This window comes from Phaethon lepturus, unplaced genomic scaffold (assembly GCF_000687285.1).
Source record: "Phaethon lepturus isolate BGI_N335 unplaced genomic scaffold, ASM68728v1 scaffold9722, whole genome shotgun sequence".
Lineage (NCBI taxonomy): Eukaryota > Metazoa > Chordata > Aves > Phaethontiformes > Phaethontidae > Phaethon > Phaethon lepturus.
Window position 1 is genome coordinate 10,662 of NW_010525539.1, and position 56,322 is coordinate 66,983.

Sequence of the window (56,322 nt, forward strand, 5' to 3'; positions counted from 1 at the left end):
TGAAGTGGCACCTCATGTATCACAGACACTTAGTCTATCCCCTCCTGTGTCACCATTCACTACTCCTTTAGCTTCTCTGCCAGACAAAAAGATGCCCATACCCCTACGTAGTTGGAGAAAGACACTACAGATATCAATCCACTAGAGTGCTGGTTTGTGGCTTTGTTCCCTACAATTTCCTTCTTTTCAGCAAACCAGCAAAAAATACTATAGTAGCATATTCTTATGGTCATCAAAATTTTGCTTCAGTTGCTTACACCAAGTTTTAAGTACCACCACTTAAGGTCTGCACAGGCTGGCAGCATGGATCCTCTTGCCACTGAAGTCAAGTTATTAAAAAACCCATCTTGTAGAGTCGAGAGGGAATAACATTTTGTTTTTTATTTAGTATTCTTCACCCATCCTTATACGTTAATATTTAAAAAAAAAAAATTCCAACTATTGTTAGAGATACCACCCCCCACAATATCTAAAAGTCAAGACCATTGACTTGAGGCCCAATTCAAAGCTTACTACTGCAGAGTACACATATGTCACACACCATCCCCACAAACACTACAGTTTTTCATAACTGATCCCACATATTCAAAGTTCAGGAAGCAGTTTTCACCTTTTCTTTCCTTTAGCCTGAAAAAAGAGCTTATTCACCTAGAAAAAGAATGAGAAAAGCAACAGACTGAAAGAACCTGAGGGGCATAAAATGATTTTGCTGAGAACAAAGAAATCCAGGGGGAGTGCAGAACTGCTGAACAAGTACAAAGAGAGATAACAAAGATTAAACTACTGTTTATGCCCTAAAGTAGCGAGCCATAGCATTTCATCAAGAGGTTTCCAAATCTTGTAAAATGTCTCAGAAGTTCCTGTTAAAGTGCATAGCACTGTTAATGAGGCTTACTAATGATGGGATGGGATTTATAGGTTTGCTTTGGATGGAAACTCTGTGTCAAGATCAGTAAAAATTTCACACAAAACTCTTGTATTTTCATAAATCTTCTTAAAACAAATTCTATTGATAATAGTCACATACAAACAGTTGATATTTTAGTTTGGAGGCTGAACTAATGTTTGATTAGGATTTCGTTCTCAAGGCCAAGCAGAAATTCTTTCTTTCTTAATTCAAAGCAAAGTTTTGGACAGATGTCTTGCAGTTTTGCAAATCTGCATACATCCTCCTCTTCAATTTTATAATGTGACAGATAAATCTCTCTCGATTTCTCATTCATGCTGGAGCTTTTCTACTTTATACACAAACAAATCCACAAGGAAGGGGAAATCTCTCTAGAAAGAGGCAAGTATCCATAATCTGAGATAAGGTCACTGACTTGAGGCTGGGGTGGCAGATTTCTAGTCTCTTCTCCAAGGCATCTCCAATTACTTTATATCACAAAAAAAGCTCCCTTAGGGATACTGGGAGGGAAAACTTATTCCAGCATACCATATAGCACAAAGGTTAGGGAACTGTCCTAAAAAGGCTTTTGTCTCCAACATCTTCTCTGGTTTAGGCAATCAGAACTATGATCTCGAACTAGTTTTTACATGTTCTGCTTTACTGCTTTCTAATTACAGTACCATGAGATAAAAAAGGGGATGGGAAGGATAAGAAAAGTAACTTTCTTTTTAATGTTCAACTTCCTCTGCAAGCAAAAGCAAAATACACACTATTGGGATCCAGTTCAAGTACTCGTTTTTAAATGCAATAGAAACTTTTCACTCTATAGGGCACTCTGCTCAGCTACAAAGGTCTTCCCGCGCATAATCCCCTGCATTACGAGAAACTGAGCCTGTAAAATGAGGCTATGAACCATATGAGCATCAGCTGAGATGGAAAAATAAATATTCAACCTGGATTTATGGGAATAGAAGAAATGTCCTTATTGCAGTCACACTTGCATTCATGGTTAAGAACAAGGTAAACTAGGGCAAAGCAATCCACGCCACGTCCTAGGTTAGATGTCCTTCTCAGAGGCTTGTTAAATATGTCCAGCCCTCTGGAGAATAGAACATCCCTTCCTGAAGGAAAGGACGTGCTGAAACATTTAGTTTCAGTTAGACAGTTCAGTGGTTCTTTCTTTCCATTTGTATTTTTCAAATGAGCAGGAAAACCATATCATACCCCCTAAATGAAGGGCTCATTCCTTCCACTTCTAGCAAAGCCTCCTGGTATTACAGAATCTCTTTTCCTCTACAAGTGCCAGTTCCTGCAGATGGTATGCACAAACATGAAATTCTTCCCGACAGTTGCAGGTATCTATCTTGGTTCATCAGTCCATTCCTTCTCACAACACTGCAAGGTCAGCAGCAATAACACAGAAACCAAGAAACTAAAACCCAACAGTGATAACAGTAGGGTCCAAGGGAGAAATACACAGTTAAAATAAGGAAAGCTGACAGCTACAGAGTAAGGTCTGTTGGTTTCTTCCCCCCACAAAAAGAATTAGTGCTACATCCTCTAAAAGCACACATTTTATTCACATCTTTGAAGACTGATAACTCAGAGCGAGACGGCTGGCAAAACCAAATCATATTTCAATTGATTTTCTCTACATTTACATATAATCATCAAGAGGAGGAAGAATTTACACATTGAAGCACATTTTTATTACTGAAAGGGAAGCCAATGTGGTGTAATTGACTCTATGCAACCTGAACCAAGTCCATGCAAATATACTATCAAACCTTCCTGCTGGGGTGAAGAACTCAAGGCAGGAACTGTGTGTGTGCAAATATGGCCTATATATATTTCCAAAAGGATATATGTTCTGGTGGCCTAAATAGATTCTTTTGCTCAGCTTTCCTTCCCCTTTTCTCTTTCAGAAACTTAAATTAGCATGCAGAACTTCTTTTTGCTCTCTGTGGTAGAGTATGTGCATGTTAGGTATTTCCACCAGGTCTTTTTTGCCTTTCCCCGAGATGCAAACACATCCATGCTGCACAAGAACCGTTTGCTTCACCACAGTTGCTGGCAAGCAGGACCTCACAGTGCCAGGCGCTGCACGAAGAAAAGACACCCCTGCAGTGACACTGAAATGACCACACATCACATAACCTTTCATCTATACCTGCGCTCAAGAGTTGCTCCTCTTGCCCAGTATTTGTGCCTCATGTTGGTATTTCAATCTTTAGTTATTAATAAAGCAAGCAAAAAATTGTACTAGAAGCGCAAAGACCACGATTACAGAACAAAAATGCTGCCAGCCCAGAAGCATGACCACTTTTAAAAGTTGGAGACATCTGAAAACTACCTCTGGTTCTGCCTCTATTCTGTCAAGATAGGAATTTAGGGCTTCTAATGGGTGAAGACCACCATTTCCCAGCAATTCTCTCCACCAAATTCCTGCCATACATCTCTCTCTAGCACTCCCCTCCTATTCTCCACACAGAACAGCTGAGGATTTTGTTTCTCTCCATCAGCACAGGGTAGATGTACTTCAACCACTGAATCTGCAAAAATACAAATCACAAACTATGTTCCCCTGACCTGCCATATATGTCAGGCAATCTTCATCTCCATGACTTGTGGTGGGTCTCACAAGTCCAGCGCCAGGTTGCTGTAGTAGCAGCCTGCAGGACATCCTCTCTTACACAGGCAAAATTGATGATCTCTGCTACCAATAGCTCATTTGAGTTAATTCCAGTGGAAATTGTTCCATAAGCCTAAAACTTGCCTGCCGTTAACTTCTTAGGGCAATGTTACTTTGAAATGGATTAAAATTCCCCATGTAAAGGAAGAGCTCAAAGTAATCATGTTACTTTCATGAAAAGTGTATAGTAATGCACATAAAATGCCTGGATATTGGGACTGCACTCCAAAAGGAAATTTAACTGCTTCAGGGAACACAAGATCAATGGTATTATTTATAGATGACAGTCTCATTTACAGTAACTTTCTGCAGCAAAAGAATAACGTTAAGGAAAAGAGGATTTACTTTAATTCCTTATATCAATTTGACTTTGGCCAAAAGAAAGAAAAAAACGTATTGTGAAATATAGAACGGGTATAGAACAGAAACAAAGAGCATTTCATAATATATTTCCATTTTATTCTTTTTTTTTTTAATTAATCCTGCCTTTAAGCAATTTAATTCCAGAAAAAGAAGGAACATCACCCTTTCCACCACTGTGTTTTGTACCTCTTTTCTGGAGGCTTCACAACTCACCGCAGCAAGGCTGATACACTTACAGTATGGTGTATTTTGGGAGTATAGGAAGCTGAGGGTTAGCATGTCCCCTCTCAATTTCCCTTTCCCAATACAGGAGAGCAGTAAACATGTGACAGCAGTAAAGGGTGTCCACGCGTGGGCAGAGAGGTACAAAACACCTCACACTACCCAGCTCACGGTAGCAACAGCAGCAGCACATCAGGAGCAGAGCTCCCAGCAAAGGGAGCAAAAGCATCAAGGATCATAGCAGGCAGCAATAGGCTCCTCCAGCTGTGGGATTTCAATAGGCTGTTCATGTGACCCATACTGACTGCCCTGATTTCAGAGTATTATTCAATAAGCAACAACAAATAATACCTATGATATACATACATGGTATATGCCTCATACTCAAGTTATCAATATCCAAGCTCCCCAAAACACAGAGGTTCCCCTTCAGGCCCCCCCAAAAAAAACACCCCAACTTTTTTATCATTCCTATATGACTCTCTGTAACCAGACTGTCTGATGTCCGGAACTTAGGCAGTACATTAAATCATGCAGAACGTGTTGGATTTGCTTAACTTAAGGTGCTTGTCTGCAAATTGCTATGCAGCAGGTCTAACATATCCATATGCACTTAGCCATACTGCTACCTGGGGTTTGTTAGGCAGAAATACAGGAGCTCTATTTAGTTTCAAAAAGTAAAAAGAAAGAAATCATAAAACCAACTCTGATATCTTCTACTATACAGCACTATGTAATAGTACTCATCTGCTCAGAAATAACATTCCTGTATGCTTACTTAACATCACAGACTATCATGTCTGAACATCTTATTTTGTGAAAGCTTCTTTACATTTCTCCTCTTTGCTGCCTCCATTTTGTCAGTTTGGTAAACTATCTGATCCAGGGAGAAGAAACAATTTTCCTTTCATTGGCCAGCCTACATACTGAGTTATACTCAGGAATATATTGAGTGCTTTCCATCATGAAATCAATTTCATTAATGTATTTGGCCTTAGGATAGTAAGAAAGGAAATATCGTTCCCATTCTGTAGATGAGGAGTTGAAAGCCCTGCTTTCAGATACAGTACAAACACCGAACAGACAAGGGTCAGAAACAGAAAATTACCCATTTCATTGCAGAAGCCAACTTCGCAGATGACAGCATAGACCATTAGCAACAACACTACCAGAGTCAGCCCTGCAAGCTAAATTTAATAAACATCTGCCCTGATTATTTGGCAATGCTTATGTCTCCCAGCATGAGCACATGGTACCTGTACACTATATTTCATACTTTATTGTATCAGAGAGTTGCTGTACTAAGTTTGCAAGATCAGGAAGGGCCTTGTATTTACTCCATGTTGTGATTAGCCTTAACATGAGAAGCTGAACATGAGTTCTTAGCAGCTTCTGTTTACCTTAAATCAGATACTACTCAGTCTTTGCCTTAAGTTCCCATCAGCACCAAGCGTAATGTGATACGCGTTACATGCCCGAGACACACTTTCAGACAAAAGCAGCAACACCAATCCCAGCTATGCTGAAAATTTGTTATTCCGGTTTGCTTGCTACTGTCAACACAGCTAAAAGCATGTAACAGTGAGATGTCACAAGTCACTGTGACAGGTAAAAGGCGTAAGGAGGGGAAGGCCACGGTCTCAGAGCAACCTCCATTCCTCCCTGGTACTTCTGACTACAAACTGGACAGAACATGATGCAGAAACTCAGAAAACACAGTCATTCGATTGCCTCTCACTTGCAGTTATCAGCTTGTGCCTATCTATAAAGCAAAGATAAACAACAAGGACGTCCCTTTGTAAAATACTTGTAAAATACAATTCACAATTGAAAGTTCTATACAATGTGGTTAAGGATGTCCCTTTGTAAAATACTTTGAAATTCACAATTGAAAGTTCTATACAATGTGGTGGGGGTGGAGGGTGTGTTTGGGTTTTTTGTTTGGTTGGGTTTGGTGGTTTTTTGTGGGGTTTTTGTTTGTTTTTAATATATTGAGGGCTCCTCTATCTGGAATAACATTGTTAAGAAGCAATTACACATACAAGGTCCAAACTGAGAAAAGAGCATATGCCTTATTCTCTGCAATCAGTTAGTATGTATCCACAGAGGGTTGGATCCAGCAAACTGTTAAGTATCCTCTCTACCTTCAGTTTCAAGACGTAGTAGTAAGAGAGTTCTCAGTAACTTCGGAGAGAAATGAAGTCCTACCATAACGTTGTGCTTTACTACAGGTACAACATATCGCAGGAAGCCCCACCACAGCGAGCTACCTTTCATTCAATGAATTGTCACAAGCACACAGCCACCACACTATGAAGTTGGAGGCCAAACAAACAATTGAAAATCCCTGCTTATGTATCTATGTGAAAAGTTGTGAGGACGCTTGAGCTCTCTCGAAACTGGTGAGCTATCAGCCAGTCCAACAAACAGTTAATTAACTTAGTGACTTAAACCGAAGCAGGTGAGTCCTAAAGTTTGCCTGTGCCTGATTTAACATGCCAACATTTAGGACATCCTCCTCCTTCTAAGTTTTGTAATTTTTAGTATGTGACTGTTCCCTGTTCAAGAGCCACAGCTTCTCTTTATGATGCCCATTAAAAATGACAATGTACTACACTGTGAATATGTTCCAATTAGGAAGGGGGGAGCTAATAACTTAAGCAGAGCTCTCTGAAGATCCAAACAACTGTTCTCATTTCACAGCTCACTGATTCTTTAGAAGCAACAGAAAGTCCTGGAAATAAAACGTCAGTACTTATTAAACTGGCTCTGTCTCACAGCCATTAAGTTTTTCTTATGCCCTAACATGAAAACAACCCTTATGGATCTTATGGATGATCAGCTTAGAAGAATGGAATAAGCAGTTCCAATCAACTAAAAGATACTGCCTTTCCCCCCCGCCCCTTTCCCCTTTTTACACTCCTGAACTGCTCTTTAAATTAGAGCCAAAAGGGAGTTTACAGCTTGCAAATTCACATCACTTCTGCTTGCCCACAGACACTATATATACTCTGACTAGGGCTTCCAGCAAGATCCACCTGTTACATAGGACAGCCTAATGCCTAACAGGTCACCGCAAATACAAAAGCAGTCTAAATCATGTGACATCACAGCAACAAAACGTTTATGAGCACGTGGGGTCAAACCAGATGCTCTTGAGCTTTCTTACAGCTTTAGAATCACAGCAAAGTCAGTCTGATTCCTTGAGAGAGTTAAAAGTCCTCTGAACTAACACACACCTGTGATGACCAGACCCCATCAGAAACAACAGGGGGCTGGAACAAAGCACAGTACAGATGGTGCACAAAGGACAATGATTAGAGTACTCGTTACAGAGTAGTAGAGCAAATAAACACCAGAACTCTTTTATCCAACCACTGTTGTAATATTTACAGTCCCTTCATATTCTTACTTACAAAACAGAGCTACAATACTTGCATGCCAATGTTTACACAATTTCTCTTTCAGAGCCATATGCCTTCTCTCCCACATTTTTTCTTCCACTAGCACTTACAGAGAAAATAACTCCTCAGAAATACTTATCTTCATTCTCTTTCATTTGTCCGATAGCTTCTTGCAGTTCTGGAGACTGATAATTGCAAGGGTAGATACTTCACTAACTTAAGTCACAGCAGTTTTTTCCAAGCTGAAGCATTACTCATTTTTTAAAGAATCACGGGAAATTATCCCTCAAATTTAATTTATTTTGGCCTTAGCCAAAGTGTTTAATACATTGGAATAAAATAAGTGGGAAGCAAGACATTGAAAAGAAACTTGTTCAGATTCAAAACAGAGTACCTGAAGTTCAGAAAAGCCTACTCCGACATTGTTTGTCTTCCCTTTTTCTTACCCCAATTATAGTCAGGGATCAAACATTAAAGTAGCACCTCAAGTAAGGCTTGGGAAGGCCCCTGTAAAATTTTTTATCTTGGATAGAAACTAGTACTTGCAAAAGGATCTAAGACCAACAGGGGCTGCTGCCTTTAGCTCCAGCTGACCCTAACTGGCCTCGATTCATTCTGCCACACATACTCAAAGAGCACCCTCAGGAACTCGGCCTTCCCAGCAAGAACCCCACAACCCCTCTCTGGGTCAGTGTAAGGCCAGGAGAAACTGGGCATCGCCAGTTACCTTGCTTGCAAAGCAGCAGTGAATTAGTGTGCCAGCAGCAGTTCCTCATGCAGAGGCTACAGCCAGTCCCATGCTCCTCTGAGACCCGGAGAATCCTGCCTTGAACAAGCAGGCAAGGGGGTTCATTGTGTCCCACCATGACAGCCAGGAGCAAGGCTAGAGGAGGTGCAATCACTGCAGCTCCTGCAGGGAAAAGGAGCACCGGGGTAAAAGCACATGGTGATTTCAATCACCAGATAGTTCTTTTTTCCTCCCTCTCCTCAAGTTGAAAAAAATTCTATGTCATTTTAATAAGACAGAGGCTATTTTAGACTGTAATACAGAATCACAGTTTATGATACAACAAACATTTGGCTTGCCATTGATACAGCGCTCATGCATACACATCACTGTGCAGGTCAGTGGCGCATCAAAATATCCCAAGGTTAGAAGTGGGTGTCAGCACCACACCTCCCTTCATCACACCCACGGCATTTTATCAGGTTAGTTCTCCGAGAGCCAGCGGCCCCCCGGACTTGCACAGCTGCAGCACACATGAGCGGAAAAGAAACGAGGGCAAGGTAATGAACGTATAGCACCAGACTTGGAGAACAGCATCTGTCTCAAATAAATGACCCACGCACCTCAAACTGAGCCAAAACATTCTACCACCTTCAGTACACTGAGGAGCTTTAAAAAATGTAATCTTGGTTTTGCCTGTAGAATCCACAAGTTTTGTGTTAATTTTGCAGTAGAACTCCTTAGTGCAGCAGTTAAAAATTGATCCATGTGTATTAGCCATTAGAGTTAAGGAGAGCTGTCGGAAGAGACAGCAAGAGTTGGCAATTCATCAGTTTAAGTCAGCAGGGGTTACCTTGTTTTCTGCCTTGACTCCTGAATCACGCAGCCCAAAAATCATTTTTAATAAATCCCTCATTAAAAGCATGACTTCTGCTTCAGCCAGAGCCTGCATCTTTGAAACACCCAGTGTTTTTTCCTAAGGATCAAAAAATGATAGAAAACTCCAGCCAGCCAGATCACATTCTATCTGAGAATAAGTTTTGTTCATAAGGCTTGTTCTCCAACCTTCAAATGTCATTCTTTAAATTTAGCTACATCACTTCTCAAATATTAAAAAATGACTGTGATCATAAATCTTTCTGATCTAGATGATGGTAGCAGGCTTCATCTTACTTAGTTTTAAGTGTCTAACAGCCAGTTATCTAAATCCAAGTTAACTTTGTGTGCTCTCTTCTGCATCAATAATAATAGAAAAGGTCCTTTTGGGGGAGATTCATCTGTTATCTTCAGACAGCATGAACTCTCTGAACATGCCAGCTTCAAATCTTTTACCAAAAGCAAGCCCAGAAGACCAGCTTAAGCCAAACCAGATAATTATTAGATACCTAAAGGCAGAGTAGAGTGGATCCTGCCCTTATTTACTTAATGCTCAGAACACACTTAATGCTTTCACTGGATTAACTTATTTCAATTGCTTTAGTGTCACAGTAAAAGTTTCCCTCTTTCAAAAAAAAAAAAAAAAATTAACTCTTCTCTGAAGCTGTCTGCTAAGAGTCATCTTTTTATATGCCCCAGAAGCACACTTGGATTTTTTGGCTAGAGGAACATGCTGACACTCATATTATCTATGGCATGATGGATGCTTTGTTCTTGTCTATAGGGCTCCAATATACAGTCAAAATTCTAGCATCTGTTGCATCCAAACTGACCAAAACAAAGCATTCACACACAGCTGTTAACAGCTTAGGCACTAAGAATCAGTACCATGGGTCATCGATACAGTTACTTCCTTAAACCTTACCCAAAAGACCTGTCAGATTTCTAAACTAAAGAACTGTACAAAAGGAGCAAGACCATAGCATAAGAGAAATCCACCAGGATACGTGGTAAAGGGGCCCTAGGGTATGAGAAAACTCAGTCTCTTCAGCTGTAGTTGGTCTTAATATTGTGGCTTCCTGGTTTTCAGCAATTAATCTCAAAAAGGACAGTGCTCTCATACCTTACCATTTATGGTTACAGAAAGCTTCGTAACAGGGGAACTAAGTTAGGAGTTCAGCCACAGCAAAGCAAACCCAGAGAAGTACAGGGGGAAAAAAAATAAAATAAAGTCCTTTCAGCTCTAAGTTCCACTACTATCCCAAGTCTGCCATATAAAAGAAGTTTTTTCATCAGAGAAAGAAGCATTTCATCAAAAATAGTAAGTATATTTCTAAGCAACTGTTTTTCCTTGGGAGCATGCAATAGCTTTCGGTTTGGAAAAGTACAGTGGTTTTGGAAGTAACAATCATTTTAGAATGAGATTTAGATTTAGATCTGCAGCACTACAGAGGAGAGCCCAGATAGCCCCCATGAAACAGAAAAGTTAAGTTGTTCTCCCTTTTGTAACTGGATACAATCTGATAATTCTCCATAATTAATAACATCATTAACAGTAATATTTTCACAAATTAGGAGTCTGCATCCCATATGAGATCATAGCTTTTATTCATTTTAACAGCAAATACGCCTTTACTTTTAGGAGTTTCATGGCTTTGGGTGTTCAAAATTCCTTTAGAGGCTCTGCTTTTCTACCTCTAAGTTACAGAGGAACCAGGCACTTGAACTCTTTCAGGCTTCCCCGAAATCTACTCTTAAATTGATTTATTCTGTGCAGCCCTGTAGTGCAGAAGCATTCTAGAAAGATTTCAGAACTGCTGAACTAAGCAAGTAACTTTTTTCCTTTTTTTAAGAACCACCAGGTTTAAAAACTAACAGAATTACTCTTAAATAGCTGCATAATTTTTTTTTAAACAAAAAAGCTAACTTTTTTAATTCACTCTAGTGTCACATCAGGTAAAAAGTTCATTAATAAAGCAAAAAGATACAGCGTGTTTTGTAAAAATAAATGTAGTCGTATCATGTTACACAGTCAAAATATTGCTGCTTCAGGTTTCCAAGACAGCTGCGTGAGTACACGGCAGAATCTTTTCCGTGCACATTTCCATCGAGGTTCAGCATCACCTTATTTTGTAACACACACAGTATTTGTGGTCCCAGATGCACAGAATGCTTTTTAAGTAATGGGTTCTTATCAATTTGCAGTGAAGAACAGCAGTGTTCCCTGGCTCCAGCACCTCTGGCAAAGGCAGACCTGTTACCAGCAAGAAATGGGTATAAATGCCAGAGGAGGAAATGGAGGGTGGGGAGAGGGAAAGCAAGTGCCAATGCAAATGTAGTTTTGACTTCAGGCCTGTTGTCCAGGGTGTAAGCTGTGGGGCAGTAGATGAAAAAAGGATGAGGCAGGATTGGAGCAGAAAGGAAGAGGAATCTAAGCAGTGTTGAAACACTCATGGAAACAGGTAGGCAAGTGTGAGCGATCAAACTAATTCTACTCAGAGACAGCAGTAAATATGCAAGCTGTGCAGCTCTGCCACAGTAGCACAACCAGTACAGAGCTTATATTTGCAGATCTAAAACTTACGATTGCCTTCTGGTTCCCACACAAAGCACCTGGCCAACAAACAGGCAACAAATACTATGCTCCTCTTACAGACACAGAAAGCCAGCAATTTTTATGTTGTCCACACAATGTGTTTTGAGAAGAAAACAAGGTGACTATTAAGTTGGCACTTGATAGGAGAAAGCAAATGGCTTCTACTGCCTCTGCACACAGAATAGCCAAAGTGTCCAGACCTGTTTAAAAATTCCTCATTGCTTCAGAGATATGGATGACTTGCATCACTCTTCCTGGTATGATGTACTATTAGCACTTGATGCTCATCTGAAAGCAACAGATAAATGCTCACTGGAAATTCACCATACGGTGTAGGATAAACCATCTCAAAAAAAAATTACTAGCTCACTGTTAATATTTATTCACAACTTAAAATTGAGAGAAGGGTTTAGCACCCTTTCTTCTGCAAGTGAGTGAGATGAATTCATCAGTGCTACCAAAACTGCCATACCCAAGTTAAGAGCAGCCTGGAATAGCCCAAGACAGAGGTTTCATCCGAACTCACAGAGGTCACAGCACTGGAAACTCCTTGAGAGATGGGGGATGAGGAGGCAGAGACTTCCCACTGAGTATCAAACAAGTCTACTAATCAAAACAGGGGACTCTATTCCAAACCTGAGCAGATGGCATCCCTAGGATTATCAGCAGCAGCTGTCAATGCAGTGATTATACATTGAAATTGCACAGCTAATATACTGTATAATTTAACTAGACTGAAGAAGAAGATTAGGAAGAGGGAACATTATGAAAAGATTTGGAGCTTGTATTTTCGTAATAATTATGGAGGCACCCCACAATCTTCAGTGCAAAAGATACATTTAGATTTGCTCTTGAAGGCTAGACTAAAACCCACGCTATACACTTCAACATCTTCCAATTCAAATATGCTCAGAGACTTCCTGGGCCAATCCAGTCCTCTGCAGTGCTTCATTTTTCAAAGACTGAACTATTTTGTCAGAGGAAACACTTAATTAGCTCTTTCAGCACTCCTCCTAATACACATTGACGGAGCTAGGAGACAGGGGACAACAGTTTTTAATGTGAAAAAATTTAACCGTTTAAACAATGGGGAAATTCCAAATAAATATGTTTTTCTATATGCACGCAGCATTCCTTTGTTTTGGAGAGCCAGAAAATGCAGGATTTTCAGCACAAGAACATAAGAATATTTATATATGAAAGGAAAAAAAAAATCCACATGGGATTTCCTTCACTGACTCAGGTTTTCTTTTAAATTATTCTGCACATGCATGAAAGTGTTACAGATTTTTCTGGTCCTATAAATTTTAAAGCCTAAGAAAATGCACCAGGAAGTATCTCTTTCAGTTTTAAGGACCACATTTACAGTTAATCTGGTGCAGCAACACAACAGTGATATGAGCACCTCTGATTTACACTGCCTGAAGACCTAGCCGGTTATTTTTTTATGTTTATAGAAGCACTCAGTGAGATATTTTTAGACCAATCTTTTGTGTTAACATTCTCTGCATAATTTGTATGTCCTTTTACTCTGTAGGGCGGAGCAGACATTTGAACTCAGGGAGCAGAGGCAAACAGGATCACCCAGCAGCCTACGCAGAGAACCAGGGTCAGGCAGCCCAGCTGGTGTCGGGGTGAGGAACAACACTGCACATAATGCTGCGAAAACCTCTTGGCCACTTGTGAAAATTTCCAATTTACACATGCAAATTCCTTATGTCTCTTAACGAGGTAATCTGTCAGCTTAAAATGACTAGGAAAGATGAGCTTACTGGTGCTTCTGCTGCATGTGTGGCTGACATTCAAGCAGACTGGTGGGCCGATCACATTTCTTACTAATTCTTTGGTTAAAAAAGGCCCACAGTTCTTGTTTTCCATGTAATAAGGGGTCTGATTACCTCACTATTTCTCAGCATAACTACTATGGTTCATCTAACACGCAAGAGATTAACAGCACTAGGCCAGTCAAAGTTTTCCACGAGTCATGGTGGCAAGTACCAATCTTTCACTTTTTCATTTTCCTACAGAACTAATTAAAGATTAATCATTGTTACTGTATGTAAGAACTTCTTGCTAACCACACAGGTTTTCACTTGTCTGTCATTAGCTTCCCACTGCCACTCAGGTACCGTGTGGTCTCAGGACGCATGCTCGAGCACTGATGATGCTCCTTTACTCCATTTTCTGACCAGGCAGCACAACAGGTAAAGGAGAGTCAGTTTAATATCTACTGTTCTTAAGGTGGTGTGTTGTACAGTGTTCCAGTGTTGTAAATATTTTGGAGTTCTTTGGTTTTTGAAAATTCTAATTCCACTTTTTCCCCAGAGAATTAAAAGAAACGGCAGAAGTTTCCAAGGAGCAGTCACTACCGACATTTACCCAGGTTTCCTCACAGGGTGCACGTGCCTCCGTGCATGGTTATACACAAGTATGCAGGCACAGCACGAGCATGCTGACAGTGCTCGATGCCACATGTTCTATTTATAGCTCTACAGACCAAGAAAAACACAATATTGCCTTATTTAAGGGCGTTAGCTCACATTCTAAATTAAACTCAAATGCCAGTAAGCAGGTAAGGTTCATCTTAGGGCAATTTTCAAGATGCTTCTTATAACGACAGGGAATTATACATGATTATACATGGTCATAAGAAAAACAATCCCCCTGAAAATGCTGTATGCAAAATTCACAGTGAATATTGATGTTTTATTTGAAGTGGAATTAAATATAGAACTGGACAAAATTCAGTATTCCAATGACAACTCCTTTTGTTCCTAAGGACACAGAACAGTCTTTCATTCCGGTATCATGTACTAGGAACTTCAAGACATACACTTAAAAAATTCTGTAGATAGCCCCAAGTTATGCTAAATGACCAAAGCTGTTTTACTGCCCATAGATTCTATAGTTTTATTATTAATAACACTAACATTCAGGTGTTATAGTAGTCTAAAACCAGTAGCATTTTAATGTTCAAATACTTTTTTCCTTTGGTCATTAAACAAAGTAAGGCACTTTTACCAGTGAAAGCTAAAACTAATAGGAAAGAAAGGACCATTCAGATTCTATTCACATTCTTTCTCTGCAGAGCTGATGGTGTCTTTATCCCATCTTTCACCACACTCAGTGTTGCAGTAACACCACAGCTCTGCCAGCCTGGGGCAGCTAGAGACTGTCAACTCATGGTTGACCTGAAGAGCCTATTTGCTAACTGTGGCTTGTGCTTCTTATATTGTATCTAAACTTAAGTCTTGGTACTTGCTGAACACAGGTGGATTTAGGCAGGGACCACACTGTCCTGAAGGCCAGCCAGTAAGGATAAACACTAAATAGTTGCACACACCTGAAGCTGAAATCCTGAAAACGCACCAACTACTGCATGAAGCTGTGCACTGTTGTCTCGCACATGACAACAGGACTGAAACCTGTTGCAGCATGTACGTAACATTTTCCCTTTCTCCTGCTCTGCTTTCCTCCCTTCTCCCCAAAAAACCCCACACAAATCTTGCCGTTCTTGTCACCTGCCGTACCTATAGCTCGCACCATGTTTTCATGAAAAAACAAAACCCCACAAACCTCCAGGTGCAGCTCTAAGTGCAACAGATATTGGTGATGGGTTAAACTCTCAGCGACTGTTATGGCTCATTTATTTATTAATCCTATACATCAGTCATAATGATTCAAGGGCATATTGATTCAGAGCAGTTCTTTTCAGATTCTCTTTATCAAAGCATTAGCGAGATAATTTAAAGTGCTATTTGGCAAGGGAGTGGGGAAAAAACGCCAGTCCTGAGAGTCTCAAGATCAGAGCTCTGCCTAAGAGTTTCCCCGGTGTTACACCAACGCTTCACTGTTTGCACGCTCCTTCTAGCACCGGCAGTGGTTCTGACACCGTGCTTGTGGTGAAATGATAGCAGTTTTAACTGCTGTGTTTTCTGATCCTGTTCCGTTGTGTTTTGTGGCATTATACTACTGCTGTCTAGAAAACACAGCTTTTCTCTGCTAGTTGATCAGACATCAAGTTTTGAGCATCCCTGAATGGACAAGGCCGAACAATGAACATGCAGAAGTCAGAACCAAGCATCTCAAATGCTAAATTTTAAATTATTTCAGCTCTTTTGAAATAAAACAACCACATTTCAGACTAATCCAGAAGAAAAGCTATAATGTAAAAAGGATTCTACTGTGGCAAGATTTTCCCTTCATGCAAGTCCTCAGCAACACACAACACAGCATCACCTACTTCAGAGAAGCTTAAGACAATCGGGCTGTTAGCAGAATTCTCCCAAGTAGTAAGCAGGTTTTTCCACCCCATCTCCTAGCCTCCCCACACACACACTTGTTAAAGCATTAAATGGCAAATGTCAGAAAGTAAAAAGAGTCTACAGATAACAAAAAACACAGTAATTTTTTTTTTAATTCTAGTTTGTGCAAAAATGGGACTGTCCCTCTATGGAATACGATATATTTCAGAAACTTGTTACACAACTGCGATACCTGTAGCCAATCCTACTCATGTTTTCCCTCTCTTTTCTGTATTTTATTTTATACCAGACAGAGATAGTTCAGATTTCACAACTCTCAGTCATGTTGGGAAAAAAGTTGGTGACCGCACAGAAGCGAGGGGAGACAAGAGCCCTGTGCTTGGGGCTGGGAATGGTCGCGTGCTCCATGATGATGTACTTTTTTATTGGGATCACCATTGTGCCGTTCTACACGAAAAGGTAATAACAGCCATTTGTTTATCAATACAAAGCTATTTCTTTTTCCTGTCAGCATCAAATACAATTATTAAAATAGTGCAGAATTATGTTAGTATGTTGTACAACAAATAAACAACATATGCTTGAAGAGCTCATAAGAATTTAAGACGGGAAAAAAGAGAAAGAAACAAGTGAGCCAAGAAGTCATCTGGCATTTACAGGTAAGCATAAGAAAGCGGGAATTATAATTTTCAGAGCTAGAAGGAGAACAAACTAAAACAAAACATGAAAACATGTTATGAAACTAGTTATTTTTACTATGAAAACATGTAAAATAAAAAAATGCTTATCAAAGCTTGATAATGGAAAGCTAAGTCTTGCGTAAATGGAAAAAAAAAAGCTTTTCCATGTGCAGGACGGTGTGTTGTTTTTAGTAAAACTATAAAAACTTGATCAACAGAAGTCATGGTAAAATTGTTCAGTTGAGAATATATATCTTACTTCCAAATCAACCATCATGAGAAGCAAGCACCTTCAACAGCACAGACTACCACAGCAAATGTTGGAGAATACAACAAACGCTGAAGAAATTATTATTACCCACATTTTTATTTCATTTTGCAAATTCTACCTCCACACACAAGATCAACTTGCAAAAAAAAGTAGCAAGACTAAGACTGCAGGTCAGTTTTTCATGCTTGAAGATTTTGATAGAGAAAGCAAGTACATCCACCTCATTCTTCTTTCTAAGAACACCTTTAAACTCAAAAATATTTGAAAAACATTATCTTTAAAAACAGAGTAATTAGCTTTTATTTATTTTCCAGCCTCCTGATTACAAGACATCTGCATGTAAAAAGATTAGTTTCTTAAGAACTAGGGTGAAACTATTTCTTTATTTTTTCCCACGAAAGTGTACTGCTGTAAGCAAAAACGTACTATGTTATTAGTAGTAAAAGAGTAATTTTTGAGAAAAACGAATGAGTAACAGTAACATGTCTGTTTTGCCAGACAAAATCCTACTATTTATTAATGCAAAAAGTCCATGTAATAAAAAAAGGTGGGGGGAAAACATGGAAAATTATTTTAATTCTGAGACTTATTGAATTAGTCAAAATATTTCTGAGGCATCAAGTGTACTGCATTTCCAAATATTTCCTACCAAACATTAAAACCCATAGCCATTTTTCTTTCTTGAATAATACTTGACACTGGTTACAGAGGAGGTTAGAATCTGACTTCAAAGCACAGAATGCATAACACACAAGAGCAAAAATGCTTCCCTGCACTGCTTTCCTATGGCAGCCCTTCTCCAGGTGCAGCCATCGATTTGGGGCGGGCGAAGTGTACCGCATCAGGACTGAGCAGCCGTGACCTCCACCCATGCCACCACTTGCAGCTGGCACACACACATGCATCTCCAGCATGCAACTCATAACGATGCTGCTAATGCATTTTAAAGCAATATCTTTTGTGTTGTTTTTGCAGTGTTTGGACAACAGAAACTGTGTGCAAGGTTCTCAAAGCCAACATTCAGGACAAAGCTCCCTGTCCAAACAGCGAAGGCTCAGAGGATGAGGATATCTTTCCGTATCCCTGTCTACAGGTGTGGGTTAATCTGACAACCTCAGGACAAGAGGTTATGCTGTATCAGACTGAAGATACACTGGAAAGAAATCCTAAGGTACTTGCAACACAGATCGAATAATCACTCTCTGCTGCTATCTAACACCTATAAGGAGAAGAGGTGTTTTTTTTAAACCAAGCAGCAGAGTAAGAGTAGGAGTAGTTCATCTTTTACATGTTAATGTCTGTGCTTAGACCAAGGCATTTTTAAAATATTCCAGAAATTACACAGTTGAGGATTTTATTTTAAACATGACATCAAACATTAAGTTAATACTTGTTAAGGAATTACACCAACTAAACATGAATATTTAACATTCATGAAAATTTAAAAATATGTAAGTCTCCAAGTTGAAGACCAATGGTAGGAAATAGTTTGTAAGATGTGGTTTGCTCAGTTGCTTGTTGAATTATCACAGGAGAGACCTGAAGTTAAAAACCATCCAAAGTAAGAGCACAAATGCCAATTTTACTTCCATTTTAGGTGTGTGAAATGAAGCACGGAATAAAGTAAGTTGAGAAAGGGGAAGTGAGGGTGCTGTTGGGAACAAGATGCACATTTTAGACAGAAACAAGAAACAAATCAGTGATTTTGGAAGATGATCACCCAGAAAACTCACTTGTCTCTTGTTTGGTCTGCAACTGTTTCTGGCCAGCATGGCAGCAGAAACCAGGACTCATGGAGAGGGCAGTGGCGCTGTAGGAAACGCCTGTGTAACGCAGAGACACGGGGTATTGCGGTAGACATCCTTTGGTCAGTCGTTTTAGGGATGTCTTCCCCAAGGGTGAGTGCAGACCATGGGTGGAACAGAAATGTGGGCATGCAGCATTCATTTGGCTTTAGAGGTGTGTGAAAGATTAGGAAAGGGGAAAAAGTAGGGTGTTACCCTTTTGTTCCTGCCAGCGTTTCTGCTTGGGAATCAGCAGAGCGCTCAAAATTTTTAGGCTTGCTCTCCCACAACCAGAAGTGCTCCTACAGGTATGCTGCCCAAGGAAGGTCAGGTTCGGTTCAGTTCCAAAACCATGAGTATTTCAGAGGCCTTATTCCAGCTCACCACTCTCTAAAGGGACATAAAGTGAAATTCAGATCTTTGATGCCCAAGGCTGAAGCAGTTTGAGAACCCAAAACAAACAAGTGTTCATCATCTTAAAGAAATTATACAGATTAGTTTCACACAGTGCAAACCTGATAGCATAAAACACTTAAGCTGAAGATAATTTTGCCGATCTTTATAGGCATAGACCATCTATCGCAGGGAAAGCTACATACAAAGTAGCAATGCAGAAAATATCCGCTGTAGATTGAAAAAAGTGTCGTTTTCCACAAGAGTAGATGATATGCTGATTTCCTACCCACTGTTTGCATTACTGCAAGTACAAGCCTTTAGGTCAAGATCCATCCCCTTTCTGCTTTCGCCAGTTTTCAGCTTAAGGCACCTAAGCACTATTATGTGTGCAAAATAATGTTGCAGAAAAGAAACTGCTATGAACATCCAAAAAAAAAAGATAATGAAAGAGTGCTTCAAAGTCTAACAGTATTTCCACTGAAGACTAAATATGCATTACTACTACAGGTCAAAATAGTTCTGTGTTAGGAGGACAAGTAGGAAGCTTCCAACAGCCAGGCTTTCCTCTTATTTTTCTAATAGTTATAACCAGAGGTGCACAATGAAGCAACTTTGTTTTCCTGCACAGTGACAAGCCAGTTGTAAACTTCTGCATTGTGGTGTGCCATTTCTGCTGTGGTGGTGCTGCCTAGAAGCTCTGTTAGGAATCCAAGCTTGGCACTGTAATAATAAAGTGACAGTCTCAAAGACTGCAGTTTTATTTCAAGCACGTATGCATTATTGGTTTCCAACAACATTACTCCAATCTGTAAGTCTGCCGACTGGGGGCACAGACACACTGACAGAAACAGGGAAGCATGGCAAATGGGTTATGGACATAAGGAAACCAAGATAATCTCAAGGAATACCAGCTAAACCACACCATTCTTTGTCAGTACTAGCATGTTTATTTTACTGACTTGACTACAAACCTTGTATTAGAGTATTCATTGTAACGAATCACCTTGATTTCTTATTCCAGTGCTCATATGTCCCAGGCAAGTCGGAGAATTCTAAAGAAGTTAAAGCACGTATAGAAACAATTGCAAGCAATTTCAAAAAATACCAGACTTTCCCATGCTACTATGACCCAGGAGGAACGCAGACCAATGTCATTTTAAGCAGACTTTATGACCCCAAAGGCCTCCTCTTTGCTTTCCTTTGGCCTACACTCATGTTTACTGGTGGATGTCTGATTATTGTTCTGGTAAAAATTAGTCAGTATGTTTCTGTTCTTTCTGCTTGGCAGTAGAAAATAGATATCTAGCATAGATTGTTGCAAGATATTAAAATGCCTTTGTTCTGCCTGTCTTTATCTGCACTTTGTAGCTTTTAATATACCAGGTGTCAGTCCAAGGGCAGGCATTCCAAAAAACTGAATTGCACCCACTATGGATAGCAATCTATTACATGAGGACAAAATATAAAATTGATTCCCAGGAATGCCTGAAAAGACCTCATAAAAATAAAGAGTGAGTTACTATCTCTTGTTTCCTTGGGCTTTCTGAGGTACAGTTGCTATACAGAGCTACAATTCAAGTTTACTACTAAACTCTTGTTCCACATTTTAAACAGGGTCCTAAATTTTCTGTCTGGTTGAGACCGTTTGGCGACATGTCCATATACATCATTACTGGCAGATACACATTACCAATACAGTATGTATTCATGGCAGACTCTTCTTGTCTGTTGAGAAAATAAGTTTTGTTATGGTCTAAGGCGGTATTTGTAGTCATTGATCTCTGCTTTATGTGAAAGAAGAGGGGGGAAAAACCACCCGAACCCCAAAAATATACATATATATACACACACAGATATTACAAAGTTTGCACTCTAAACATCTAACAACAATTGCATATAATGAAATATATGCATAAAGTATAGGGTATAGTAAAGAAGATTATACTAGAAGTAAGTCTTTGTATTTAACTCAAATCTTAGCCTTGCTTTACTTTGAAACAAGTGTACCACTCAAGGAAGGCTTGAGTGCCTTGACCTGCCTGCCATTTGCATATATTACAAAACTGTTAAGGAAAGGAAGTCACGACATAAAGAATATGATTATGTGGTAGAAAACATCCATGACGTCTTACTAAATACAGTAATCTAATAACCACAGAACTCTGCATTCTTAGCACAAAGATATTTCACAAGAGAGAGATGTGTTTGTTTCTAATGCCAAGACTCTTAGGAATGCTCTGATGCACATATAGACATATTTTCTGTTCTCTGAAAATAACTGTTTCTCTCAGCCAATTTTCAAGTTGCTACTGGACCCAAGAGGAACACAAGATACTTCCTGCATGCTGTATTTGACTGGCAATCGGGACTCAACTAGTACAAGCATTTTCATCATACAGCTCATGAACCACTCAGTAGCTATCATTCACAGGAAAATTTCAGGGCTTAGATACAAATATAAATTCATTAACTGTAGTGGAAAAAAGTTATTCTCATTAACATGATACAATTCTCTATTGTTTATTGTAAGAAAGAAGGTGGCTGAAATATTAATCCATTATGTGCATTTTCCAACATTACTAATGGAACAGTGTCAAAGTTTGCTCTTCATCATGATAAGCAAATCAAAATTAGACCAGGATAGTAAAAAAAAAAAAAGCAGTTACTAACATCAGCACACTCATTCAACATGCAAAATCTAGATCGTTATCTGTTAGAAATCCACAATAGGAAAAATTACCTGCTCTAGTACTTAAGATTCAGACAACATGTCAAAAGAAAAAAATAAAGAACCAAAACCCAAAAATGAATATAGGACGAGAATTATTTCCATAAAAAGGAGGAAAGTATTTACATCTTCATACAACACTTCCATGAAATGCATCTGAGGCTGTGTGTATACATCTTTGTCATTCAGGAAAGTGAAAGTCCAGCTGGTACAGGTACAGGCATTTTGCCAACAGGATGGGAAGGGGAAGAGATCCTGTTTTGTTAGTTCACCAAAAGCTGAGGCAGGAGTACAGTAACTGCTTAAAAATATAGTAATCAGACGGGGAGGATGCTTGTTGGAGCTCGTGCACTGTACTGGTACCAAACAAGGTGAACAAACGAGCTGTAAAGAGGTTTAGTTAATAGACTCTTGCAAAGCTTTACCCCAAATTTCTCTTTTCAGCAGTTTAAAGAGAGTCTCTTCAGTTTGCAAACTAAAACTTGCTCATAACTACTTTACACTCATTCCAGCAAATCAGTGGCCCCACCACCTTGCTCCCCTCACAGCTCCTCAGAGATGAATGAGGGCTGGATGTTGGGATGTTGCTGTTCCTTCTAGTGATTGTCCCCATTGCCCCCCTCACTCATGAACCAGTAACTTGTCTCTGAAGAGCAAAAGCTCTTGATCTTGCTGAGCTCAGAGCTCAGCATGAAGCATGAAGACCAGGAGCTCCTGCTTCCAACACCCACCTTGGCTTCCTAAGACCACCCCCTAACGCCACATCTTCCTCACCTCCCTGCTCCTAGTTATCCCTGATAGCAGTAGATGACAATTTATTCAGCGTGCAAGCTGTGTCTCCAGATTTACCTCTACCAAAAATAAAATGATTATTACATGAAAATAGTTATTTCCTTCCAACATGTACACATTGCAAGTACCTGAAGAAAAAGCTCACAAAAATTTTTTTCTCCAATAAAGTAGTATTTCCTATTTGAGTAGGAGTTATTCCAAGTGAAAACAGCTGGTGCAGGGGCAAAAACCACACAAAAATTAGGAAACTCCATTGTTTTGCACTCTGGCCAAACTCAGCTTCCTCTTTTGCCCAAATGAAACAGGGGATTTAAATGCAAAAAGCCAAATATTCTAATGTAGAAAACACATACAAAATGTATAAGCACTACAGAAGTCTGTTCCTGTTTTTAAATAATGGTTTCCCCATGTATATAGTGCTGATTATTTTCAACATTTCTCAGAAAGTTTAACGTTAAAGTCAGAGATATTCTTTTTCCTTCACACTTTCACTTTTTCTTAAAGTCAAAGCTAAGTGTTTTAACAGTGCACAAGGTTGCTGAATTACTGTTGAGCTTTTGTAAATATTTTTTGATTCTTCCATCTGCAAAAGTTGTAATTCACTAGAGAATGAAGTTTTAATAACACTTTCTATGCTTCTTACAGCAGCACACAAGGAAGCTATAGAGTCTTTAGGGGGGTTTGGTTGGGTTTGTTTTTTTTAAATTATTGGATTATACCATCAAGTCTACAATAAATTTTATAAATAAAATGCTATTTTTCTGAGATCCAGCAAAACACTTCCTTTGAGAAGTGCTTTGATACAAGCAGTGACCATTGCAGTGACAGATGTACACAACTCATTTTCTCAAGGCAGAGTAGATGATCAAGTTATGTATTACAGCATTAAAACTCCTGCCAGGGGAAGAGAAGTGGCAGTACAAGCAGCTGAAGATAAAATGCATACTTGCAATCTGTTTGACTATACATAGCTATTCCCTATATGAGGGAATTAGCATTTCTCCAAGGCGCAAAAAACACAAACAAACAACAAAACCCCAATTGCAAAAGGTTGTAAAAGAAAGCTTATCCCATAAATGGGAAGTTATTTTTTCCTGGATGAAGTAGATTCAGCTTTCCTCAGCTTTTAATAAGATCACCTTTCTCTAACTTTGACGAGGCAGCAACAATGGCAGCTTAAGAGGAACCTATGGGACACTGATTTGCTAAGAAGCCACCTGTGAGTCACCAGCATGTTCTTAATGTACACAGACTACAGCAGGTACCTTCTGGCTACCTCTGACAATTTTGATTTAAGTACCCCACTAACTTGTGCTATTTTTATCACCTGATCCTCAAAGCAGAAACAGGGCAGTTAACATAGAGAAGGTTCTGGTCCCCAAAGATTCCTCACTCATTGCATAAACCCACTGCACTTGACAACAAAGTATCTTCCAACGGGGTAACTAGTACTTCGTTCTTAGTTTTTGGAGGGTTTCATTGTTTGGTTTGGGGGGGTGTGTGTTAATTTTTTAAATAAGGAAATGAGGAAAAACTTAACAAAACCACTTTGGGGTCTCTAGACTATTTACTGTTCAGAAGCCATAGAAAACAATTCAGATATTTTACTTTTGGCAATTTCCATAACAGAAAAAATAGCATGTAGGGTTAACCAGATGACTCCAAATTTACAAGCTGGCTTGAAGTTAGAAAAGATATTAATACAGGAAAAGTAATTATAAGTTATCCTTTGTTCACAACAAAAAGGGTTGGTGGCTGCCCCACAGGGTGTAGGCCAACCATACAAACCCCACGCAAGAAACAAGTTTGGTGTATAAGCACACAGCTGTTCTCGGTCAGGAGGCAAAACTGGGAATTATCTCGTCAGTTCCTCAGAAGCTCAAGGGCACAAGGGGAACATCAGAGGATCTGCAGAGCAAACTGCAGTTTTCTTTCCCCCCCTAAAGTATGTGTAAACAGCAAAAATGCTAAAAATGCATGTAGGGATTTTTGTTGCTGCTGTTTAGGTCTCCTGGAGCAAGGTTTCTTTTGCTGTGCTGCTACAAGACTTAAGTGTCAGCTTTGATGAATGTAAATTATACTGGGGAGTTGCAACATTAGATGTTTTTCTCCTTGCTGACCTCACTTCTCCACACTCTGAAGAGCATTAACAGAAAGGAAAAAGATAGCAAAGATCAGATAGAGGTAGCTATACTCAACTTCTACATAAAGTAGTCAGTGAAATACAATTTATAAGGACGTGTCTATTTATTACGATGCTCCACTAGAAGAAATAGCAATGAAAAAAAAAGTTGAAGGGCTGACAAGCTGTTCTTTCAAAGCTTCCTAAAAATATCTGTACAACTCTTAAATAAATATAAGTAGTCTCATTACGCCCTGCACTACTTTCCCTAGAAGTGTCATGACTTTGCACAGAAATTAAGCTGTCATATGGGTAAAAACACTCAGACTGCCGTACCCAAACCAGCACAAGTATGTTCCCTTTTCTCTTTGACCACATACCTCTACCTATAGTAAATCCAAAAATCTGGTGTTATCTGTGCTAGATACACATTACTGCAATTGCCTTATCTAGGAAAACAAACTTTTTAAAGATGTACTTTCTACTTCTTACCTCTTACAATTCCAGGCAGATTTTCAGAGAGTCTCAGCTTGCTAACCAAGTTATCCTGCATTCAGCACCAAGAGCAAGTAAGGAAAGCACCTGAAAATACTTCAACTTCAGCAAAAAGATAACACAAGATTGCTATCGCAGATGGGGGGCAGAGGAGAGAGTTATTTGTAAGGCTCCATCTCTTCAGTGAAGTATTTGTACCACATTTGGAACAAGATAACCTGGATGAATATAGGCTGTTTAGTCCAATAAACTCAAGGCCATTCTTATATAAAGTCTTTGAATAATCTTTAAATAATTTAATTCATATGCTTTAAAGTCTAATGAGACAGTACAATGTATTAAAGGTGTCTCCAAAAAAAGCTCAAAGATAGAGGTTGAACAAAAGAATCATGTTTCATGCACTTATGGGTTCATAGTTTGCTAGAGCACTGCATAATTTTCTCTCTGATGGAACATTTCAAAACATTGGACATGCTTATTGATAAATAAAGAAATCTTGACTTCATTTTGGAGACTACTCTTGATAACCACATTACCCCCAAGTCAACAGGGCTGTCAGCCTCAGCAGCCTGAAACCACAGGACTAGACTTTAAGCCTAGTCTGCAGAAAATAATCATCAGCTCTTGGCTTGTGAAATAGTTGCAATGAACTAATGCCTCCAATTAATTATTCTTATGCTATATAGATTGATGGAAAGATGATGATTGGATAGGTCTCAAAATTGAAATACTCTCCAGTTAGTGGGGAGAAAATCCCCACAACCATGGCTGAATCTTGCATACCCGGAATAAGGTGAAGCCTGTCCCTACTGCAGCTTATAAAATACACAGCTATGATGAAACAGATCAACAATGTGAGTAAATAAACTATCTGGCCTGTCTAGAGTTTTGGCACCACAGGTTTTGCCCTTATTGCACCTTTTTTTTTTTTCTAAAAGACTATATTAAGCTTGTTATATAGAGGTACTGTTGTGTGAGTAAAGGTTTGCTGCCTTTAAGCATACTGTTGGGTTTTTTCCTATGATCCTGAAGCCAGTGTCAGGAGTAGTGGAACCAACACCCTTTTATCCATATCTGTCAGTGGCTGGAAAAGCCGGGAGTTAAAACTGCCAAACCTAGATGTCTGGTTAACCAAGGGAGACTTGAACTCCTAAAGGTGAGGGAGTTGAAGCGGTTCACTGCTGACACAGACACAGAGGTCACAGCAACAGCTGATCAAGCCACCTCTCCCTCCAGCTTTGACCTTATCACATCAAACTTTTTGCCTTGGACTTGAGATGAAAGTATAGCTAGCCCTTTAAAGGAATAATTGCATGGTTGTTTTGGGGGGGTTGGTTTTGGTTTGTTTTAAGCCTTCCGCAAAATGCACGTTTATCAGACAAACTATGACAACAGAAATGAAATCTGTATGACAAATTCTTCATCAAGCGATTCATTCAGATACAGCACTGAGGCAGCTGCATAAAGACACACATTGATAGAAGCTTTAAAACAGCTTATAAAAGTTTTACCCTGCCTTTCCACAGAAAAATTTGAACCATCTCCATTGTGTCTTTTGTAGCTGCTGAGGTTTCCCCTCTATAGCCACTGAAATTGTTCTTCATGCCTCACTAGCCGTTATTCATGCCTCACTAGCGGACAGGAAATAATTCACTGCCTTCTCAACTGCTTTCCGTAGAACAATGAAACAGCGCCATTGAATAGAACTTATAAAGGTCTTAAAATGTAGCAGAATCAATCAAATTACCTGAACTTGAATTAATTATCATTTACTCTTCAGAAGTAGCACGTTAATGTGGAGACTCAACACTATAAGCAAATTCAATTACACCCCGACACCTCAGGAAAAGAATTTGGGCTTCTTTATGGTCAGGTGAAAGTACTACCCATTCTTTGATTCATGCCCAAAGGACTCCATACAAGCAAATAATTTAGAGTGGAAGAATCAAGCTGTCCTGACAGGACTGACGTTACAGACCTACGCTGTTGTGTCCTGCAAGCAACCATAGAGCATTCTTAACTTCCCAATATTCTTGCCATGTACTTTGGGGCAGATTAGCTGGCCTGAGAACAAGACAAAATTGCCCAACCAACTGTAATGGTTCCTGGCAGTTTCTATTCGGTAAAGTTGTAACAGTGATGCACTCGGGAGCCTTTTCCAGAGCAGCAGAGCACACTGCCAGCATCCTTCAAGCGCTCAGTGCAAGCTTAGGAACTGATTTATACAGGTGGCTTTATTCCCCCCAAAATGGCCACCCTAGGGGGTACTTGTGCATTTTCTGAATGAATACAATTCTTTTAGCATGCAATAGTGTCTGTGCTTTCAGCACAGGATCTCTTGGCTTTGCTCTTCGTCTAGCAATGTGTATTGGAAGATGGGGTCTGCCCTCGGAGATGAGGAAAGCGAAGTAAATTTTTGGCTTAGATGTGAGCCACGTATGTAAGCTGCTCAATGCTGTGGCTCAGCCTGCAGCGTTCTGAGCACCAGCTCAGGAAAAGCCATCCCTTTTACGACACAGTGATGAGAAATAACAGTGTCAACTGTGCTGCTACTGCTGATTTCAGCAGAAGCATCAAGTATTTAATTGACTCATAGCTGACTCATGGACTCTGGCAGCTTCAAGCCAGGGCTGCCGAGTGACATCTCATTTTTACCATAAGTCAAGGAGGCATTGAACGCAGATGATCAAATTCCAGTATTTGTCACATCTACCTCCCAGAAGTCACATACTAAATTGGGTTCAGAAAACCACAAAACTATTTGGTCTTTTTAATAGCTAAAACATCAGTTGCTTTTCCAGGGCATTTAAATATATACTATATAACTAGCAATACAGAAATCTGCAAACAGAAGGGAGGTTACAGCGGGAGATACAGATTACACTGCACTGGTGAGGCAGACCAAAATGACTTGACTCCATTGCCAAAGGATTTAAGGCAATGGAGTCAAACTGTTGGGATAACATCACATAAATGAGGCTTAATGTAAGAGGATTAAAAACCAGATGTTTCACTAGTAGATATTACTACAGTATAAACAAATGAATGTAAAGATAATTAGCAACGTGCTTGTAGTTATGGACTGTGTTGAAAAAGCAAAAATATTATTAATTAGTTTCAGAACGACAGTTACCAAGTTTACTTAAAGCTATTAAAAAATCCAAAATATTTCAATTAGTGCTACATAATAGTTAAAATGCATTTAATGTCAGCAAACATACAACACCTGCATGACAAAACTGTTTTGGTTTGTTGGGGTTATTTTTCCAAACATTCTCTACACAACACTATGCCTAAGAGCCAGGTGCTTTCAAAAGCATCAAAATAATCTGCCTGGATTAAATAACACATGAGCACTGTGAAGCTTCCGTAAATCTTCAATACAAGAACCATAGTGCCGACCGGAAAGGTCATGTAACACCTTCACCAATATACTCCAGTCTCAGAAATGTGCTTTCTCACAGATGAAGAGAGTACTGCACAAATCCATCAAAATGAAGGAGCCCAAAAATCAGAGATACAAGAGCCTTTAAAAACAAAAGACAACAAAAAATCCCAACCAACCAAAAAAAGCCCCTTCCTATTGGTATTCAAAGGTTTGTGTTTTCGGAATCGACAATTTAGGAGAATTTAAAGCAGTTGGGTGGTTTTTTTTGTGGTAGTAGTGGTTGTTTTGTTTTTAAAGGAACCTTTCAAGCAAGGTGAGTCATAAAAACATGTATCTTTTGTCACATAATAGACATTTCCAGTCACATGTTTTGAAAGAAATCAGCAGGCCACCGGCATGACAGACACAGATGCAGCCTGCTCCTTGAGCAAGCCACAGCTGATCACAGGTTGTAGGCTGGGTACCGCACACACGAGAGGATCCAAATTCCAGACTGCACTGTGTAAAATAAACATGTGGTAGTCAGCCCAGGACACCTAGTAACTTGAAGCTCTCACAGTCCCCCAGCCACTTAAAAAAACTCCTAATAAATGAGGAGCTCCTGTAGTCTCATAGACTCTTTAAGATCAATACGGGAAGTCTGATGCCCAGCTGGTTCTTCACTGGAAAGTGGATTTTTTTTTTTTTTTTAAAGTTCTGAATAAAACCTACAGTAACCATTTTGGAACAGGATTAACAACATGCTTGTTCCATTATTTTATATTCTGAAAATCATCACTGTTTAGGTTTAAGTTTTCATGAATTTATTTATGTGGAAAGGCAGCAAATCACCCATTCAGCTGGCATTTAAAGTCTCTCAGTGTTGAGAGCAAGTATTTTATACAGCTTTAAAATATCAAGACTCTACAGAAAGGTAGTATAAAAAAAAGAATGAAAGTTGAAGACTCAAACTGACAACACTTCATGATCTCAAATCATAGCAATGTACAGAAATATACTTACAACTATTAAGATGAAAAAAATTATTTCTCAGAGAGTAAAATTAATTCAAAACACGAAGGATCAACAGATAAAGCATAATTCTATTGCCCCCAGCTTCTCAACACATAGAATCATAGAATAGTTTGGGGTGGAAGGGACCTTTAAAGGCCACCTAGTCCAACCCCCCTGCAGTGAGCAGGGACCTCTTCAACTAGATCATGTTGCTCAGAGCCCCGTCCAGCCTGACCTAGAATGTTTCTGGGGATGGAAACACTCTCTGGATGACCTGTGCCAGTGTTTCACTCAGCCTAATTCTATGTCAAAACCAGGCACTGGCACCTGATTGCAGTAGTCAGAAATATGAATGCAGAAATTCGGAATTTATCCGACTGAAAAAAAATGAAGGTACAAATCCCAGCTTTAAGAATTAATATATGCTTTTCCCAGCATTCAAGAGCCAAGTGACTAAAAGAGACACAATTAATTCCATGAGACCATTCCCGTGTGTCCCTGTGGTTGAAAGAAATGGTTCTGTACAGGAGACCAGCAGCATTTTGTAGTCTACATCTGCCTTGTATTTCCTAGTAGCTGGAGATACAAGCAAAACTGGTGCCCGTTTAAGTTGCTACTGCAGCACAATCATGCTTTCTTCCAAGTCCTACCCATGGGGGACTATATCGTAACACTCTCTAGAAGCAAGTTTGCAACAGAATGAGAACAGCTCCAAAACAGAACAAGAGATTTACTTTGATGGAAGTGGCACAGTTTAGAGGAAAAAACAACTCCCACCCCAAGCAAAAACAGAACACCCCAACAAAACCAGAACCTTCTAAAAACAAAAACATCAACTCACCAGACACCTCATCAGATGTTCCACATAATCACTGAAAAGCTCAGGACAAGGAAAAGTTAGGAAAAGGATGAAAACCATGAAAATAAAATTATCGTTAGTAAACTATCAGATAAAAGCACTTTGGAAAGGTAGTTGTAAAGGCTTAGACATCATCAACAGAAGGAAAAACAACCTCTAACCTCCCTCCTAGAATACTACCGATTTTTGTATGATACTAAATATTAACACTTATTCTATAAGGTTGTACAGAGTTGCCATGCTCCTAATCCCAATTTTTGTCAATTTACCTCATGAACTAGAAAAAAAGCAGAGTCCCCAGCTGCACACACCTAACCAGAGCAATATATCACCAGATTCAGCTGATAGTAGATCTGGGTGACTTATTTAAAAGGATTTTTTAAAATTGACTTATAACAGCAATTTCAACTGTATGATATTTCCTTACTTTGGTTATAAAATGTCAGGTAGAGTAGTTTCAAAACAAAAATCTAATAAAGCTGCACTGCATCTTTTGTTTCCAACATTCCCATGAGGAAAGTTTTGCTAATGAAAGCAGAAGCATGGGGGGGTTGTTTGTTTAGTTGTGGGGTTTTGCATGTTTGATTTATTGACAAAACAAAGCTGACTAGCTGGGGAGGGGTGTATTGTTTTTTAGGTGGGCAGAGAATGGTGAAGAGAAAATAATTTCAAAATTGGTTCATTCACTCAACAGTTGGGCTTTTTTCCATAATTTATTCTATTATCTTTCTGTTCAGGAAAGTTAGGCTGGTTGGCTTACACATTCTCTTTTCTCCCACACCATGTTACAGATACAGTAATGGCTCTTCTGAAATTTCCACTGTTCCCAGAAATAAATCCTAACAGCTAAAAGATTGCACAGATTTAGCCCTCAATAGTGATTTTCATCAGGCAATATTGAATTCAATCATGCCTGACTTATCTAAATACTTTTTAGCCATTGTTCCGATCTGTCCTTCTCTTTCCTTGTGGCAATTAAAAGCATGAAGCAACAAGTCAAACTGGTTTTGAAGGCTAAAGGAAGAATCAGCCATTACTTCAGCCCTGAACCACTCCATACTCATGATCCTTCTCTGTCGTCTCTCTCATTTCCAGGGTATTTTTAGAATCTTGTACTTCCATCTTTTAAGTCTCCTGCCAGTTGTAATAACTCATTTGGCACCTTGGCCTTTCGGCTCTTATCCCAACATGCTTCCACTATTTCATCTGTATTAGTCTCTTACAGTGTTTATCTTCCCGTACAATGAGGATCATTGCCTGCCCTTTCCAACAGCGACAAGCTTTCTTAGTATTATCTTCCCAGACGACTACATATCAGCTTCCCAAGCCTGCTGAAATCTTTTTTTTGAAGACCGTTATTCTCATACTGCTACTGCTCTTTCTTCATGTAGGACTGTGAACCCCGTCACTTAACAAATGCCTTCACCTAACACTGCCACCCTCCCTTCAGTCCATCCTAAAATCATGTAGTTCTGAACAAAGAAAAATAATAACATCTGGTTTATTAGGAAATTCTTTAACTTTACCTACATCTAGTATTATCTATTGTACCATAACATTAAATCCACTGCCTGACTGCTATAATTATAGAGAGCTATTTATGACCCTTAGTATATTTATGGACAGTAATTGACATTTTGATGAAGACAAAGCAGAAATATCAAAACAAAGAACATATTTCAAAGAGATCAGAGACCTACAGATATGCACTCTGGCAAAAAAAGAAATTAAGGGCTACACAACACAACTCATGTCTAGCAATCTTTCTGGTTTCATAATAATTAATAACAGCCTCTTCAACTGATAACACAGGACTATGCTGACTGATCCAAAAGCCTCAAGATCCAGCTAGCACACAACTAAAACTGAAACTTTTGACTCCCTTATCTGTACCTGTAGTAATAAGTGTAATATTTAGTGTTTGAATATGGTAGAATAGTGTTTGAATATTGCCAGTAGCAATCCTTCAACGTAACAACATATTTACACAGATTACAGTCCACACTTATCCACCTCCCCAGCCTCTCTGCACTTCTCATCATGCAACTGCAAACAATAAGGAAAAAGACCATTTTTGGCAGAAGTTATAAGTGGGCTCTAAGACACATTTGGTTTAAGTAATATTAATTTGGTCTCCAGCTGCATTAAAACTATGGACACGGTTGAAGAGATACACGGAAATAATGCTGTTAGAGACTGAAGACTATAGGCTGTATTTCAATACTTCTTTTTAATCATTAAAATAGCAGGATTTTTCTTTTCTGTTTATATGCAGCTCTGGGAGAAACAAATGGCAATCTCGCCTGCCCTAGGCAGGCAGGACTGGGGCTATCTGTTTTTTACACTTATTTTCTTCTTTCTGCTCCAATTTGTCTCTTGTGGGGTTCGCTTCTGCACTAACTTCTTATTCTGTTCTCCACATTTTCTCACTTCAATGACTTCCCTCCTGCACAACTCCTTCCATAAGGAAAGTGTTCAAGAAACGTGTGGATGTGGCGCTTCAGGACATGGTCTAGGGGACATGGTGGCGCTGGATTAATGGTTGGACTTGATGATCTTGAAGGTCCTTTCCAACCTAGTGTTTCTGTGATTCTGTGAAATTCAGGCTATACGTTTCAAAGAAAGAGATCTACAATGCCATTCAACCAACCGCATGCAAAGAAAATAGGTGAACAAGGGGTGTATGCAAAAGAAAAACTGCAATGAGAGAAGTCTGTATTTCACATGACCATTCTTTGGGGAACTTGGTAGAAATTTATCATTTAACACTTAAAAATTATACCAAATCTACTCCAGTTTTGCATCTCTGATCTTTTATTCTTCATTAAAAACGGACTTTAAGAGATAACAGTCAACAAGTCTGACTTGAAAAATGCTAGCCAGTTCAAGTTAAATTTAGAAAAACCCTATTGCATTGAATTCAGAGAACAAGAAATAATAGTTTACATTTTTATAGCTTTCAAACACATATTAATATTTTAAGACGACCCACTTCACTTCAGTTCACTTTTGAATATAGCACTAGTGAATCCCAGTGAAACACTCCTCTAACACCTTACTCAGTAAGAGGAGTCAACCGTGTGTCAGACACAAGCAATGCAGCCTCCTGCCATATGATTAGCATTATTTTTCTTTTGTAACTCAGGTCATTTCCCTTGCTCTCTCTCTCCCAAAAGAGAAAAACAACTACTGTACCTGCTCCATGTATGACGAGACTAATCAACCCAACAAATTAAAATGCACTTTTCACTAAAGCAAGCCTTGATGCCTGTCATTCATCATGACTATTTCCACATTAAATCTCAACTTCCATTTCTAATCCTTCTGCATTAATGCTGTAGGGTCATTTGAAATATATTGCTGTGTGGTTTTAAATTTTTAGTGTCATACGTCTTCTGATAGACATTTCTAGAAAAAGATCACTGAAACATAGAAAATCCTATGCAACACCATTAGTGCAAAGAACCAAAATACAACATAAAAAAAAAACCAAAAAGCACCCCAAACTTTGCTTTTCTAAGCAAATAGTTGATGTACTTTATGTCTGGGAGGAAGAGTCGTGATAAACCTCTTCTTTCATAATACAAGCCATAATGCTTTCATTCTCTATTTTTACATCCCATAAAAATCAGATTACACTACATCCTACTGGTCCTCTGCTCAAGAAATCAAAGCTACTCTGAGAACAATCTACTGCTTTAACATTCTGTAACCTGTATTTTTTAAACACCATCAGACAACTATCACTTGATTATATGGTGCTCTTGAGAATCAAGAGATCTCGGCCTCAGAGTCAATTCCTATCTAATCCTGAGAAAGCAGTCAATGAGGGCACGCTGTTGAATCACCCCCAGTTTTGAAACAGTCCTTAAAATGCTTGAGTGGGTCAACAGATGGAAAGTTATCAGTTGCAAAATACCTAAAAGCCTGATCACTGGGGTACTCCGATGGCAGAGTCCCTGTTGCAATTAATTTGATCTAACACACACATCTCTCCCCACTTCCTAAATGCACAGCGTTCCCTTTGATCCAGACACTGGCTCTCACCTTGGCCTTGGGACCTGGCTCACAGAAAAGCTGCATTGCCCTTATGAGGTTAGTTTTAGGCCAGTCTAGCTCTTAATTTAATAGCAAGGTGTCATGGCATTCAGACTTAACACAAGTGAAAGGTTAGCTTTTGGCATGGACTTGGAACACCTACTGCCACTAAAAGGCAGGTTAATATTCTGCATTCACACAGAACCTCACCTCCCACCCTAAGATAGGTTAATTAGGGAAGTAAGGACCTGCTGATCCCTCCTTCCCAATATGCACATATTGCCAAAAACTCAATTAGTTTAAATTAGCAGAAGACATTATTTATTATTAAGCAAATGGACGACTAGGAAAAGGCAATCAATCAAGTCCTGTGCAAGACTGGAGCAAAGATTTAATTCAGACATTAGTCAGCTCCCTTGAGCAGAGGCTGCACCCAAGCAGAAAACTATCTGTTAGATAAACACACGATGCTTTACAAAGCCCCGTCATAAAACGGCAGCCATTAGCCTTCATTTCTCAGATCAGCTCTTGCAGGCTGGTATCTCGCACAATTTACTTAATTCATTCTGAAAAGCAGCATGTAATAAGCCGTCCTGACATATATTTATTGGGTGCTCTTCACAGCACAAGTGCTGTTAAATTGCTTCCTCTGCACCAAACTTTCCACCATCAATATTTTCAAACTGCAAACTTGAAGGTCCTTCAGCTCTAAAAACTCCAAGTCTGTACGACATATATTAAGTGTACATTGCAATATAGTCTTATTGTGATATAAGACAAACTTTGGTAGAAAGATAATTGCTGCAAACTAGAGCATAGGACATGTATTCTCAGAATATTTTAAGCTTTTTTTAAAAAACAGAACCATTTGGCAAGAACACTTTTTAAAGATTATTATCAATATAAATAATTGCATATAGCACCAAATAAAGAACAAAGTGCATTTAGAGGTGGATTGGAATAATTTCTTTGGCCTATATAACTTGCAGTGTTTGCTATTTGCATAATAGGAAAACAACAGCATTTTTATGTAGAATGCCACATCCTCCTTTTGGCGCTTGCTGGACAGTGCAGGAATAGCAATGAACATCCATCAACAAGCACTGCTCCATCCTGCCCAAAAGTGAGGTCTGGAATAAGAGTTCTTTCACCTTCAGCATTCAGGGATTCAGTCAGAGTATTAAAGTATAAAGTATTAGCTACTGGTTTAAAAAAAAAAAAAAATGGTTTCCTGTGAAAAGGCAGATCCTCAATACCTTAAGCTGCAGCCAAAAGCCCTGATCAGCAGTTGAGATGTTGCGGAAGAAGTCTACTTCCCCTCTCTTCCATCTCCTGTTATCATGCTACAGGAAAGCCAGACAACAGGCACACTAATACATCTCCCAGGCACTGCAGCTGCCACGCCATGAGAAAAGCAGGGCTTTTTAACAACAGGCAGTGCCGAGAGTAACTTAGCCAGTAACGCTGCCTTCCCAATATCTCCCAGAAAGCATGACTACATAAGCAGCAGATCGGTTTTCAATAAAATCACTGATACTAGGGTGTTTACAAGAGACTTGCATTTATGACATTTCATTTTGGATGAGTGAGGACGGTACACTCTGAAAGTTTATTTCCAAGTTTAATGAATTCAATAAAATATCATTAGCTTTCTGTTCCTTGATTTTGTTAGTTGTTCAAATCTTCCTGTCACAACAGAGCCCGGGAACCCCATGCAGAGACCAGGAGGTCCCCCACTGGAAAGATTAGCATCACAAGCTTCAAGTTCTGCCCCGTCCACCCCCCGTCGCTTATTACTGCACTGAACAAGTGACTTTTCATACATACCTTGAATATTGAATGTTCTTTTATTGCTTGAACCCTCAATCTGCTCCGAATTACGCCTCTATTCAAGGATGTGACTAACGGGATGCCAGGTGTCTCAAAGACCAGCACACTACTCTTCCACAGTCTTTGGGGACCTGGACAGTGCTGCAGGCATGAACCTCCAGTGCAGCAGTTTGAAATGGCATTATCACCTGGTCAAACCAACCTAAAAGTTACTTTGACCTCAAAATGGAATACTGCTGCAGCCAATACCTATGTACACGCAATGACAGATCTCTCGGGAGGATCACAGCCACACCACAGTCAGCAAGTTTTAGCCCAACATACCTATATACCACTACGTGAATCAACTAAGAGTGCTACAAATTTCATCATATATAATTCATTCTGCACTTGTAATGGAATTACTTCAACAGTTAGCTGCTTCAGGTGTACAGCCAATACTAAATAGCCTGGCAGTTTGCAGACTTTGTCTTATTTTTTTAAATACACTTTTGAGCTGGCTAAACCATGACAAATCTAAATATGAGGTCTTGCAGGAAGGCTTATCAGCAGTATTTGTGACGTTCTCTTAAAAAAACTTTCAATCCATAAACAAATTTCTGAATTACAGCGGAAACAAACATAGCATCATCATCTGGTGGATGGATAAAGTCATTACAATATTTCACACATTTAAGGGGAGGGGGGGGAAGAGAGCCTTCTTTCTTTCCCTTCTCAAGTACGTTATAACAGATACTAAAAAGAAATGTCACCCTTATTTCTGTTGCTGTCATTATGAAATTTTGTCTTCAAACATAGGTTATGCTCAACTCAGACAAGAAGAAACACTTCCTGGGAAGAAACCATCAGGGAAATTGGCTGAAGTTTTAACTCATTCAAAATCCGGTAGGTGAGAACAGCACTTGAAGCAGGAATTTCCATGCAAATCACTTGTAGTCATAACTAAAAGCTTTTTTTTTTAAAAAAGGAGTTGGCAATATGTAAACATAGTGCTTATTCATGGATAATGGGAAACACATGAAAAGATAAAACAAAACTGTGAAGTAGTTAACTATGAAAGCAGAGCTGTAAGAGGACTGTGACTCTAGAATCAGGTGACAGACAGCACCAAGTTCTCCTTCAACTCCAAATCAAACTCTCAGACTACAGCTTGTGGGGAGAGAGTCCCATGAAATGAACTGAGTAAGTTGCTGCAATTCGCTGTCCTGGGCAAATAGAGCTCTTGGCTGCCTAACCACTCACCCAAGAGCCATGCTGTACTCTTGTACCCTGCCTGGCTCCAGTGAGAGCAGTCTAGGGTAGGTGGGAAATGGGGGTCACTCAACTTGCACTTCTCTTACATCAGTTAAAGTTGGTTCTTAATGTACAGCAAACAAATTAAAAACATCAATACTCATTACAATTAAATGTTTTATCTTTCCTGCCAAGAGGCATGAAAGAAGTTTTCCTATAAAGCCTTCTTACCAAATGAATTCTGTGCAGGGGCACAGTAGTACCAATACAAAATCATTAAAAGAAATGTCTCCAGCAGACAGTTTTCTTGGCTTTCTCACATTATATTACTGGAAATCCAACAAGAATTAAAGGCAAAAATTAATGAACTAATTAAATTATACAGGAAACACACACACATAGGTTGATACGAAGTTTACATTACAGGTAAGAGATGAGGCTTTACCATTTCAAACTCAAGGATGGAGACTAAGGAGCATGTTAACTTCTTCATGCTTTACCTGGAATATAGCAACCAAGACAATTTTGTACATAGAGAACTTGAAACTGCATAAATGTAAGCCATTCTTTAGCTACGACAGGGTCTTCTCCATTAAAATGCAGACACTAGCACCTAAATTTTTCATTTCCCTAGCCTCCCCCTTCAACATCTAGGAAACTAAAATATCCATTTTAATATTCTAACAGCATGAACATCTCAGGTAATTGTAACATTGATATTGAAAATTAAAAACTTCAATATTATGCAAGCTGAAGAGCTCTGAGGATGAGACACAGTATTTTCAGTGTGATATAACACTGCAGTACACAAGGTAGAAAAAGCATAACCATTTGTAATGGTTCTCCTGAAACAAAGACCAAAAAAAAGCAGCTCCTTTTGAGATTCTATCCCATCCTGTTGCTGCTCTCATCAGAAAAATACACCAACTTTAATTCCTACATAGAAAACAGAACATAGAAGTCTGCATTACTGTGCTTCCATGCACAAACACCAGTTGATTTGACCTGAAAAAACGTTTTTACACAAAGGACTTCAGAAGCAGGGGGGTAAAGGTAGATTGCCTTAATTGTTTTATTGTTCACTAGAGCTCCTAAATCATCTGGAAACAACTCTGTTGGCCTACAGAAACTGCATTTCCTCTCTTGACAAACAAGAAGCTTGCTTCCAGAGGATAACACTCCTACCTAAAAGCTACTTCACAGGATTTTATTTGGCATGGGCAGGTTGCAGTGGGTTTTTCTTGTGTTGATTCTGTTGTTGTTGTTGTTTAACACATAGGGGAGCCCTTTGATCTCTGTAATGCATTGTTTAATCTTAGTGTAATGGTGGAGCAGGGAGGAGATTCATGTTAGTAAAGCTGCACCATGACAACTGCTTGCATAGACTATTTCTTTGCCTGGCTTCTCTGTGCCTTCTTAAGCTTACCAGTCCTTTCTCCTCCTTGATCCCTTACGCAACTTCACTCTTTACTTTCTAACACTGCAATGTCATTACAGCACACATCATGTAGAGCCCATGCGACTTCCACTTTGGCTGGCAGTTATACCAGTTTACATACAGTTCCACTGGAAAGAAGGGTGAAAACCAGAAAGATTGCCAGCAAGCGCGTTTCTAGCCTTGGGTAATCTGCATGCTAGTAAGTATTATAATTGTGCTACGCTACAAAAATAGATGTTTGTGATACAAGATGGTCAAATCAAGAAGTATCTCAGTAGCCTGTTGATGGCATTCTAATGGCTTTTTGCTTCTAATACTGATAAATAAAGCTAAGAAACATTGCTGTGGATAAGTGGAAGAGTCCCTTGCAATGCAGGGCCTGACGACAGAAAGGGTTAGCAAATGCCAACCACAAGATTTCCAGTTATTGTTTTGCTGATAAATTAAAAAAAAGAAGGGGGAGGGAATACAACCTGTGCATAATCTTGTTTAAAAAAAAAAAGTTTTTCATGAAAGATATCAGCTGCTCATACCATTATCTCTCATTCTCAGTAAGTCCTAAACTAAAGGTAACGTCCCTTGTCATGAGAGGCAGTCAGGAGCTGTCAGAGCCTCTTGTATCTCAGTTCTACCCCTCTGTTGTGTTGGCAGTCTGCTCTGCTGTCCCATCCCTGCTGCAAGACATCAGTTTTTTCAGGCTCCTCTTAGGCTGGAGAATGTTCCTGGCTGCTGCATAGCATTTATGTCCTCTACTCCAGTACTCTGATTCTAGAAGGTACATCCTCTGTGCAATCCTGTATGGTTTAGGTACAGGAGGGCAAAGAGAGACCTAGGTGCACAGCACCTTCACCTTTTAAAACAAACTCTTACCACATCAGTATTTATAGCTCCCCCTGGGAATATCTCAAGACAGTGGCTTCTAACACTACTTTACTGAGACCTTATCAACACATCCCTGTCCTTGGCTCCCAGCCTCAGAGTGGCTTCAGCCCGAGAAGCTCAGATTACATAGACAAGGCTACATTTTGGTATCTATTTTGTTGAAGCGACAGTTCCAAAACCAGCTTGATTTTCAAAGCTTGTTTAGCTACTTACGTAAGTCAATGGGATTCGAAGAGGTTGAAGGCTGCTAACAAAAGCCAGTATTTGCAAAGGAGGAAGCATTTTTTACTGGATTCAATTATATTATTACAGTAGTGGAATTCAATTTAGCTTAATTCTCTGCATTTACAGCTCTGTATTCATGCCAAACACCATGAAATAAAAGGGTTTTTAATGTAAGCTGGCTTATGAGAAGATGTTTGAGAGCCACATACAATTTTCCAATTTCTGAGCCACAAGACCACTTTTTTTTTTTTTATTATTTATACTTATGGCATCAAGTTCAGAACTCAGGGCCCAGGATCTGAGGTCTTGGACAGTTGCTTCCTTTTGTCTGCTTACAAAGAACTATTGCAAGTAAACTCAGATTTTGCTTCTTGGCTTGCACAACACAAGGCAACATTATGGCAACATTAGCAAGTTCAATTCCTAAAGAGGAATAGATCAGCTTGCAAGTGCTATTTGTGTATACAGTACTAGTAGTTTAGTTTACTTGGAATTTATCCGACTGCCACCTACTCAGTGCTTTATATGTGCACTAATACTATATACATGTATTTACTGCCAAAAAGTTATTATCAACATTTGTCATAAACAGCATGTTTATGTAATACATATTTAGTTTGCTTAGAAATATCTTTTTATGAAGTAGGATGGGGGATGAAAACATGGACTACCTTACCAGCACTACGGCAGCATTACAAAGGGGTATCAATGGCAATAGACAAGATACTGACTGCAGAAGTATATATAGATAAAAGCAAGAAAACCCATGGAGAACTTGATTTACACAACACCAACAAAAGTATCTCAAAGCTCCAGATGTTTAAATTCGCATCCAATTTGATAAAGAAAAGTTTAAGAATTAAGCTAAAAAGACAAATACTTACAGAAATAAAATCATTAATAGGAAGACTTAACCAGAACAATGTCACAGAACCTTCTTCAGAAACTCACTTTCTACTGATTTTCTGCTTACCAAGTGACTTCCGCCTCAGACTCTAAGGAGCAAACAGTTGGTGTGATGTAAGAAGGTAACTTGACCCTTCCAGCCGTTCAGTACACAGACACGGTGCTTATTTATTCGAGTTGTACGTAGCTAATGCCTTGTGGTAGATTTACAAAGTGCAATAAATACATAAGGAACTCGGCTGTCTAAAACCAAGGGATGTTCTATCTTAAAGAGGGTGTCAGAAGTGGACCTTTGGAAAGTGATTTCTTTTAGATGGGATACGACATTTTGGAAAGAGATGTTCTAGTGTTTTTTTCCTTACTCTTGCAACCTGAAATGTACGTTGGGAACCTCTGGGATGAAAAGGGTGCTCAAACTGGAAGAACAGCCAGAGTTTAGTCGTTTATAGCCAAGTTTATTCCATTTGCTTTCAGAACTAATGTGTTTCATCTTAGCTTTAGCCCAGAGAGGACAATATGACACAAACAAGTTGAGGAAGTTTCCATTTTTGCATTATGCAAGGAGGGAAACATGTTCTGCCCCCCACCCCCCCAGACCATTTCTCACATTTCGGTTTTATTTTCACATTTCATTTGTAAGTTAAACTGATAAAGGGTAGAACACGGCTAAATCCTATGTCAACAGCTGCAGGAGAAATAGGTGAAAAGGGGGTAACAGATGCAAAAGGCACAGTTAAGTACTTTGGCACCCTGGAAGGAAACATTTCGGTTTGCAGGAAATCAGGATTTACTGCATACATCAGAAGGTGCTGATAAGTGGCAGGCAAAGGCACTTTTGGCCAGTTCACACAGCTTAATGTATTCTGGCTAGCAGGCAAAGAACAGAGATTTGACTGAACTCTTCATCTCTGCCAGACACAGCCCTTGAAAGTAGCACTGGTCAAGTTCATGAGCAAGGACAACGGAATCCAATACCTAAACATGTTTTGCTCAACAGGCACATTTTCTGTGTGCTATTCTGCAGATTTCCTCCATGCCCATGAGCTGGATACCTCCTGCTCTAATCTAGCAAATACCAATAAAGGCTGCAAATCTAAAGTTTGTTTTATACTACCGCTAGGAGAACCACATGCCAAACTATCACATACTCATTTCTTAAAAGGTAAAGGGTGTTTATGGTAGTGTGTTCCTCAATAGAGTAAGCACTTAGAGGCCTTGTAACAACACTGTAATATTTACAGTGTTCCTTGAAGTGTACCAGAATATTTTTTTCCTTTCAAAGTAGAGAACAAAGGCTTTATTAGAAATAAAAACAAAACAACAAAATCCCTACATATAAATTAAAGAATGTGTTGCCCAGCATGAACACTACTCATTGCATCTTCTGCTGCAGCTCCTCACTGCCTTCTGGGACTATTTTCAGCTAATTTGGAACATATAAACCAATCCAAATGGTCATGAATTTACCACAAGAAATTCACTTGAGTTTTATCATTTTAAAGTGCAATTCACCAGTTTATTTCATCTTAGGAAACACTGTACTTCACACAGCAGCATGGAACAACTCTAAAGAATATATTAGGTTTTTGAAACACAGTGTTAAGTTTTATTTTATTTTCTTCAGCGATAGGATTCACCAGATTCTTCATGTGGCATTAAGTGCACAAGTTATTTTCACGTTACCATGAAAATGTATGTGTGCATTTTTTTAAAAATCTACTTTATATACCTCTACATGGAGAGGGTCAGAAATTTCAGTCAAACAGAAGCTCAAAAGAACCAAAAGCATATTCACAATAATCTAGAAGTTCCTCTGAAATATCTTAGGAAGTGAAGGAATAAGATATTTAAGAAACACTCTGCAGCTTAGACATGAAACTATTTACCTGAAGAGAGACCAGTTTTTCAAACATTGCTTGACATATGTCCCTTATGACCTATAACAGTGGACAAAGGATATTAAAATACTTTCAAGGGATGAACGCTTAAAGAAGTTACACCACCCTTTTCAAATGTAAACCCAAGATTCTTGTGCTTGAGAAATAAATCCACTTCAAGCATATTATGTAGTATTACACAATAGTATTTACACAACCTCACCACCCAGACATGGAAAGCTAATTTTGCCAAGGTAGCATTTCTTTTCTAGCAGGACATCAAGTACAAAAATAATAAGGTCAGAGTGTGAAATGATGCACAGAGTTGTACCATGGCACAGTTTTTTAGTTTAGAGCCCCTCACCTGTTCCAATATTCGTGTTGCTGCCAAACAGAAGAAAAGTGCACCTCCAGTAAGCACCTACATGTCTATGGGTCCATAATGTCAAGTGTTTACTGCTGGAATAGACTTTATAATGCAGTATCATCCAGCTTGAAGTGCAGAAGTCACAAAGGGCAAGACCAGAAAACACATAGCTCAAGAATAAGTTCATGATTACCAATAAACCACCATTTACTGTAGCTCTCAAATAAGTTCTAAGGACAAGTCCATATTCAGGTTAATCTCCTTAGCACAGAAAAATATTAACTATTAGGTCATTCTCAAATAAATTATTCTTATAAGAACATAGTCAGTCTTCAGCTAGCTAAAGGCTGATCTTCAGCCCAGCTAGAGAGGTAACTGTAAGCATGCTAGAAACACCAGGTTTTGCCACTAGGCCTGTTTGTTTCTACAGCTATTGAGTAGTCTTTAAAAAAAAAAGTCTCACACCTATTTATTATTTATGTAAAACACTGCAAGTATACAGAGCATTTTTCTTGGAAAGCACATCAAAAAACACAGGAAAGACAAACTGCATGTCAAATTGATTGTTGGATAACTCTTCTGAAGGCAACAAGCTCACTTACAGGATAAGTAGCTTCATAAGTCACAGCCATTAAAAAAAAGTAAAACTCTCAGATAGAGGTCCTCAGCAGTAAAAGTTCACTGTAGATTCTAAGAAAACTTGGTCAAAAAAACTTATCCTGCAAGTTTGATATAATTCAAGTGGTATGAGTATTGTGGCTTACTGTAGTTGCCATAGTTCATGCTTCTGCCACTAGCATTGAGTCACAAAGTGCAAAGCAAGTATTTCTGCATAATGGAAACAGGTGACCTTTCATAAAATTATCTTTCTTCTGTTTCTGATTTCTAGTAAAGGGATTTAGCCCCCAATGTGCAAAATTCAATTGGCTTTAGAAAGATTTTAAAAGTGTCAAAATAAACAAATCCTGAAACGAATGTTCTCAAATACTCTTTTCAGTTTTATGCCTGACAAGGCACTTTCAGTACATCAACTATAAAGAAACAAATAGAAACCACAAGAAGAAGTTTTGGTCTATAGAAGCTGATCCAGAGCCTCGTCCTTGCAAGTGAAGATTACTACAAAACAACAGGTTGTTTCTTCCGTTACCTGAGGTTATCCAAGCTGCAGATAATGTGCTATGGAAAATCCAAATCAAACCATAACAGAAGACATCAAGTTCATTCTGCTCCCCACCCCACCTTTCACATATTGCATCTCAATTTTTATACCTACAATGTAGACACCTACTTTTGTCACACACCAAGTGCATAGCAAAGCTGGGTAGGTCTGAAGATGGAGTAAAACAATCGAGCTCCTACAAAAGTATTTTAAAAATGCTAAATTAGGCTTTGCACACTGAGCGTCTCTGAAGAAACAGATAGAAGCTTCAAGCAGGCTCCAGCTCTCCATACCCCATCCTTGCTATGCAGAATTACTTCCTACAGATCTACATTATCACATCCACATCACCCCTTATGGTCTGATTTGCTGTCTCTATCTGAAGCAGATCTTAGTTTAAATAACATTTCCTTGCTATTAGCTGCATGACAATTTGACACAAGCACTTAAGGCTTAATTCCCCTCCCCTCCAACCTCCTAAAAACCCCAGAGATTGTTAAAAGTCATCTTAGCTCTGTGCTCCCTCCTTCTTGCTTTTATAAAGTTCATGTCCATACTATAGATTATCAAATAAGTTAGTCTAATATTGTCATTTCTTCCTCTTACAAATACACAGCTTATCACAGCTGCCTTCACAAAACAGTCTGCTGCCTTGATGTTTTACCTCTCCATGAAATACTGCAAGTATGTTCAGCTTGTGATGATGGTTTTGCAGAAGTAACATTCGTAATGCAAATGTTTCTCCTGTTTTACTGTATTTATGAGAAGACAGAAAACTCACAATGAGCAGATTTCTAAAATGAACACAGGGTACAGCACGAGGTATTAATCCATAAATTCAAATGCCAGCCCTTGATGCAAAAAGCACTTTCAGTTGCTGAAGGAGTGATTAGCATCACTACAATTGCATGAGTGAGACGTTTTGAAAACTGAAAGGACCCTAGTTATCACAGCGCACCATGCTGCCAATAACAATCACTGCAGCATCCCAAGTTATCACATCTGCAGTATGGATTACATTTATACAATGCTTTTATTCATTGAATCTCAAATGGCTTCTCATGAAACAAGTGATAAAATTCCTTTCAACATAAACACACAGTTCAACAATTGGAGAGCTTGCAAACATTTTCAGAGCCAAGTCAAAATCTCTGACATTTATGAGTTTCCTTAAAATCTAAAGGACTGTTACTCCCCATATGCGTAGGATGTGACAGGTATAGGATTAAAAAAAAAAACAACAACAAACCACACAGACACACACCCCCCCCAACATCAAAACATCACAGCAAACAGACTTTAAGTAGGAAATTGAGAAGTCCATTTCATTTTTTATGCCTTTGTCAGCTTCGAGCTTACTTAACTCCCCCCTGGTTTTATGTTTGGAAATGTGTTTTTCCATTTCTGTTGTCCTCCTCTTACACTGAATCCAGATGGTCCTTATTCAATTTTTATCAACAGTCAGCTGCAGTTTTACCACTTCAAGGAGGTATGACAAGAACTATTTTTTATCGTATTAGCCTAAGCATTTTGATGTAGAACATCTCCTGCTTATTCCTCCAAAGTAACGTGTTTATCTCTACCAAAACATAAGTGATAAAAATCTCTTACACTTTTTATTCCCAGTTTATTCCAAGAACTTCATGCAACTGTTGATGGACTATCAGAGGCTGCTGCTGCTGAAAATCATCACTAGCTTTACTGTGCAGTAGTAATAATGCTTTTTCATGGGTAACCACAAGGAGTTGTGAATGTAAACAGCAAAAAACCAGACTGTTCCTCTCTAAGAACTGCTATGTATGATTTCACTATTCTTTGAAAGACAGATGATGTATTGCGATTATCATTTACTCTATTATTATTAAAACAGACTCAAACTGCTAAGTAACAGCAACTCATGTTTGTGAGTAGTTACGTAAAAGTATGCGCATGTCACAGATAGCCTAATTAGATCAAGATTTTAATCTACTCATTTCCTCCTCTAGTTCTCCATATCACATGGGAACACTGGGAATTAAAAGAATGGGAATTTGTTGCCTAACTAAACACAATGCTTACTTCCCCTGCACTTCCCTAGAGGGTACCTGGTTGATACCAGAAGCAAGATCACAGGGCCCTCACAGTCCTCTTTTCAAGCACCACTAGCACTGCAACCAAATCATGAAAATTGCTGTCTACTTGTGAACTAGGGGGAAGAATGAAAAACACATATTAGTAGCACTTACTCCACTGGAATATGTCCCTACCCCCCTGCCCCCGGCATCACCCTCCATTATGGTCTTTCCAATTGAACATACAAAAAACACTTAAAAGAGAATGATATTCCCAGTAGTGTGGTTTTCCCAGGTGCCTATTATTAATTTCATTTGTAGCCAAACACACACTTCTGATTAGACTGGATAACATGTGAGTTGTTGCCCTAATCACAAAGCATCATGCAACACATTTCACCTGAGGCATACATTTTGGTAATAAAATCCACAGATAAGAAAATATATAAAAAAAATAAATGGCACGCAGACCCAAAAAAAAAAGAACGTCATCTTCAGCAGCAGATTATATGGAAGTACAGACAATACTTTTATTGCAAGGTCTGAAAACATCATAGAACAATTTCAGGCAGGCAAAATATTGCCTTACTTACATTGCATTCAGGTGAGTTTCTATGCCACCTAAAGCTGGATCCACAGAGACAAATAAGTAATGCACTTCTCTTGATCCTCACCTTGAAGTCCACTCCTGCTAGTCACCCAGCACCCAATCATTAAGTGGATATTTTGAAAGTGTGATAGTCAGAAGCCCATGAAGAAGCGGAAAGTGGCCTAGAGTCATTAGCAGGAAAATTGCAAAAGGGACTGAGAAAGGCAAAGCGGTCCCACATAGTCAGTGCATCAATCACACATGTGTTCCAGATCTGCACCACTGCAATATAATCAATCACCTCTATAAACTGGAGCAGCTTCAACAGAACAGCTCCACTCATACCCCTGAAACATGGTGACCCCCTACCTGGCCTAATTCCATAGATGACTTTGGCTGTTGAGGTGGGTAAAACTTTCTGGGTTTCAGATTTGAACTAGGGCACCAAGAATCTTCATTTGGCATTCACATGATTTTCCTCACACTTACCAGCAACTTTGGCACATCTATTCATAGCTAGAAGATAAAAGGAAGCAGATAAGAGTTAGAGAGCCTCTGCAACATCTCCTTTTCTATGTAGATTTAGCCTTCTACCATGCTTCGTAGCCCAAGTTAGGAAGGAGGTTTCAGTATAAGATGGTTGCTGTTCCACCAAGTCAAACACACTGTACTCCCTTCACAATAGATGTACTTGTTCATTATGTCTCCCACTACCCAGTTTAAATGTGACTCTTGCTGAAATGATACAGAAACAAATACCTGATCTTCTAGCTACAAGAATTTACAAGAGGCAAAAGAAAACACCATCATACAACATAAAGAAAGCATTAGAAAAACATCATGCCATTATAGCACATCTGAAAGACAAATTTACCTAAAAGTTGAAGGTGTCACTCAAAATTTCAAAAGCGGGCAAGTTAAACACTTGTTCTTGACTAGATTTTTAAATGCTAGGGACAATTTGCAGACTGTAATAGATTAAAACTGTATTAACTTTTGCTAGAAGCAATTATGTAAATTATAAAACAAGGTTTTATTTTTACACTCTCAAAACGCTATTTTGGCTTTACAAGATGAGCACCTCATCAAGCCTGCGGTAGCAATTTCTCTCTAACTCTTGTAATGCAAGGCTACTGCACCAGGTCTTCCATTTATAAAAGAAAGCATTAATCACTCTTATTTTAAACCTCAGACTACTTTACTTGTAGTTATCAGCATTAAATGTACTCCACCCACATTCCCTGCAAGGCAAATGTTGTGAAACAGTCATTACAAAGAATGAAATAAGAAGTTAAAGCCAGCTGAGAAGTGAAATTCAAATTATATATGCATGCTACTGGTTTTTAGTAAAGTTGTGCAAGTGTGGAAGAAGTCTGCCACGAATATTCATTACAATTACATATAGCTTAAATGCTACCATAGTTAAAACCTTCCCATGCCTGCTTTGCACTATTTTATTGTTTCAATGATTAGTAAAGCTCATAAGCGACAAAAACAAAGGTCCAAGAACATTATATTATTAAAATATAATTTATGATTATATCATAAATCATAAGGTATTTGTGATCTTATACCATCATAAAGAAAAGTCAGGACAGAATTTAATTTGAATCGCTGACTGTGGGATTCCTGCTCAGGAAACTAGTTAGCTGTACCAGGCACCCAGCATGGAGCAGAAACACCACTGCGTGTTTTGTTGCTAGCACCAAAGTGATCAACATTTGAAAACAGTCTACAGACCTGGAATGATTCATAAAAATCCTTGCAGGATAGAGCCCCAAACAAACAGCGTAGACTTGCAGCTTGAGACTAGTTTCTGAGCACAGAAGAGACAGACAAATACTACCTTATTGTCACCCTTTAGTATTGTGCTATTGGAGATAACTTACTGGAGAGAAAACTACATCTTGAAATTACACTTCATGTGCTAATTAGCTTAAATTAGTTTTTAAATCACCCTAAAATTTTAGAATGCTTTAATACATGCTACTATCCACTTACACTGAGCCATCTTCAAAAGTTATCCATTTACAGTTAAATCTATTCATTAGGTGGATAGTAATAGGGTCCACTAGGTCAAAATATACCATGGCATGTTCATTTTGCACCATTTAAAGTGACAAAACCTGTGTGGTAAATTAGCATATCAATATAGCTACAGCATGGGTATAAATGCCCTTTTGCCAGCAGCATATTTCCTGTCTAGCCCACTGGCTCTGAAACGAAAAAAGGGAAAAAAATGAAAAAAGAAAAACCACCAAAACCAACCAACCCCCCCGCCCCGGATACCAATTTGCATAAGTGGTTCTAATGCTATAGAATCTGACATGATTACTTTATTCCTTTTTTAAAAAATATATTTTTTTATTAGAGAATCTGCAGATTAATCCATCAGTTAAGCAAAAAAAACCCCACAAACCTATACACATTTTCTCTAGAGACACTGTCTATTACTATAGTCCTGAATACAGGCCTGGACAGTTAAACTGATATGCCTTGTATTTTTCAAGCATATTCAGAATAGAAATATCACAGTTGTTATACCTCATATCATTAGTTTGGATACCAGAAGAGAGACTACTTTGCCCACTGATACCACATCTAACTGCACCGAAGATCCCACAATATTCCTGGCTATCAGACACAACATATACATGTGCTTATTGCAAAACACCATTAAAAAAAACTTCCCGAATAGTTTCCCAGACGGTAAGAAAATATTTTGTTTTCTGAATAAGTAGCATTACGTGTTTATCTTTTGGGGCTACACCATTGCAAACAATTAAGTTCTTAATACATTTCTAGCACACATGCAGCCATATGTTTGCAGAGTTACTAGTTTCTAGAAGCAACGATTTATAAAGAATTTTATAAGGAAGAGCAGGGTATTACCACTTCCTCTTACTCTCAGTTCTTAAAAATACATCTTGCTCGTGATGAAAGACAGAGCTGGAATGCACATACTTATATTCAAATTGCTTAAGCAGTACAGCCTTTGCAGAAAAGATAGATTTGCGGTTCATTTTTCATAGACATACCAACATGTGTAACATGCCAGAGAGAGGTGTATTTTGCTTATTGGCTCAAATATTCATAGTATGGAGAAAATATAAACATGCTGAGTTTTTAAAATGCAAAACAAAAGCCACAGACACACCATGCAAGAGTTCCTACCAGTCATGCAATGAGATTGGAGAGCTTCAGTGGGTAGAGTTAGGATCAGGTACTGAACTGTGAAGCTTCATGAGTTGTGGACTCCTCTCCAAGAAGCACAGGGAAGACCGTTATTCTGTCCCTCATAGTGGTAGTCCCTCTCTAACTGGGGCTTTACACCAGCATTTTATGTACAGAAACTCTCACTTACTTTTCAGGACCATTTCGAAAACATGGACAAGCTCTAACCCTGCTCTATAAAAGTACCTCATTCACCTTGCTTCTGTAACCACTTTATTAAAGAGCATTTAAAACACTTAGAAAAGTTTTTATGAAGAGACACGAGACAACTGACACATAAAAGCTTTTACGAGAGCCCTCTGAATCAGAGTTGCTCCAAATTTGCAGGCAGTAGCCAGAATTCAAGGAGTGAAGGTGAGCTATGCAGCAGCAGGAGAATCAAAGTATCTTTTTATATGTCACACGGGTGCAGGAACCCTGGCATCGCTTGAACAACTGCAATGAACCTTCCTGCATCTTTAGGGCATCTAGCAACATTTACCCTGCCCTTGCGTTTTCAGAGGCTGGAGTCATGAAGACAAACCTAAAGCAGCGCCAGTATGCTCCAAAGGAACAAGATTAACTTCCACCGAGAGAGGATAGAGCCTGTGTATGACTAAAAGAGAACATGCAATTTCCTTACCATCTCGCATAAGACCTCAGAAGACTAGTTGTAATTTGAATTCACAGTGAAGCAGCAACACAGACCACAATGCTGTAAAACACTCAGAATACTTTTCTTTCAAGATGGGGGAGAGCAAGATGTTTCAAGACTTTATCACTCAGTGGAACAGATAATTAGGCAATTAAAGCTATGAAAAGTGGACAAATTACCAGTTCCAGATTAATTCCTTTGCAGAACAGAGATGGGAGAAGCGGGAGAAGCAAGAAAACAGAAATAAGAGCCTTTGGCAAGCATTTTAATAGCACAACTAAAAGAGGGGAAGCTCGGGAACAAAGGTGAGAGGGTAGTTAATTTGCAGAAACTTATCTGCTTTTGCAAAGGAACATTTTTAAGCAGTTGGTCCCTAAAATAATCTTGCTTTTCTTGCATTGATAATTAGAACACATTAATGGAAATCCAAGAGGTCTCATTCCAGCTGCGTTTTTGGTCACTTAGCAAGGCCCTCCTGTACGAGGCTTTCAATGACATCAGCAGTATCTTCACACTCACAGAGAGGCTCATTTGACAATTCTGCTCAAAAGGAAACCCCAAAACTCATTCTTACCACCCCTACTTGCTCTCAAGGCAAGACTCTTCTCTGCAGGTGCTGTACCCCCCAACCAAGCCAAGGAGACTAACAGAGTTACTCTGTTCCCACCAGCTGTGAAGGTGCATGCTTCTCCAGCCATGTTTTCTTTAATGGGTACATCTCGCTACACAGAGCTCTTGGTGGAGGAGCCCTTCTTCCACACAGCAGCGGAGACCTCTGCACTGTTGCTAAGGTTTGCCAAATAAGAACGCACTAAGAGGGAAGCTGGCAAAATTTGCTAGTCCACCTCTGCAGAGGTACCAGCTATGCACTTCGTGGCTTACAACCTCATAGATTTGCTGCAACTGCAGATTTAAATCAGGACATACCAAATGCACTGGTGACCACACAGGGCTATCAGGTGTGCCTATTCCCTCACTGCCCTCTGCAGGGAGAGGCTGCTGTCTCGTCACACCTTGTTGCAAAAGGAAGGACTTCATAGCCACAGCTCAGTCTCATTTTATTATTGCAAGTAATCAACAGGAAAGAAAAATGCTATTTTTAAGATAAGCAGAAACCCTAGAGCGCAGCTAAGAACTACATCTCATTGAGCTGAGGAGTATCTCCCACCACGATAACCCTCAGAAAGATGGAAGCATGAATCTGGTGCCTCACAAAAGATTTTCCTTGTAAAAAGTGTTTAAAGTAAAAATAATTAAACACCCCAAACATTAAACAGTATGAAGGAAAGGAGGCAGGTGTGAGATGAAGAACACAGGGGATATTGCTTGAATATTCAAGAGCATGTATATGGTGCAGGTTAAAAAAAAAATCCATAATAATAATATACAACATTTTCTATTCCTTGGCTTTACATGCAGAAGTTTTACTAAAAGAAATACTAAACAATAAGCTTTGAAGTTTGTACATTTATCCCAAATTTTTTTTTTTTAATTCAACACTCCTGAGCATGATTTCTAACAAGTTTCTTTCTAGTTATGAGTTTCATAGGTAATGATATGGAAACATTTATTTTAATTATAGCAGGTCGTTGATAGCTATGCAACAAATCCTCCCACGTGGTTTATTCCTTCCTGAATCTGGTTGTTCCAGTTCAAAACAAAGCAGCTGAGTAGGGAAAAAAAAAAAGCTTATCAGAGTTTTAAATTCTTTGAATTCTAGGAAGTCACTCTCATCTAATCCAAGCAGCTTGAAATGAAACATTGCCATAGGAAAGCTGTGGGTAAAACTGTATGATACCATTGCATTGGCTGCAAAGACAATGATAGTGTAATGCTGGCATCTTTCCGAAGAAAGAGGAGGAGGGAAGCATATATTGGGCATTTTATACTCTCATTCCTAGCTCTCCCTATAGTGCTATTCTACTGTCAGACTCAGATGTTGATGTACAAGCAAGGCAAGCAGTTGAGGCACAAGGGCTGCTTGAAAACTCACCATTAGATCAACTGCTCTAGAGAAGCACATGGGGAAACACTACCAGAACTCAGGTTTCCCCTTGTCTTAAGTGGAGCTCAGGCAAACAGCACGAAGTTTATTGTCCATCACTTGTGAATATAGCAGTACACACCCTATGTTTCATTACCTCCTGAAAAATCACAAGTACATCAAATAAACCATACTGACATGCTGTGGACGATGAGGTCTTGCAGACAGCATCCTACCACTACTTTCTCTTCCCTACCATCATAATAAGTAATTTATTTTGCTATATCTTCTTCTGTGTTTTTAATATTAAAGAGACATCTTGGCATTAATCATGAATTATAATCAACATTTGATAGCTCTTTACTGTGACAGACTTTTACAAGTTTTTAATCTTTCCTCTGCTGGTGTTTGACAGCCTATGGATGATGGAGGAGGAAGTGGAAGAAGAATAATTAAATACAAGAGGATGCAATTTTAAAGCAATCTTGATTTTAAAAACAACCAACCTGTCCAGTATTCTTAATGCAAAACAGACATTTTCGTCATGCAGATTTCTTCTGAAAGCCAGTAAGGTTAGTATGAGAAAGCTGTCTTGGAACTGTATTTCTTTTCTAGAGAAACAGATTGAATAAATCTCCCTAGCTTCTACAAAAGGAACCTGCACTTAACAGTTCTTGACACTTTCACATTTGCTATTTTAAAAGTCATTTCAGCCTGCTTCAGTTTATCCCAAGAAACAACTTAGACATTCATGCAGGAGCACATGTGCTCCAGACAGCCAATGCAGCCACACACCTCTCGGGATTCTAAACTTACCTGAGAAGTAAGTGCTTCTTTTTTGCTCCTTGACTACAAACACAGTAAAAAAAGCTTCAGACTTTGCATTTTCTAAAAAAACATCACAACAGAGACTCTACAGCCTTATACAAATCTCTCCACTAATAATTTAGTCTGAACTGTATTATCGATTCCACAAAATAAAAAAAAACCACAAACACACAAAACTTGGAGAAGTCTGACCCTCACCTAAACATTGTCCACATTTCAACAGGCAAAAAGCAGTCAAGCCTAACATTGTTCACTGCTGTCAGGAGTTCTGGAACAGACCACCAATATTCACTTAATCAGCGGCCATAGGTGGTGCTGAAAAGTATCATTATGAAAGAAATGACCAACAAAAATAATGTAACTTACCTCAGTGCACCATCGCAGGAACTACTAGACTGACAACAAAGAATAGAGGATTTATTTTGATTATTGTTTTATTTTAATGAAGACGACAGCATAAGTAAGTTTGGAACTGTTCCACCTGCACATGGTAAGGCACACGGGGTGTAGGTGACAAGCAAAACTTAGATAAACAAAAAGGTACTCAAATACATGCAATAATCAGCGACCTAGATTTTGAACCAAGGCACACACATGCTTCAAACAAGCAGAAACACTAAAGTAGAAAACGACACCGAGAAGTACCGATTACTGACGGTTAATGAATTTTGAATTTTTGAAGCCGCACATCAATTGCTTTCAGAAACACACTGAAATAGCCCGCTACAGTTGCGAGCTATGGCGGATTGACAAATACAGGTTACAAACTACACAAGTTAGAAACAATTACATAACTCTTTACAGCATAGCTCCAATCTTCACTGCACACAGCAACTTCTTTCAGAGCAGCCAATTCCCAAAATTAGACCAGAACACCTCTGAAGAGACGATAATAAACTCTACCATAAGCCTCCTTAAAGGCTACAAAACTCCCCCCACAAAGCTAACAGTACAGAAGAACAGTATGAACCAAAATTTCCCTTACCTTTGCTGAGAGTGCCTGTGATGAGCTTAAAAATAGTCTGAGCAAATTTGACAATGCCATGCTTGCACCTCTTTGAACAGCCACTCATGATTCAAACGGGTAGAAAGGCTCTTCTCTCTTACAAAGTCCAGGAATAACAAAAAAAAAAACCAAAACAAAAACCCGAGTCCTTTACAAAGTTGAGATGGCAGTTTGTGCAATGCACAAAACTCTGCTCTCAAGCACCGACACCCAGCCTCTGCACTGAGGTTTGCCTCTCTGAAGCTCCTAGGAAAAATTGCAGTAGAGAAATTCGCATCCCCTTTTCTGTTAAAGGCACAGCTCTCCCCGCCCGCCTCCCGGCTGCGGCTGCACGCACGCCGCGATGCCCCGGTGGAAGTTGCTAAGCACAGGCACACCTCAGCCAAGCAGGGGAGGGGGGAGAAGGAGGAGGAAGAGGAGGAGGATTCGCTTCACCGGGCTTTGTACTGGTAACACAGCTATTAATGCTGGAGTCACAGGGTGGTGACTGGTGCAAACAAAAGCAGCTGCTCTTTGAAGACCGTTTTCTTGGCGCTCTTTTCCAGCTGATTTCAATTAAGTTGTCAATTTTACTCTCCTCAGGCCCAAGGGAATGAGAAAATAACATTTTTTTTTAATTCTACCAACACTGTACCCACACTTTGCGTGTAGAAGGCTGCAGAGTATTCCTCTGCAAAACCTGCTAGAAGTAGGAAAGCAAGGCTGCCCCCAGGAAAAAAGCCTCTTTTAATTTTACCAGCTCAGCTGGTTCTTTGCTCAACACTCAGGGATGTGACAGCCGGCCTCCAAGAGCCTGCTGGGCTCATGCTCACACCTCTTGAAGAGCACAGCGCTGCTTCAGACTTCTACTTTGCGTACGCTACCTCAGGTTGTGCTCGTCTGATGCCCACAAGGCTCCCTCTTACTGTACTGTGAGTTTATCCCCTAGCAACAGCCACAGCTCTGGCTTCTCCAGTTCAGTCAATTATTTCTGCGTGCCTGGAATACTTCGAGTAAAAAGGCTTGGTGTGTCCAGCAGCAAAGCAGAGGTGCCTCAGAGCTTCTGACCCCACCTGAGCACCGGGTAGATTCAGGCATCTTTAGGCTTTAATTCATGCTGAAGTCCTCTCAGATGTTTTTAAACAGACCCCAAAGAGCAGTATTTGCCTGTCCCAAGGTGGGTTACAAAGCAGATTACCTCAGGCTTCTGCTCACACCCGTGATGACTTGATCAGCCCAGTCTCTCGCAAAGCCACCTGGTGCCAGCCATTACCTCCGAGCAGCAACAGCCGAGTCCTCTGCCTGCGCTGAGGAACAAGCCCAACGAACAGCTTTTCACTTCAGGGAACAACGACAATCCCCCTCAGTTAGGGGGGACTCAACTGTTTTACAAGATAACTTACAGCCCTCTCAGGCAAAATTCAGGGCTTTGCCAAGCGCCTCACCCTGCCGTGAGGCGGCCGACGTCTGTCCTTGCCGGCTGGAACCGCCCTCGTCCTCCCCTTCCCCCCTCCCCTCAC

At 39.3% G+C, this 56,322-nt stretch overlaps 1 protein-coding gene across 1 annotated transcript; it reads left to right on the plus strand.

Moving 5' to 3' along the window:
• Positions 1–16,326: 16,326 nt before the first annotated feature.
• Positions 16,327–20,513, plus strand: KCNMB1 (potassium large conductance calcium-activated channel, subfamily M, beta member 1). The gene is made up of 3 exons (XM_010282787.1): positions 16,327–16,493; positions 17,961–18,156; positions 20,187–20,513. Exons 1-3 carry the CDS (start codon positions 16,357–16,359, stop codon positions 20,454–20,456), a joined length of 603 nt encoding a protein of 200 aa, XP_010281089.1. The 5' UTR covers positions 16,327–16,356; the 3' UTR covers positions 20,457–20,513.
• Positions 20,514–56,322: the final 35,809 nt, after the last annotated feature.

What these genes read in the sequence shown, in the direction of transcription:
- KCNMB1 (XM_010282787.1), top strand. Translation starts at nt 16,357, where the DNA reads ATGTTGGGAAAAAAGTTGGTGACCGCACAGAAGCGAGGGGAGACAAGA. An exon ending in GTGCCGTTCTACACGAAAAG is followed by an intron (nt 16,494 to 17,960) that starts GTAATAACAGCC and finishes TTGTTTTTGCAG; the next exon opens with TGTTTGGACAACAGAAACTG. An exon ending in CACTGGAAAGAAATCCTAAG is followed by an intron (nt 18,157 to 20,186) that starts GTACTTGCAACA and finishes TTCTTATTCCAG; the next exon opens with TGCTCATATGTCCCAGGCAA.